The sequence below is a fragment of the Pelmatolapia mariae genome, linkage group LG9, assembly GCF_036321145.2.
Source record: "Pelmatolapia mariae isolate MD_Pm_ZW linkage group LG9, Pm_UMD_F_2, whole genome shotgun sequence".
NCBI classification, from domain to species: Eukaryota; Metazoa; Chordata; class Actinopteri; order Cichliformes; family Cichlidae; genus Pelmatolapia; species Pelmatolapia mariae.
Genome location: NC_086235.1, coordinates 14368241 through 14438996, shown reverse-complemented (window position 1 = coordinate 14438996; position 70756 = coordinate 14368241). Strand labels below are relative to the sequence as shown.

The following is a 70756-nucleotide window of genomic DNA, read 5'->3' as shown; positions in this document are numbered from 1 at the left end:
CGATCATCAAGTATCTTCACTTCTTCTCTATTGGAGCGTCATCCCTCACCACTGGGAATATTTCTATTTCCTTGATGATCCGTTTAGCAATAGTCTCATTGTTTGCTGAAATCATCCTCCGAGACATTAGATCGAATGGTCCCCCTAAATTGTCAAAACAAAGCATTTATTAAGGACTCCTGCAGTCAGTGTTTTCAACAAGTAACATATTGCTTTTACAATATATTCATTAACACTCATTTCCAAGCACGTATGATCATCTGTTTGAGACTTTTAAAAATCATACAAACCATCAACATCCAGGAGGATTCCTCCAGCTTCTTTGACTATAACTGCACCAGCAGCAATATCCCAGCAGTGGATCCCGATCTCAAAGAACGCCTCGACTGCCCCGGTCGCCACCAGACACATGTTTGTAGCAGCTGTTCCTGACCCACGTAGCCTGTCAGGAAACGTCAGGGGAAAAAAACCCTCAAAGTAAGGGACACTGGGAATTGCAGAAGCAGTGAGGAAACATACCACATTGGTCAACAACAGCAAGTTTGCTGCCACGTTTGACACTGAGTGACACATGAATCTACATTTGAAATATGATGAATCCAAAGTTATGTGGATCAATCCATCGTGGTACAAGGCACTTTACATATTTACAGATAAAAAGGGGAAATGCAAGTTTTGTTGATCTAAAGCGGTTTCATCATCTACCTTGAGTTTGAACCCGCTGCATCATTAAATGTTTTGGTCTTACCCTCTTTACTGTTGGTGTTCCTTGGCATACAGTGTGCCTTTCCCCACCCTTTACCTTCACTAGCTAGTTAGGCATTTCAAAATTACTTTGTAAGGTTTAGATAAAGATGAGAGTTTGGCTGAAAACACTCCTTAAAAAAAAAATCATCCTGTTCACCCTCTGCAATTAAATGCTGAGCCAACAGGTCCTTTACAAACCTCCAGACTAAAAGGACACCTTGTTTATCGGAGATGCCAGCTGCTTCGACAAAAACTAGACTATTTGACACCCAATCAGAGCAGGCTGTATTGATCTGCATACAACAGGCAATAAGCCTGTTCCTTTGACAGCAATTTATGCATTTTCCTGTCATGTTGAATATACATAGGATTTAAAAAAAAAAAAAAAAAAAAAAAATTGCAGGCAATTTTGTTGAACCGTGGCTGCAAAAATCCCTGTGGAAATGACTTTTGACTGCAATGCACAGTATAGCGTTTCAATCCAGGCCCACTTACCCATGCACTGGGATGCAGAGGATCTTTTGCATTGTGGAGAAGATCTTTGTCACTTTTTCTGGGCTTCTATCAGTTCCATGCTCAGAGATGATTATTGACTTGTTAATGTCTGCAATGAGAGCAAGTCAAACATTCTTAGTATGCTACAATAGACATACAAGACTCAGGTTCAGAAAGTGGTACATTGTGTGTCCAGATTTATCAATAGTCCCAAATGTTCATTTCAAAATGTTCTTAATACGGTGTCCATTTGCTGGTTTTAACTTAATAGACTAAATCGCGCGTCATGAGAACATTGTACCTTTCACATCAGACACCTGAATGGGTTCCTCATCACAGAAAGCTCCCTTCCCCCTTCTTGCTTTGTACATCTTGTCCTCCAAGCAGCTGTATACCACACCAAACTCCAACTGAAACAGATTTAATTTTTAAGATTGACTTAATCCAGAGATTTGTGCACATTTTCTCTAATATAGTAGCTTTGTTTGCTGCTGATACAACCAAATTTCCCCTTGTGGGACAATTAAAGGATTATTCTATTCTATTCATTTGACGTACCTCCTTATTGACAGCAAATGCAATCGAGACAGCCACAAATGGGAATCTGGAAGCAGTTTCACGTGTATTACATTAGTTAGTCAGAAAAGCTTAAATAGACACTCCTAGCCTAGAAAGTTATATGCATCTTTCAGTGCATCACTTGAAAAGCTTACCCATGTACAAAGTTTGTGGTGCCATCCACTGGGTCTATGATCCATGTAGGTTTATCAGTCAAGATACATGGCTCCCCTTTGGCAACTGACTCCTCCCCAATGAAACTGCACAACAGAAGCAGCAGTGAATCAGTGAGGAATACCCAAATACAACAACAGATATATATTTATATATATAGGGGATGGTGGGTATGCATAGCTCACCAGTGTGTGCCTTCTCCAAATTCCTCTTTAAGAGACCCGATGATGATTTTCTCGACCCTCTCATCAGTCTTGGTGACGAGGTCCACAGTGGAGCTCTTTGTCATGACTCTGATTTCACTCTCTCCAGCTTTCCTAATTTCCTGATTAAATTAAATATTGGCACATTGTCAATCCACCTTAAATTGTTTTTTTAAAGAATGCCCATTTCAGCTTTTTAAACATTAGTATTGGGATGTTTAATGCTGTGTGCACACTTGAAGTTAGCCACCAGACAACAAATGGGTGTTCAAGACATACCGCTCCAGCTTTTCTTGCCACTGCAACAGCAAAGTCATATGCCTTCTGCCATGGATCTTCCATTTTGCTTTTTAATGGGGCTTGCTTAGGAGAGTCTGTAAAAGAAAAGCAGCCTGTAAAATTGTTACAGCCAAAAAACATTAGACCATCCACAAGGCAGAGCTAAACAATGCAACAAATGTCCGAGTTATTTTGTCCATCCTAACTGGTATTCACAAAGACTGAGTTACTATACTTAAAGATGATGTTTCAAGTCTCTCTAAAACTTCACACTTTGCAAAACATTCAAAATGCACATAAAGAAAATACAAAAGACACAAAAATTGGAGGTACATATATTCAGAGCGTTGCTATGAAATGTTTAAAGCACAATATCTGAACTGAGAGTTCACACACTTAAGCAAACCACTCTTTTCAAATAACTCCTTTAATTTGTGTTTCAATAACCCAGCTTTCTTTGAGTTACCACGTTTCTGCTGGAGGTGCTTGTTGAATTGTGTTAGAAGGATCAAAGCTGCATTACATCAGCTGCATCTTAAAGGGTGCTGATTGCCAATTGGACTGCACCATGTTCCTCCGGCATTATGCGGAGAGGAAACACTTTCCAATTTGACAGTAGAGACTTTAATCATAACATCAATTTATTTTCATGTATTACTAGGGAGCATGATACTGACAGGTTTTTGTGGTTGTCACAGGTGTTTGAATGGCCCTGTCTTTGTCTCTCCCCTTGTGCACCAGAATGGACAAATCCACCACTATTCATTGCTTTTTTTCCCTTTTGGTTTGCTTAGTGGGTTCAAACTCAGTTTTGTTTTTGGTCTGTCAAACCAATAAAATACTGCTATAAACCTGCTTAATTAGCAAACTGTTTTTACAACAGTACATATTTATTGGTGTAAGACTGAAGTTGTGAGCACTGTTATGCACTAATATCAACAACATTAGACAAATGTGCAGTAGGTGTGCCATGTATATTGTACTGAAACATGTCATATGGCTGCTCTTAATGGCTGCTACAATTAGGTATCACTACCTCAGATCACATTTTGGTTTTTTAAATATTAATACATAGATATTGCTGCCTGACCGCTTTCACTGTTTCTCTCTCTTTGGCATTGTTTTGGGGGGTTTTCTTCAAGAAAAAAAAAGAAAAGTGTCCCAGCTAATCCATGCTGTTTCCACCTATCAGAATGTCTGTTTTATAGCACCGTATATCTGTGCTAAGAAGGCTGTAAAAGGAACTGAGCGTATCATTCCCATCATAAATGAAAATTAGTTAGTAATGCACTTAGGGATACGTAAATTGCATCACATTTAAATACACTCCCAGCTAAATTGATTTGAGGATTTGCAGACAGCATGCCTGCAGAGAGAACTGCCTGTTACTTAAGGACAAGACAACACCCTTGAGCACACTGTGCCCTGAGGTACTATTGTACTGCAGAACATATGGTGTCTAAGCTCTTCTGCTTCACATGGATTAGATCTACTTCTAAAGTGTGTCCAAGCAGATCAGAGAATGCTTTGTAAAAAAATCCATGCCTCATCAAGAAAAGTTTAATGTGAAGAATTAAAAAAATAAGAAGCCTTACCTTGTGGAGTCAGGTTGCCTCGAGATGCTACTGCAAGTTCTTTAGAAAAGCCTAACTTTAAATTGCCTCATTGAAGAGATGAGGCAGCTAAAAAGGCTGGCATGACAAAGTGGGAAAAGTACTGGGACCGCCCTCAGATGGTTCTCACAGCAATCAGAGGAAGAAAACATTCTGTCCCATCTCAGGGAGACCTGCAACAACATGATGGTACATTCACCATAGAGTGAGTGCATCCATATCCTTAAAAAAGTAAGTGGAAAATTTTGAGTGTCTCCCTAATTCTTGTGGAAGTCCCATAGGAAAACACACCCCACTGCCATACATTTCTGTGAGTTGTAATCGAATACAGAACAATGCATCCCAGAAAATTTCCACACTCTTAGTCTTGATATTGGATTATAAATTATGACTGATTTTTAGGGCTCGAAATCTTAGGTTGCTTTTTTGGAGGAATCAAAAATTACATTCCAGCTCTGGACTTTTAACACATGATTTGGTATGACAAACAAAGCTTCGCTTAGTTTTATATTTCCTGGCAGTTTCACATCCATTGAGCTTTCTCTTTATGTCCTTTTATTGTATTCCACTGGTGGAAAATAGTTTGAAAGGTCCCCTGGTGAGTCAGTCTCGATTATGTGTGCATGCATGGCTGTTGTTCAATGTGCCTGCTGGAAGTTGGATAAAGTCTTTACAGTATCCCCATGAACTGAGTAGAAGTAAACACAACAGATACACACATCCATATGCATCAATATTTATGTGTCTAAATGTGTATATCTCAGACAGATTTTATATCCAACTGCACTGTGAGGCAACTTAAATGTGAAAATACTCTCGTTCTCTGTTGGAATCATCTGTTTGGCACAACAGCTACAAGACGCTCAAAATGTCTAATAAAGTCTACTTAAGTCTGACAAAACCAGTCTTGACTGTTTAGACTCAGACATGACATAATACATATCCTATCTATCTTTCAAATACATGCTGCACTCAGGTCCTGAGGCATTACAAAACACTTTTTGTGCTTTTTTTCTTTTTACAAAGTCATAATGCCACTTCTCGCCCTGACAGTGGTCTTGCGTGGAGCAATTCTTTGCAGCAAGAGAAATTGTTCAGTTAAATTTTGCATGTCTCAAGGACGTGATGTTGCATCTCTGTCTGCCTTGTGATTTCAAACGTGATGATAACGGAGACATGGGGCTCGTTTATATCTAAGGACAACAACCCCCGACCCTGGGAAAGTGACCTTCTATATACTAAACAGGGCTAGTAAGACATAGCAAAATATGTGCTGTCTTCTACATTGTGTGATATGTCTGCATGAAGCAGAACAGTCAGTTTTTTTCCAGGGCACGTTTCAGCATGATGCTTGACGTTGCCACACCTTGCATAACTTGCGTTCATGTGTGTTGAAATATGTTCAGACTGTTTCTGCAGTTTGCTAATCCGCGAGTCATGACAACATGAGTGGTAAAGCAAATGTTTGGAAAAAAAAAAAAACTACATCTGCAAGGCTGCTTAAAGCAAGTGAGTCATACAGTATGGTGCTAGTCTTCACATGACAACAGCTTTGTTAAACAATCTGCTTCATCGTCCCCTTGATGAAGTTGTGGATTTGCTAGTTCAGAGTGGGATATTACATGGTGGGATTTCTTGAAAGTTTTGTTTGACTGGGAGCTGCAGGAGAGCAGTTGTCACCCCGATGTCCCCGTTGTGCACTAAATATAAGATGTTCTCAGAAATGTTGGGAGACACGCAGAGGAAAGTGACAGGACAAGCAAAACAAATACATCAGTCCTGCTGTCTCCCTGGCAGGTCCGTTATGAATAATTTATCCGGGATGATGGATGTTTCGGATGTTTGGTTCCCTTGAATCACAGCTGTAACTGAGGCCTGCCATGAAGGTCAGCGGTGCACCCTGAAAGATGAGGCTTTATCAAGTCACCAAGCCCCTTTTGATCTATCAATAAGACTTCCAGCTGTACTTGGGGACAATGGGGCTCAGTAGTAGGCTCCAGAAAGACAGCATGCTTACAGTTAAAATTTTAACACATTTTCCAACTTAGTAATATGCTAGCCCGAAGCACAGCTGAGGCTCATGACAAAGTAGTTGGTGTTGTAGTAATTTGGTAAAATTAGCAATTCTACCTCATGATAATGCTCAGTGGATGGATTACTGCCTACCAGGCACAAACCCAGCATCCCAAAGAGCAAAAGGCCCCTGATCTAGAGCCTCAGTTTGAAGTGATACTTAACATTTCTTGGTGGCAGTTCAATCTCAGAACCACAAAGGCACAAAACAATGAGACACAGAAGTACTTAAAACTGCAAAGAGACACAAGTCTCCTTAAGCCTGGGTGTGTTTCTTTTTTGTAAAACCTGTGGGGGACCTTTTGCAAGTCTGCACCCAGAGACCTGCTGCTCACTAATCCATCCAATATAATACCAATAAGGAAATGATTTCAGTTCATCTTATAGCACCCTGAATATATGAACCACGTCGTATGGGAATCTGTCAAATAGTTGGTGGGATTTTTTTTATACCTGTTGATGGTGCAATAGGAGTGAAACTCTGAGGATTACTAAAGGCATATTCTTCTGGGAACTGTGAGCGGTTCTACAAAATACTTTATATTTTAGTTTTGTCCGAAGTGATGAAGGAACTGATAACATTATTCCACTTTTTCAATTCGGGTGTTGGGGGGGAGGCTGTAACTATCCCAGCTGCCATAGGGTGAGTGGTAGGGTACAAACTGGAGAGTTCAAGAGTCTGTCTCAGTGCTAACACACAGAGACCGACAGCCACTCTCACATTCACCCCTACAGCCAGTTTAGAATCAGACTTAACCTAACCCCATGTCTTTAAACTCTGGGAGGAAGCTGGAGTACCCAGACAGATCCTAGACAGACATAGCGAGAGCTGGATTCAAATCCAGGACCTTCTTTTTGTGAGATGATAGTGCTAACTGCTGCCCACAAAAAATATAAGTATAAAATATAAAAAATGAACCATATAGTAATATCATAGGTTCAGATTCCTTTAGTATTTCCATGAACTGAGCTACTTTTTACAAGCGACTTTAGATATTCAAATTAGCATGGTAGTAGAGCTACCACTAGAGTATCTTTAGAGCAGCAAAGCACATTTTCTTTGACTGTAAAAGGCAAAAATTAGGCCATTAAAACTTGAACAAGTATTTTATGCTGTCAGCTGGACTTTTGTAAGCGTGAAGGATTTCCTGTGAAGTGAGAAGAAATAAGCTACAAATTAAATGTACAGTCAGGGAAGCCAAGATCTAGATTGTTCTTCATCACTTGATTGGAATTTGCAGGCCAGCAGGGGGGCTGCCTCCAATTTCCCTTCTCTGTACAGCAGAGCAGTAGGAGGCTGGAGACCAGTGGTTTATATTGCAGCAAGTGGGAATTCTTCCTGATGGAGGGCTGCGGGGTGTCTGTTAACAACTTGCCATTATTCCTACAGGGATCTGCTAAGTGGACTTGCATTGCACGGTCTATCATCCAAATAACTGTGACTGAAAGTGCTTCACATACCCAAATGGTACACAGTATCCATCATGAGATGATGAACTAGCACGAGTTGGTGCTTTTAGCTCTGAGAGAATGTACTTAAAACAAAGCAGTGATTTGAGCTAATGCCAATATGTAACAATAATAATTTACAATCTTAGTCTATGACGTAAACATAGCTGTGGTTATCAGGTTAATATTCAGTTAAAGTATGTGAAAATAAAGAAATATGGACATCGCAGTTGTACTCCAATTTCCTCCCAGTGCTGGCTAAGGAAGCCACCACCCCCATCACCATGGCTGGAAACCCAGTTAGATGAATGGGTGAATGAATAGATGGATAGGTGTGTGAAAACTATAGTCTGATAGTACAACGGCCATCATACATTTTTTCTTCTGACAAAGTGCCAGTGCTTAATCTAAAACCACTTCCACCCATTTCCACAAAAAAAGACTTGCTGAAATTGTTCTGCCATTACCCCCAACTTCAGCTGTTTACACCGTAATGCTCACTTGTCGACCCTGTCTAAGTCTAGCTGTCGAAAGTCACAATGGCCTGAGAAAAAAAACGGCAAAAGCACGACCAAGTTCTTTCTCAAACAGTTTCACAGTGGGAGTGTCTCTTGATGTCAGAAGGGAGGGAAGGTCTTGCCATTGTTAAACACTAACCACAATCACAGTCATAAACAGAACACAAAATGATAAGTAAGTGACTGAAACAAAGAAAAAAACTCTAAATTCTACATAAAAGCCTAACTAAAGCTGTTCAAATGTGCTACCAGAGCCTGACTTCAGTCTCCAGGGACACATGTTTGATACAAAAAGCACAGCCTCTGCATTTTTTTAAAGAACAATGGTTGGCATTTCTTTACTGGCAATGAGAGCCTGTAATGAATCTGTAGTCATTCTACAGCTAAAAGGGGGGGATGGGGGGTATTTAAATTTTAAAGTTGCAAGAACTGATTTGTTTAACATCTGCTAGTGTAAAGGTGAAAGCTAGAAGAGGAAGAGCTGGCTTTTAGCTGACTGACTTCGGAAGCCATTCCCAACACTGGTGATTACGTCCCTACCCCCTGTTGTATACAAACACACACCATTGATTTCTGTGGAAGGGCGGGTTGCAGCACATACAACGGGAGTTTGCTCAAGTAGAGTGTTTTAAAGCCATTTATTAGCCATCAGCTGAAAAAACAGCCCATGGAGAGAAAAACTCTGGACTATTTTATAGAGCTCATCAGCCCAGGGGGCAGTCCACCACTCTGCATGTGCAGTCTCTGCAGCACTGGCTAAAAGGGCAGGGGAAATGCAGCGGAGAATTTTACATGGAGTAATGGCTGCGAATGCTTTTATCTCTCCACTAAATCACAACGATAGCAGCAAGTGGTTTTTCCCGTATTTTATAGAGTGTCAGAGGCCTGTTTTCTGTTTATTTGGTTTCCTGTTTGCCGCAAGAGACATTTTTCTTGCTCACGCTTTTATTTTATAGATTTATCATTTTTCTAGGTCAAAGCAACACATCGCTGATTCAGAGCCCTTTTAGGATGCCACAGAGGAGTTTGGGAACCTTTCCGGACAGTGGATACAGACAGTGGGTTTTTTTTTTCTTTTTGCAATAATAGCTGTACATAATAACGTATGAGCAAGCATGGGAGCTTTTTGTGTTATCACAGTAACATAGCGTAACTTCACATAACTGTCATGCTGCATTAACACACGATGGGAGGTGTCTTGACACATTCTGCCGTTTTCCTTCTTGTGGTTTATTAGGACATTTCAGAGGAAGCAAGTCCAGACAGTAAACTTCCATATCTAGTGCTGGAACCGTAAACGTGCACAGCCGGCAGTTTTAAATAAGAATTTTTCAAATGTAACTTCTTTTTTTTCCTTAAACCAATATTTTCAAAAAGAAAAAAAACAATAGCGCAAGACACATTAGGACAGGCACAGTATCTATGGAAACAAGACAAACAGGTACAAACATTGAGACAGGGTTGTGAGGGAATGTTAGAAAGTAGATAAATAAATAAATAAAATACAAATGAATGACAAAAAGACCAGTCACAGGAATACTTATAACAATAATTATCATGGCCATACAGACTTCAGTTCTGTTGCCATTTATAGTCCTTTCTCACTTCATGACTGAGGCATTTGCATGCAAGTTGACATCTGCAGGACCTTCATTAATTCATAATTTAACCACCTGTGTCAAAACAAATGCGACTAGTCTCGAGAAAGCGATTTCAATGGTGCTTTAATTTTCTGTCTTCCTGTTGGATTCTTGTGAAAACAGACATGCGGTGACTTCATTTTGGCTATACAATAAAGACATTAAGCAGTTAAACAGTACATTAGTTGCATAAGATGAAAATATGCTTTAATAATCAGAAGTTAGAGCACCCAAACAATAAAAAACAACGTACCTCAATAAAATAATGACAAAATCCCATAAGAAAAACAGAGTTTAAAAAATAACTACACAATGGAAGGAAATTTCCTGTATCTGTCCTTGAGGCTCCAGGGTTGAGGCAGATGTTAGAGAAAATGTTCAAATTCCTGTCCAATGGGTGTGCAGAGGGGGGGAGTGTACACAGTTACTACTGTGCATGCATTTACCAGACACTCTATAAAATACACTCTGCTAGTACTGGTTTTGCCTCCAGACGTGCTTAAATTGTTCATGGCACAGGTTCAACAAGGTGCTGGAAACATTCCTTTTTGGTTCACATTGACATGACAGCATCACACAGCTGCTGCAGATTTATTGCCTGCAAATCCATGATGGGAATCTCCTGTCCTATCACATCATAGAGGTGCAATGCTGGATTAAGATGTGGTGACTGAAGAGGTCATTTGAGTACACTGAACTCACTGACATGTTCAAGAAACCCATTTGAGATGATCCGAGCTCTGTTACATATTGCATTTTCTTCATTTTCATTCAGCCATCAGAAGATGGTTACACTGGTCATAAAGGGATGGACAAGGTCAACAACAGTACTCAGATAGCCTGTGATGTTTAAACAATGCTCAGTTAGCACTAAGGGACGCACAGCAAATCAAAACTTACCAGACAAGAGAACATATTTCCAATCTTGTGTTGTCCAGTTTGGAAGAGCCTGTGCAAAGTGTAGCTTAGCTGTCAGGAGTGTCATCTATCCTGGTTTTCTGTTTTAAGGTTCAATGTACCGCACATTCAGAGATGCTCTTCTGTATACTTTGGTTTAATGAGTAATTATTTGAGTTATTATGTCCTTCCTATCAGTACAAAGCAGTCTGGCTATTCTCTGGATTTTGGCATTAACAAGGCATTCTTGCCCAGAGAAGTGCTACTCACTGGAGACTTGCTCTCTTTATCATACACTTGCAAAAACACATTAATTTACATTTTAAAAAAACATATACATGTATAAACAGTTGGAAAATGGATGGGTGTGTGGTGGAAATTTACATAGAAATGTATGTTAATTCAGTCTATACAGAAAGACCACACTACTGGTCAAAACTTGAACACTTGTTCCAAAGTTTCTGTAGTAGTGCTGAGTTGCAGTGATTTATCAAATTCCTGCCTTCTCTTCTAGCTTAATCATTCACATAAATACAAAAACAAAAAACAACACCATAAAAAATGCAGACAGTAGTCCTTCATCACATCTGTTAAATTTGTAACAGCGGAAAGGAAAATGTGTATCTTTGAATGCCAATATTTCCACACTCACAAAAACAGAACGATGGTTTAAAATTGAAGCTCTTAGTATTTAACACTCGCTCAGATCTTGTTCAGAGGCATTTTAGAGGAAGTTATAGATTTATCTTTTCTTGAGGTCAAAGCAACAAATCACTGATTCTTGCCATTGTTAAGATGCCGCTCAGGTATTTAGGAGCCGAACAATGCGTACAGAGAACAACTGTGGTACACATTGGCAATATAAGTTTTTTACAAAGTGGAATAGCATTTTTTAAAAGGACTGTCTGACTGAGGCAACGCAACATGTGAGGTGTCTTTATACAGATTTTGTCATGTTAACTTTTGTGGTTTATTCAAACACTTCAAAAGAGGCAAGTCAAGACACTGAATCCCGCCCACCCTCCATAGAGTGCCATGCATAATTTGCACTGTCAGCATTTTTTTTTTTCCCCAGGAGAAAATATTCATACAAGTTCTGTTCTCTTTAGTTCTGTTGCCATTTATTGTCCTTCCTCAGTTTACAGCTGTGACATGCTTGCATGCTGATGCCTGTCTGCAGGGCTTCAGTTCTATAACTTTATCAGTGCACCACAAAAAAATGAGAAGAGTCTTGAGTAAGAGATATTATTTGCTTTTACTTGCTGTCTTTATTGCATTCTTACAAAAGCACATAAAACAAGCAAACATTTTGAAAAACATCCTTGGATTGCTCCTTAGCCAAAAGCACCCTTTATCCTTTGGCTTGATAAAGAAAGCAGATATACAGTACAGTTGTAGGCACACATATACTCGCATTACACATTGTGCAAACCAGTGATGACTCTAAAATGTAATAGTTACTCATGTATAAGTAAAGTACTTTATACTTCAACATTAAATTTGCTTTAATAGTGCTGTGTTGAGGAAGAATAACCATGAAACTTCTTTATCTTCTTTCTCACGAATAAATAAATACTAAGACACTGTTTAGTGATTAAAAACATCACAATAAAAACTAATATGAACAAGGGCATACACTCCATCGCATCTGTTTAAATTAAAACACAATACAAAGTCTGCATCTGAACAGGTAAGTCCTGAAATGTGAAAACACAAAAAAGCAGAAAAGGGGCTGAAAGTGTAAGCTCTGAACAGTTAAACTCTCTCAGATGCTCTTCAGAGGTAAGTTTACAGTTGTTGTTTTTAAGGCAAAGACAGGCTTGAGACCTTCTATGTACAAAACAGTTGAGGGTGTTTACATGAGCTGAGAGGAGTGCAGCAGTTAACTAGTCATCAGTGTCATCCCTGCCAACGTCAAACTCTGTTATCTCCTTTGCAATGCGTTCTGCTATCATTCTGCTGCTGGCCACAATCAGCCTGCGAGACATCAAATCAAATGGTCCACCTGGTAAAAAAAGACAAGTAAAAATTAACATCGCATTCTCTTCTTTCTTTCAATGTTACAGTATACGTGGTTAAATTATCAACTTGCTTCTGACGATGCATAAGCAGTGCATGTTAAAAATGTGTGTGGGAGTAACAGCTGATAGCCCTGAAGGTGCTTTTCTGTGCTGTTATTGAAGCTGAATGTTAAAAAAGGCCATTATCTTATCTTGTACGAACTTCTAAATTGAAAATAAAAATGGAAATTGGAGGTTTTTGGAGGACAAAAAGATATGAAGACTACAGTACACTGATGCGGTGGTTAGCATTGGCACCTTGAAGCCAAAAGGACCTGGTTCGAATCCATTTCTGGATGAAGGTGTCTGTGTGAAGGTTGTGTCATCTTCCTGTTCATTCATAGATTCCCTCCAGGTACTCTGGTGTCCTCCCACAGCCCAAAGACTTACAGGTTAGGTTAACTGAAGATTCTAAATTAGTCGCAGATGTGACTGTGAGCTTGAATTGGGGTCCGTCTCTCTGTGTTGGCCCTGAACAGAAGCTGTCTAACCCCACCTCTCTTAATACCACAACCTTGGGATAAGCTCCAGTTCAGTGTTGAACTGGTGTGTTGCAAGCCCGAAGAGCAGCTGGTGCATTAAGCCACAGCCATCAAGACAAGAAGGCTCCTTAACATACATCAAGGGTTTCACCCCAAAATTCAGCACCCTGAAACGGGACACTAAGTGAAAGGCAGGAAGCCAAGGACTACTGAGTGTCAGAACCACTATCCAGGATGAGACAACAAAAATCCATGAATACATCAGGAACACATCAGGCCACAACTGATCACATGCTTGGTGAATACCTCAAGCAGCAGAAACCCAAGAAAGAAGAGGAGGAAGAAGAGGAGCCATCTATTTGCACGGGTTAAACCACCAGCAAATAGAAGAAGTGGCTGATATTGAGATATCCTACCAATAGGTGGACAAAGCTGGATTGAAAGACAGCACAGAAGCACTAATAACAGCAGTACAGGATCAAGCGCTAAGCACTAAGAACAGTAGAGCCTGGGGTTTACCACACCAATCAAGCCGGCATAGTATACAGGAACATCTTTACAGAGGATGGCCTGGAAGTCCTGAGGTCAAAATAGGACACGCTCCCCGGGGTGGTTGAGAATGACCATCTGAGGGACTTCCAGATAAAGACAGACAAACTGGTGATGGCTAACCAACCGGACATAGTAGTGGTTTATAAGCAGAGGAAGATGGCTGTAGTGTTAGAAGAAGCTATAAGTAATAGCAACATCAGGAAGAAGGAACATGAGGAGGATGGAAGCAACAGTGGTACCCGTAGCAATCGGAGCACTCGGGGCAGTTATGCCCAAATTGGGCGAGTGGCTCCATCAGATGCCAGGAATAACATCTGAGATTTCTGTCCAGAAGAGCGCAGTCCTAGGAACAGCAAAGATACTGTGCAGGACCCTCAAGCTCCCAGGACTCTGGACCCGAACTTGAAGGATAAAGACCGCCCGCAGCGGCAAGTTGGGAACCCGAGAGATAGTTGCGAATGAAAATCTCAGCAGATCAGCCATTTCTGAAATCCTTTATCAGCCTGTCTGCCACCAATAACCACATTCAAAGTCACTTAAATCACCTTTCTTCCCCATTCTGATGCTCAGAATGAACTTCAGCAAGTTGTCTTTATCATGTCTACATGTCTAAATGCACTGGTTTTATGCCATGTAATTGACTGATTAGGCATTTACGTTAATGAGCCACTTCTGTTGGTGTAGCTAACAAGATTTTCAGTGAGTGAGTGTGTATATACACACACACAGGCACGGGTAATAATAATAATAATCGTTTTTTTCCTCCCCAATTATTACTCATGACACACTACTGTCTAAACACAAATACACACATATTGTATGTTTGCCAGTAATCTGACTTACTGCTCCACCCAATCAAAGATGCAAGCTGGTGACAAAGATAACACACTAATAAGCTCAAGATAAAAATAGATGGTGAGGATGTTATTGATGTATATACAAGATCCAAGCACCTTACTCATTTTCAGATTTTACAGTAAAAGGGTCGCGTTTGAAAAGACCTTCAGCTAATCAAAAACTAAATAAATAAATGGGACTCTGAACAGTAAGTAACTTAGAAACTTGCTCCACCAACTACATGCTTACTGTCACTGCACTTTTTAAATAAACAGCTTCATAAATCAAGACTGCGCCTACTCTTAGGAGCATTGCAGTTGTGAAACTAGAGAAACTACAGCTTCCTTAACACACTAAATGTCAGGGTAGCAGTTACGTCCTAATTTAAGATCAAAATTCTCTGTATCAAGTGCAAAGCCAGGAGCAAACCTTTCCTCATCTCTTGCTGTGTTTCATGGGGCATTTATAAGCAGCAAGAAGGATAAAAACCAATAACAAGAACTATTGACAATAAATTATTCATAAACAATAACTTCTGTTGTGTTTGCACTTGGAGAACAGCAGCCCATTCTTGCTGCTTTGTTCTGTACAGCAAACTCCTACAGCAATCCTTCCATTTTTCATTTCATCCAGTGACTCAGCAGCCTTTGGAAAGTTCAGTGTTGTTTGAGAAGCTCACATTGTCTCAGTGACTCACCTGAAATGTCCATGATGACTCCTCCAGCTTCTCTGACAACTGCTGCCCCTCCAGCCATGTCCCAGCAGTGGATGCCCATGTGGTAGTAAGCATCAGCCGATCCGCACGCTACCAGACACATGTTGACAGCTGCGCTGCCTGGGGAGCGGATTCTGTGGATGGAAATGGGATGTTTGCTTTCAACTTCCAGATGCTCTGCTAAGAGTTAAGTATGTTTTTTTGTGCATTTGCAGTTATAATTCTTGATTTTTTTTTTTCATTTTTGTAGGATAAGCAATGTGTTTTTTTTAATGGTAGGAGACAGCACTTCAGCAAAATCCAGTCAGTTTTGTAACATTCTAGTTACCCCTCTATCTAGTAGATTTGATGTTAGAGGTAGAATCTGACATTCCGTGCGGCATTCAACCCCTTTTCATTTGATTTCAAGGCATGATATGAAGTTCTCTCTGTTGGATGGCTTTTTATTGTGAAAAAGTCACAGAAAACAAACTTATCGGTCATCAAGGTTAGCACTGACCACAACCATCCATAAAAGAAGTATCAAAACAAACACCGCTGTCATTTTCAGGATGTTTCACCACCTTTAAGGGCAGTAATGGAATAAGAAACAGCTGCCACAGTAAGCTCTCACTTTGCCCTGCTGCTGTTGTTGTTGTTGTTGTTGTTGTTGTTGTTGTTATTGTGAGAGAGAACACCTGCATAAGATCAGATTGTGGTAGCAATTTCATGCACTTCTTAATTACAATGATTTGGTTTTACTGTAAACAAATACACCAGCTGTTCTGTATTTCTGAATAAGCAGCTGTTCAGGGGGTGTCTGGTGTACTATTAAACTAACACTGGATGTACAGCTTGTACATATTGAAGTGCATATTTACCCATGTACAGGGATGCTGAGGATGTTTCTGATGTTGGCCATCATTGCTTGAAATTGCTCGGCGTCCTTCTTGAAGCCCATTTCTGTCAGCACCAAGGATTTACTAATATCTTGGAAGGAAACAAATAAAAAACAAGTATACTAATAAATAAAATATCATTATTCACTCATTAAACAAACAGCTGCAGGTTTGCGCTCTCTGAGAAAAACAGAAATGCAGTCTGTTGCTGGTACAGGGAAAGGATTTTAGCTCCATCTGGTGGATTTCTTTATAATTGCAACTTCTCAATATTCACCTTCTTGTCCAGACACCTTGATTGGGACTCCATTGCAAAAGGCTCCCTTTCCTTTACGTGCTGTGTACATTTTATCTTCGATGCAGCTGTAGACAATCCCAAACTCTATCTGAGACCAAGCAGCAGCACAGAAAACAGCACCGATTAATGTGGGGCTGGTTAAAAGACAGCAGCTTTATAAAAGGAGAAATGTGCTAATCTTTAGATATTAACTGGGTTAATGGTCTGCAATCATGTTAATGTTTCACATAATCAAAACATCACAGTTTAAACACACGAGTGGTTTGCATACAATAAAGCGTACCTCTTTCTTCACTGTGAAACCAATTGATACAGACACAAACGGGAACCTGCACAAGAGAACGTTACAATATAAAGCATTCAATTATGGAACTCCCTTTAGGTTTAAGCTCAGAGGAATCATTTTCCATTATCGGTTCAGTTTCATCTGGGTTGTCTAATTATCCCTGACAGAGAGGACAATCCAAGAAAGAATCTAATTAAAAGATAAAAATAGTTGAAGAGCAACAAAGATAAAAACAGAGCTAGAGCTGTAACGCAGAGATTTTTACAACATTTAATCGCAGACCGTGCTACCTGTGAACAAAGTTGGTGGTGCCATCGATAGGGTCGATAATCCAAGTGGGATTGTCAGAGAGGGCGCTGGGGGCGCCTGCTGCTACGGACTCCTCGCCTATAAAGCTTCAAAGTGAAAAAAAGAGAGGAGAAGTGAAAATAAGCGTATGATAATTCTATGCATCGTCTATCAGGTACCTCAGCTGTAAAGTAATAACGCTGCACTTGACACTTGCTCTGTTTTCTTTCCAACCAGAATATGTGATATTAGATTTCCACCACGCTGGACACAAGGCTGTAGCAACAATACGGAACCCTGGAATTTTTTCCTGAGTTCTTGTGTTTCACTTTCCCTTGGAAAAGTGAGCAAGCAAAATAAACAAACCAACCAATAAATATCTTTTTTCTTAATATTTGCAGGTATCATGTTATTAGGGGACTAGTGTTATTAGGGACTATATGTAACAAATGTGACCTCTGTTTTAATACTGCTAGTGTAAAAATAGAGGTCGCATTCCAGTTAAGATTGGATGGTAGGGCTGTGCCATATTCACAATAATACTGGCATACATTTGTTTGTTTGTGTTTTTATTTATTTAAAAAAAAATGTCATATTGCTTAATCAAGGATAGCAACACCATACGTTCCCCAGCATGGATAACAACAAGATAAGCCTAGCCATGTCTGAGAGCAAGAGCAGCATGTCAGCCTCCTATAACAACTTAGTATCTAAAAGGGGAGCTACTTCAACAACCTCAAAGAAAATACAGGGCTTTAAAAAACATAAAAACATGCCCGGTAATTGTCCCTGCTAAAGCAGGGAACATCAGTGTGTTTACCACTAGAGGCAAAAATCCCCACACAAATAAAAAGGCCCTCACAGAGCATTATTATAGCACTCACTAGTTAAACCCCATATGACAGGAAAAGTAAATGGCGGATGGAAATTATTGATGTGGCTACGTGGTAGCAAAGCAGGGCTTTAAGCAGTTGGTTAAAAATCTGTAAGGCCCAAGATACAAACTCCCACATAGAAAATACAATGTGACAATATCAAGCAGCTCCTGAAGAGTTACAAGGTTAGGTCACTTCTGTTATTGTTAAATTAAAATGGTAAACAGTTATTTTATACTTTTTACTTAAAATTTCCAGGGACAACACTACTGAGGATGTGTTTGATATAATGCTGTGTCACCATTAATGCTGCTGCTACTGCTGGCACCTTGTTTCATTAGACTCACATAAGGTAGTCTGTAATCAGTGACAGCAGCTTATTGGAGAAAAAGGATGAAACATGCCCTTCGTTCTTTTGTACTAATATATGCTGCTGGCCAAAAGCTGCAATCTGCATTTTTTTCCTCACAAATATCATTATTGGAAATTTCCTTATAACATCATAATATACTTTTGAGGTAATATCTCCCACCCCTACTAGATGGAAAATCGTTAAACCATAATAAATCATGCATACTTCTCACCATGTTCTTAGACCAATCCGCTCACATACCCTCTCTCATGTCCATGTTTTCTAATGAAGTAGAGTACCTGTGTGTTGGGTACTTTTCCCTGATGGAAGATATAATGAGCTGTTCCACTTTCTGGTCCGTCTCGGTCACCAGGTCAACCGCTGAGCTCTTGTGCATGACGGCGATGTCCTTTTGGAGCGCCTCGCAGATCATCTGGCAGAAACGCAAAAGTGAGAGGAAAAAAAAACAAAAGATTTCTTGGATGACTGACTACATCTGCTGCTTTAATTAGCTTCACGTGTTGGTGTTAACATATGTTGGTGCCACAGATGACAAGGTGTCTAGGCTACAAAGTCCAAATATATTTATGAGCTGTAATTATTGTTTCTAGTGTCTGGATAATGTGACTCTTCACAGATGGAAGCCTCTGTATACATTGGAATAACACTAAAAAAAAAAAATAAATAAAAACAACCCACACACACATTACGCTCAAATGTCGAGATACGTAAGCAGCAGTAAAATTGATTTTGATGAAAGCGCCCACACGGTTGCTTCTTCAACCTTTGCTTGATTTAAACAAACATTTACCTCGGTATTTTATTTGCATTTTTAACAAGTACCTAACAATTTTATTTGGACTCATCAATACTTTGCATTCAACTTTTTTTTTTTTTTTTTCAAATCCAGCACTGAATAATTTATGATCCAAACTATATCACCGATACACACAGCTGACCTCTGCACATTATGCATCTGAGGTCAAAAGTTATTGTGGTACATTTTTATATGATACTGTTATAAGTTCTTCCATGCCTCTTCTAGGGACAGCTGTGGCCAGAGGCATGAAGAGCCATTTCTCAGGAATAGTTTCTTCAATTTTGGCATAAACAGAGTCGAGAATGAACAGATAAGAATCTAGTGGTCAAAAGTCAAGGTCAGCGTGACCTCTTCAAACCGATTTTTAGGCATAACTCGACAATTTACAAATAATGATACAATTTCACACAAATGCCAAGGAGGATAAAATGATAACACTTTGGATGAGAAATGATAACTTTACTGCAAAAACATATTCAAGGGCATCACTCAGGAGCATCAGGGGCGATTGGGACCACAGTTCACATTTGGCCAGATATTGAATTGGTGACACTGATCACTTGAAAACTGTGGACACTGTATACACCTTCTGAACTGCCAAGCCAAAAAAGTGTGTGGGAAGTGATTTATTACATATCTGTCTGCACAGTCATGGGTGTAACATGTAATTTGGCTTTTTTGTTGTTTGTTTTGGATTATGTGCTAGTTTCTCCTTAATGGCATATCTCACTTTAAAAAGAAAGACATGTTACTGAGGTTATTATTTGCACTCAAAGTGCATTTCCATACACACTGTTGTCAACCATAATCAAGTAAGTGTAGCTTCAGTCGTACCTCCTGAATCATTCTACAATTGGACGGAAATTTAGGCTTCAAAAACCGTAAAATAATGATATTATTAAATAAAGGGTGCACTATGTATTTAAGAAAAACAACTAATAAATATCCAAAATTGATATGTCAACCGTAGGCATCAAAGGAACATATCATGAGATATTTTAGTTGCATGATTAAAATGGTTCAGGACCAAAGAAATTATATTTAATAATCTTTGAAGTTTTTTTGTTTTTTTTTTAACTTTCTAATGTTTGTTTCACATGTATGGCAACATGGTGGCAAATCAGAGTTTTCTCAGAAAAAGATTCAAGCTGTGAAATGTACTGCACTGCAAAAGTCAGGGATAAATGGAGTTATATAAATAAAGGGAGTGAACTTTGAAATGAATTTGTTGTGTTTTGGTAATATGGGTAACAGGGTTGCATTGGTGAGAGTGACGCACTCAATCCAGTCAGAAAAGATTGGAAAAATACAAAATATTCAAAGGGTTATGTTAGCACACAACTCAATCATGTCACTTCCTCTTTGTTATGCCACTATACTGTTAGTCTCGTACTTTTACAGGCTGAATAGGGTTCAGTAACAAGGTTGCACATACCTAATGGGACTCAAACTGCAGTACAATTTAATCACTGTTCTTAAAAATGTGTTTTTGAAAAATAAGAAACGTGTCAACACAATCAAAACAAAATAAATTGAATTTGTAACTTATATTAAATTTAATATTTTTGCGTAGAAGTTTGGTAATCAATAAGTTGGGACAAGAAACTAAATAAAAATCCCATCTTGGGGGGTTCCAAGAGTTTTATTGCATTTCAAATATTTTTGACAACTAGGTTTACATGTTGTCCCAGGAAATGTATGACTCAACAAACGTCAAACGTGTGTTTTAGTAATGTGTGCATGGATTATTTTTAAAATATTTTTAATACATTTTCATGGGTGGAAGAAAAAAAATAGTCCTGCAATGGTAACGTGGCCCTCTTACCTTTCCGGCCCGTTTAGTGACCTCTATGCAGTAATCCATGCACTCCTGCCACGGATCACTCATGCTGATAAAGGGGAGATGAGGCGATATTCAGAACGGAAATACGGACGGAAGAAAGCTGTAGGAAGAAGCACAACTTTCGTCATTTACAATAGCAAGGTGCAATTATATACCGGCATATGACGGTACGTTGCAATTACCGACATATGACGTGAGTAAGCTGCTGGAAAGCTAGCTGCGTTAAATTGAAGAAGCAATGAAATCTGTCAAATAGCATAAATTAGCCCTCTATGCTAGCTTTTAAAGGGAGAAAAAGGGATATGTACACTGGAGGTAACACTGATGATACCTAATGACAAACATACGCTTAACGGCTTTTCTACAACGCAATATCATTACATTGATTTGTGTTTTTAAAAAAGATATAGTAGCATACCAGGTCCGGGAGCTAATTTAACGGACTTCTAGAGATGAATGACTTCTAAGCAATGACATTTCGCCACTGAAAGGTGGGGCTAAGCCGAACTCTCAGCCTAATTGGTCAATCTGTGCCGTTTGATTTAACAATCTTCGCTGTCATTGGCTAGAAGGTTGTCATGTGTTTTCTTCAGTCGCGTTGTTACAGGAAACAGTGGGTCTCCTGGAGAAAGGAAAATGTCTTTGCGAGTACCCAACTTTCTAACTTGAACAGAAGAGGCAGCAATAATGGCTGAAATTTGGGATTTTAGATTCAGAAGACAAGGAAAACTTATCAAACTGACAAAAATGTAAAATAAATATTAACTGTAAATAAGTACAATTCCCCAGACAGACCTCGCCGGCTTAAAAAATATAAAGGCAGTGAAGCACTGCAAACAAGGCATAACGAATACTTAAATCCGAAGAACACAGTTCAAGATGCTTTTGCTTTCACGCGAAATAAAACTCACTATGCAAAATGACAGCGAAAAATCAGTTGAAATAGTGTCATTTCACTCCAAATTGATGTGAGATCATATTTCTTACACCCAGCTTCATTTTCTATTTATGTATTTTTAATGGAGGTAAACCAATTCAGAATGCTTTATTGTCATTAGGGAGTCACATAGCAAAATTCTTTGCACTACTACTACTACTACTACTACTTCTCAACTTAAATGAGACAGCATTTACAACACACAAACATACAATAAATAATATCACATAATAGGGAAACAGTATAAGCAATATTAATGTAAGGCTAGGTCAGGTCAGGTCAGCTGTGATGTGACTGTTCAGGAACTTAGTGTTGTTCACCTGTTCCACCTCCTGCCTGTGTCTGAGGACAGACAGGAGCATGTTGTCTCGTTCCGGACACAACATGTGTCTGTAATGACCTCCTTAGTCTTGCTGGTGTTTGGGACCAGGTTGTCTGAACACCATTTGGTCAGGTGCTGGACCTAGATCTTTGGAAATATCTGCGAAATACATTAAAACAGAAAATTTTACTATACTACTATTCTGAAAGTCTGACGTGGTGTTACACTCTTAGTATCGATCATAGCCAATAAATATTTAGTGCCCTTTTAGACCAGAAGGTGGCAGCAGCAACACTCTAAATGACGCACCACCCCCCTAGAGCACTTTCTCTCATGAGGAAGGGTAAACTCCTCAAACATTAAGGGTTTTTTTTTTCAATTGTTTGTTGTTGTTTTTTTGTTTTTCAGCTGCATGCAAATTCTAATTGTGAATTACATTTAATGGTCCACATCAGATTCTGTTTAGTCTGGCCTGAAAAGCTTAAGGTGAACATCTGCATGCAATTCCTCTCATTCAAACTTGAGAAACAGCTTTACTTATCCAAAACAATTGGCAGCCTCATACATACAAGGAAATGCCTGCTTATCTGCATCTCACAAGGTTTTGTAACTATGCTTGCAGTAGCCGCCCTGTTAAAGCACTTTCGGAAGTCCAGAGTGTGTGTCTTGAGTCTCAGTTTTACACATAAACAGAAAAAGAGAGAAGAAGAAGAGCATACTTAATAGGACTTCCCGTAGGTCCGCTGCTGAAGAGGGCAGCAAACACAGATCAAATTAGACTTCAGCGTCATGCTTGGTGACACTTCATCTCGACACAGGTTAACACTTCAACCCTTGCACCCTGTCAGCCAGTAAATTACTCAGCTGATAATGTCTCCTTATAGCACTGGTTCCTCTCTAGCCCACAGCTAATTTCCATACACTAACTCACATTCTCAGATAGGAGCCTCTTACTTCAAGAGGGCAAGAAATTGCCAAATAATACCGTCCTCCTTGGGGGGAGTGGAATGCAGTGAGAATACAAATTGTGGTCTCTTGAGCTATCACTAGACTGACTGTCTGCATGCAAATAACTGTTACCGACATATTTCTGTGAGTTGTTACAGAATCTACAACCCACATCAAGTTGATGAGAGAGCAGTTTTAAAATGTTAATTCTTCCAAAACATGGCATAAAATATGGTAATTTACTCAACTTTCTATATCTATGTAAGAGATTTCAGATTATTCTGCTTTGTATTCTGTTTTAAATGCAGCACAGAAGGAAGTAGTCTGTATTTAATAATATTTATTTTGGTCTGCTTTTATTTTAGCAAGCTTCAAGAAATATTGGTACATTTGATGTAGGAATGGAATTAGTGCTTGCTCTTTATCTGTGGCTTTCACAGCTCACAGCTCTTACTTTAACATCTGGATTAGGTTTAGGCCTTGTTTAGCATCATTTTCTCAGCATTTTTCTTTCTTTGGATCATTAAGCTCAAGCAGTCACGTGCAGAGTGCTAACAGTGCAATTAGCTCGAGAGGCACGAGGGCACAACCTCATTCATACTGTCTTAAAGATTTAACCTTAAGTGACTCTTTCCTCAGAAATTGAAAATCCTCATTTTCTTTAAGCAGTTAATGTGAATGTCTGGCAACCGTTAGGGATGCATTATACTTTCCAGCTCCCTACATATTTTCTGTGGATGCTGCATATATTAACATTAAACAGAATCAGTGTGTGTCACTGTTGGAAGTTCTCACATCGTTTGGTGTACAAGACAAGAAGATTGCCATTAAGACTGTTCATTTATTTGACAATATTGACAGCAAACAGGTCATTTAAAAAAATCAGTGAAACAGAGTTGTAACAAGCTGAAAGTCAATTTTTGATTTGACCACCTTTATTCTTCAAAACAGCCTTTCTATTTTAGGCAAGCTATTTTGTAATTTCTTTAAATAGTCTTCAGGAATAGTTCTGCAGTTTCTTTTGTTCTTTTCCATGATTCAGTAATGTTGACACTGGGACTCTGGGGAGGCCAATTCATCACTTCTACCCAGATACGCTTTTACTGCACTGGCAGTGTGTTTGGGACCATTGTCATGGTGTCACTGGGACCATTTCTGATGAGTCTTCAGCTGAAAGGCCAGATGCATCTCTCGAGTCATGCGTTAGGTCTTTGCTGGGTTTTTTCTTATTTCTTAAGAGTACGACTTACAGATAGTGTTTATCTGCTGTAGATGGTTTTTAGGCCTGAAATCTCTTCTTTTGTCTTCCACTTGTTCACTTTCCTCAATTTTTTAAGGACACACTGAGAAAACCATGCGAAGATGAGCCAAGGTTTCTGCTAGTAGCTCTTTGGGGCTCACAATACTGATGCAAAAATACTATTTTATGCCTCCACTATAGCGTTTATTTGTATATCCAACTAAAAAAAAAAGCTGCACATAACAAAGTGCCTAAAGATACATTTTAAATGGGATGTTTGCAGGCACAAAACATTTTCATCTTTCACGTTAGGTACCTTTTTCATGCTTGAATCACTCATGGTTCAGTGTTAATTGGCTTAACAAAAACTTTAAAAGGACTGGGCTGAAAATTAAAAAGCAACCAATGTCCAAAGAAAAACTTAAGAACCTTCAGAAATTCTGTAGAACTATGGCTACACTTTAGAAAAAAATATATTAAAGCTTGGGTTCCTGGAAGAAAAATATAAAGAAACGGGTGATGGCTCAAGACTTTTACACCATGTATTTATGGTTTTAATATTAATTATACTATGTCACTTTGGCTAACAGTATGGGAACAGAAGTGAAATGTATCAGTTCCTCATATAAACTGGAACAATGGTTCCAAACTTAAATGGGTACAACAGTAACTTGAGCTAGTTTGGGCTCATGATGACAGTCATGTTCATGTCTAGCTGGTGGAATTTTCCAATTAGCAAAAAAACCCACAAAGTAAGTAAATGAAAAAACCTGGACACTGCAGCATATTTCATGTCAGTCCATCCAAGTAGCTGGCAAGTGAAGTGACAGATGTCTGACTCATAAAGGTAAAGTCGGGGAATAGTTGTTGAGATATTTCAGTCTGGAGTAAAGTGGGTGTTACTGCCAGAAATGGAGAACTAACCACATACTTTACATTCCTTCTTCAGTCAGACCAAGAGGCCTAATAAAAACTGTAAAGTACTCAAACTGTAAGTATCATGAATCAGCAACAAAATCAGGCAATAAAGTTATGTTTTTACATTCATAAAAGTAGCAGCACTGCAACAGAATTAAACACTATTTTATCCTTAGGTTCTGCATGATTTATTCATTTATTTTTTTTTAGTAGTAAACTGCAAAACTGTTACATTGCAGTAGATTTTCAGTATTTGCAATGTTCCCATGTTTCATAACTGTTGCACTATCCAGTGAGACACGTCAACCGTTTATGTTGTAACTGATGTTATTTTCTAATACTGTGAGGATAATTTCACAGACCACAGACATCCTGTTTCTCTTGACCCAAATAAAATCATGTTACACCCCATGGACAACTAACTGCACACTCATGAGAGATCAAAGTTTCCGAAAATTTATAAAGCTTCTTATTCTGTATCTGTTTGCCAGAAAAGTTTCACCCATCTGGCCATTTGACAGTTATTTTCACTTTTTATGTCAGGCTTATTTTGATAAAAGCTTATTTACACCCTTACAACTAAGTTCACATATGTCCAATGACATAAACAGCAGCATATTTTGCCCTCTAGCTCAGGGGAGCCATGCCACAGAGAACAGTGCACTCTCTGTTTATCAAGATTCCTAACGCCACCATAATAAGACTCATGTGGATCTACTCTTCACAAGAGGAGCCTGGAGGGACAAAAAACACATGCACATCTCTATTTTTTTTTTTTAAGGTTCTCAATTGTAGATGGGATGGGGCCATTAAGACCAGGCTTTTGAGCATGTTGTGGAAAGATGATACATTCTGACTCCAGTTAGGCAAAAATCCGACCGGAGCCAACCGACAGCATCACAGCCATGGAGCCATTTGTTGCAGTTTGACTTTATGCAATGAAAGAAGTAAGTGAGCATGTCTACACTTTTTCATTTTTATTCACACAAGGTTTTAAGATTGTCGCTACAGCCTGTAGGTGATGATCTTACTGTGTGTGATATTTAAATATATAGATTTAGAGTTGCCTTAACATGAGCTATCTTGTTTCTTAGAAATTTAATCTAGGGTGAGTCAGTGCTTGACTTACTTTTGTCAGTGTGCTGCTCAGTTTGATCCACTGATATAACTGTTGTCTAAGATTTGACAGGAGGAAGCTGTTTTGTGAATGACACAATATAATTTACCATAGAACTATTTATGTGAGGTTGATTTGCATCAAAGGTGATATAAGTTATTTATTTATTTATTTATTTTGACTCTATAGGTGGAAAATAAAAATGTATAAACACGAATCTCTTCTGAAGAGCAGTGAAGCACAGCAAGTTGTCACTGTCACAAAAACATCTGTGTCCTTTGCAATAACCAGCATCACAATTTGTAAGCAATTCTTTCTGATATTTCCACATTTTTTTTCTGTCTTCCTTTAAATGTGCTGCTCCGAAATTTGATAGATTACACCCTCTTTTCTTTTATCTCTTTCTCCATTTCAAAGGTTTTATTATGCTTCACTTCTGTCCGAGTCAACTCAGAGCACAGCTCGGGACAACCCCCAATATTAAACACATTGTGGTTGGGAGGTGTTACACTTACACCACACTAGTTAACCCCAGCTTAAGGTAAATGTGGACTCATCTGTTGTCATGTCATAAAATTTCCAGTCTTGATTGGGAATCAGTTTGCAAATTTGTCATAAATTCACAACTTCTCTGTGATTTGAGTCAAGCCTCAGAGCTTGAAAGATCTGATTTGCTCCTAAAGGCCAGAGCAAACGAGTTTGGGCTGTCACCGACAGCACATTATGAGGCTAGCGCTCAAGTACAAATGAAGGGAAGTTTTGATGTGGGGTTCAATAAATGATGTTCAGTGAGTTCCTTTCTTTTTATAGGTTTGACTTTTCTAGAAAGGATGAAAGAAGCTGAGACAAAGGCCATATACGTGCTTTGCAAAGAAATTTCATGGGAATTTCTAATATGTTTCACTGCTTACTTAAAGTATACAAAAACAAATCTCTATTGAGGCTATTCACGGCAGATTTAAAAGGCTGAAGCACATGGATTACACTTCAGCAGTGTAAAGCACTGTTACTGAATTTTTGTTTGCATTTTGTTCATTGTGTAATTTCATAGCGTAACTGTTTACACAGTTGCCTAACAAGCAAAACATCCTTGTTTAATCCCAGGAGGAAACGCTAATCTCTCTGTGGTTGTGTCAGGAAGAACATCTGTGTAAAAATTTCACCGAATCAACTATGCAGAGCTTCCTGATGAACCCTTGTGAATAAAGGAGCAGCCACAGTAACTGCTGGCTCTCCTTCCTTCCTTCTTTTGTTCATTTCAAAAAGAATCCCACATAAGTAATAAAACTTAGTTGTTCGGAAGGGATGCAGGAGTTGAATGCCAACAAATCATTTAAAATGTACAGGTGAATCCAAATAAGACTCCTTTTTTTCCCAAATCATGGCACAGATCCATCAAAGATTGTTATTTTCATTATTGATTAATCATACAGTTGTTTACCATATTAATGCATCCAAGTTTACAAGGAAAGTGCCATTTAGTTCCACTGTATTCAAGAGAAGTCCTACATTTCAGTTCAGTTCAACTTTATTTATATATTGCCAAATCACTACAACAATTCGACATGACTTATATTGTAAGGTAAAGACCCTACAATAATACAGAGAAAACAGAGAAAACCACAACAATCAGACGAGCCTACATTGGCAACTGTGGGAAGGAAAAACTCCCTTTTAACAGGAGGAAACCTCTGGCTCAACCAGGCTCATAGAGGGGTGGCCATCTGCCACGACCGGTTGGGGGTGAGGGGAGGAAGACTGAACAAAGATCTGTGACAGATATACAGCCAATATCTCTAAAGCTGTGCAGTTCATGCCGAATTCATGTAAACTGAAAAAAAATAGCACGACAGGCCAATGATAAAAAAGACTTTGACTTTAAGTGAACTGTCCCTTTAAAAGCCACACATCTCGAAATAAAAGCTTAAAGTCATTTTCTGTTTTTTATGTGTAGGTATGACTGTGAGGAGATCTGGAGGCAGTTTGAGGAGGCCGTTATCAGTCATTCTTCTTGCAATGTGACCGTCGAGGATTATTTTCACATGTTTAACGCAATGCCACAAATCTGGCCCTGTGATAATGTGAGCTGTGTTGGCATTTTGGTGCCTTATATATACATTTTTTTATTTATAATAATATAATTATGCTACTTTAAATTATAGTCTTTTTGTTAACCTGCTTTGTATTTACCTTTTTTTTTCTTAGTTCCTCTTCTGGAGTAAAACCAGGACACTGATGCACAGCTATGCTGCAGTTTTTCGCCACTTCTGGACACTGGAAGACACGCTGGTTGGCTACATGTTCAACGATCTCATCTGGTGTGGCCAAGAGGAGGATTCTGGTAGACGTTTGTGTTTTGTTTTTTTGTGTTGTATTGTATTTTTTATTTTGTTTTGTTTCAACAAGAGAGAAATCATTTCTGATTGTGTAATTTAATTATTTTCACGAGAAAAATGATCAGAGACATAAAAGGCTTTGACCTCTCCGAGGTTTGGTGCCTCTGCATTAAATTGGTCCAAGTAAATTAAAAAAAATACTTGAATTTTATATACATATTAATATTAGAATTTTTTCTCGCTATATATTATTGAACATTTTGGAAAACACAATTTATAAAAAGATCATCATACCAACGGTCAAGTATGGTGGTGGTGGTGTGATGGAGCGAGGCTCCATCTTCTCCATCAGAAAATCCTAAGGGAGGATTTCTGGTCATCAGTTGGCACCTTGAAGTTCAACCACACTTGAGTTACGCAACAGCATAAGTCAAACACACCAGCAAAAACCAACAAGCAAAACAAAAAAATACAAGCATTTCATACTGGAAAATCCTCCAATGTGCTGAATTTAAACAATTCTGCAAAGAAGAGTGGACCAAAATTCCTTTATCACAAATGCTTGATTGCAGTTCTCGCAATTCTTGCAGAGTGTTGTGCAAAGTGCCACCTTATTCATTTATTATCTGAAACATAAGTATGACAAATATGCTAATCGGGACCCTTCCTGGCAAAAACGTTTTTACAGCGCTGTGTTTAAGATGGGCAGTGACGGTCAAGATGCTTATCAAAGCTGACTGCCTGATCAAAAGCAACATTTCTGGCAGTTAGAAGAACTGAAAGTGAATCTGCATGGGCACAGATAAGAAAGACAGATACTTGGCTGCCATCCACGTCTTCATAACATTAATGCAGTCATAAAGGGCAGCTATATTCTGGCGTTTGAATGACATTTGCAACTGGATATCATCTGTATAAAAAAAGTAGTATGAGATGGCTTCAAAGGTATTGACAATGTGTCCAAGTGAAAGCATAGACAAGACAAATAAGATGGGCCTGATGACCTAACCTTTGGGTACACCACAAGATAAAGTGGCAGAAGATGACACAAACTGAAAAGCAGATTCCCACCCAAGTTTTTAGTCTCTCAATCAGGAGACCATGATCAGCTGTGTCAAAGGCAGCAAAAGATCCAACAGTACAGAAACAGAATTTTCAACTGTGTCGTTATGTAATTACATTTTACTTCAAACTCTAGGAAGAGCTGTTTCTTAGAGCTGTATGAGTAAAGTGCATGTGTTAATTAACATGTATCTAAAACATTATGTTTAGTTACAGCCACTCTAAGCTGGTTCTGGAGATAAAAGGCAAATTTATCAATCTAAAATTCTGAGCGAGGTGATGGGCCAGCGCTGTGCTTTTTCAAAAGCGGATGAATAACAGCCAGTTCAAAGACCGTGCTATGATGATAGCATCACAAAGTTACTGCATATTTGTAGGCTGCATAGTCATGACGCAAATCTCCCTCTGCACCACAACCCAAAGATGCGCTATTGGACTGAAATCTGGTGACTGTGGAGGCCATTTGAGTACAGTGAACTCATTGTTGAGTCCAAGAAGGCAGTTTGAGATGGTAGCTGTTGGCAGCAAGATGGGCAGCATGTGATTGGCTGATTAGATTTGCGTTAATGAGCTGCTGAACAGGTGTATCTAATAAAGCAGCCAGTGAGGTGTTGAAGTTGGTAGTTTCAAGGTTTGATTCCCAGTCTCAGCCTCTCCAGTGAATTTGTATTCACTGCTTTCATAGCCCCTTTATGAAATGTATCTGGCACCCATATTCCAGTTTAGCTGTTTCACTTTACACTTTTAGATAAACAAAGCTAGCAAACTGCTGGGTGTAGATTCATAATTTCCACAGGAGCATAAGAGTGGTATCAAACTCTTGCTTTAAACATCGCTATGTGGATTGAATGATGACAAATTAAGAAAGATTGTTTGGTAGCAACGGGATTCAGCAAAAGCATTATAACTCAGACAGCTGCAGCTGTGTTCCCAAACGTTTTACAGAACTTTTAGGACTTTTCTTATATAACTAGTCTTCTTGCATGTCAACACAGCACAAGTCTTTCTTGAATATCTCATGTCTCAAGTAATGACACTTGTGAATTTGACACAGGTTTTGATTTCAGCTCTTGTCCGGAGTGGTCGGCCTGTCGAAGTCATCCGGTCTATTCCCTGTGGAGGCAAGCTTCACAAAATGTGAGTTTAATATCCAAACTCTGGAATGGCTCCATCTCTGTTCTGCAAACAGCTGTGTTATTTATCATCTACCTTTCCAAAACCGGCAGTGCTTTATTGCTCTTCTGTGATTTTCCTCATCCATTTGTTAGTTTGCAGAGATGGCGTGTGGCAACATTACTGTCTTACTGAATGGATCTATTGCTAATGCCTTCAATAGGAAAAGGTAAGAAATAATGAATAATTCAGTAGGTTGGTGCAGTTTCTGGAGTACATATTAAATCGATCTTTTTTCTTATGCAGCATGTTTGGAAGTGTTGAACTGGACAGCCTGGATCCACAAAGGGTGAATTATGTCAACATTAAGGTGGTGACCAGTCTAGACGGACCCCATATGTGAGGATAATAAAAGGATATTCTTGTGTTTTAAAAACGTAACTACTGATGAGTTCACATTGTCCAAATTCCATTAATTAGCACCTTAACTGCTTGGATGATAGGATGACATGTTATAAAGCTTGAAACCCACATTTACACATCATTTATGACTGCACTAGACCTCAGTGACCAGAATATTTTGTCATGCAGTTGTGTAACGGCAACACAGTTGATGTTAAACGAAAGGATAACTATTTTTCAGAGCCCGACAGCCCAAAGGTTGTCTTTATGTTTGGCAAATAACTGGTATGATTTACTGCTTAGTGACATTGTTATCCTTTAAAGCTTGTAAATAGAAACCTATCAGAAAGTTACAGTGGGCCTGAGAGGTCAAAAGCACTGCAACCAAATACAGTGTTGATCCTTAAAAAAATCAAAGCTCTTTACAAATATTTTTTGTGTTGTTTTATTTTTCTTTGACAGAGAGTCATGTAGTCAAGGATCCATTGTAGACCTGATCCAAATCCTCCAATCCAGAGGTTTTCACTGGACCTGTACAGACAATGACCAGTACGTGATGTTCAGTGTTTGGAAGTTTCATGACATCAAAGTTAATTATGAATCTGGAATAATGGTCTTAGACCAAAGCATCACATCATATTATAGTTGTTGCTTAACCCTATGCGGTATAAGTCATCAAGTGTGTTTTATTGCTACTTTTTTACAAAGAGATCCATGCCTTAACAGGAAACACTTTTATGAAACCATCAATCAGTAACAGGTCATTTTTCTTCACAGGACCCTGATAATCTTGCAATGCATCCGGGACCCACAACACTCATCCTGCCAGACATGTGCAAACACTGTTAAACAGAAACAGCCTTACATCTGATTAAATCACAGACTGCTGTAAAATCTATATCTTTCAAAGTAAATCCAGAGTGCAAAAAAAAGGAACAATGAATACTGTAAACACTGTCATTCTTAGATAATGCAGAGGCTTCTCAAAAATCTAACTTGAATGAAAAGCAGTGTGTGTTTTGCATACCCACTACACTTCACTGATCCACACAAATCTACAAGCAAAATGCAGCTGAAACAGGTGCTTCTCAACATGGAGAGGAGGAACTGATTAATCTGCAGCCTTTAATGTTGCAAACAGACTCATCTGTCAGTACTGCTGTGACTTCATTAGAAACGTTAGTACATTTGTAGAATTAAAACCTGTGAGTTAATCACAGCATTACCGACTGTGCTCCAGTCCCCTCTGTCCTCCGAACTGCACTGATCCTATTTAATTATCAGGGTTAGTGTGCTTTCTGAAGACAAGATTTCCTGTTTTACTGTCAGGGTTGTGTTAAAACAAGACACATGATGATGATGTGTATGTGGCCAGATACTCACAGCATTGAAATCAAAGTACATTTAATTTCACTGGGTTCAGTAACCTCTTTTTTGACACAGGGTCCCTCAGCATTGTAATCTCTGAAACGCCATTCTGTGCATCTTTAAGGGATTCCAAAGAAAAAATAAAAAGCTATAAAGTGATGGCAGTTTAATTGTGGTTTCATTATTAGCATTTTGTCTGTGTAGTTTGCTCAGTGTTCATCAAACACCCATTAACATGAGTTTTGTGATTTGTTTTGTTGTGTCACAGGAAGCTGCCAAGGCCATACTTTGGTGTTCATATGAATATACATCCACAGTTTAACATATAATTGCATTTATCATGAATTTATGTGTGCTCCAAGGTAGAATTTCGGTAGGTAATTCATGTCTGCCACTATATGCGAATACGCCCACAACAGGGATGACAAAGAGGTTTTCTGCATTGTTAAACATTTCCTTTTAATTTCCTTCTTTGTACTCAGAGGTCATTGGCATTTCTCAACATGTTTATAAGTATCGCTTATTCTGTGACATCTAAACTAGAGCCCATAACCATCTTACAGCAGATGATTGACATTTAACTGCTGCTATGAACGTGTTTATTAACCTACCTACCTACTTACACACTTTTGTGCATTTTGAATTAGTTTCACACTGAATGCCTATGAGAGGTTCATGCATTTAGTGCTGCAGCTACCACTGTAAACAGAGCTTTAATTTAATTTTTCAATAAGGAGGAATGAATAGCAACCCCAGAGCTGCTGTTTAAATCTTTTTAGCAACGCAGATCACATGGTAGTAACTCTATGCATTTAGGCATGGTGACAGACTAGTAGTAGTAGTCTGAGTATCCCTTAAGAGCCCAGACCCATTTTTTACCGTCATAAAAACTATGGGAGAGTCAATTTTGAAACATTAACAGAAACTGTCCTCAATGTGTAAAGGGGCGGTGACACCTGTGTCACTGTGGGTGCTTAAGGGGTATTTCAGGAACTCCTGATCCACTGGGATTTTCCCACACAAACATCTCTAGAGATTACCCAGAGTGATCTGAAAAACAAAATATCCAGAGAGCAGCAGTTCTCGGCAATCCATCCTGTCTTGTGTCAACAGTTCAGGCTGCTGGTGGTGTTGCTGTAATGATGTAAGGGATATTGTTTTTGTCAACTTTGTACCAACGCTGTGCAACTTAGTACTGAGTATCGCCTAAACCCCATATGTAAAGGGATGGGCGGCTCAAATAATCTTAAACTGGCTCCTTGAACATGACAGTGAGTTCGCTGCACTCAAATGGTCTCCACAGTCACCAGAGCTCAGTCTAAAAGAGCACCTGTGGGATGTGGTGAAACAGAAAATTCAAATCATGGCAGTTGCAGCAACTGTGAGATGCTGTCATCACGATCTCAGGGGAATGTCTGTGAAGGTTCTCAGTCATCCACGTCATCGTAGTCTAAAGAGCTTGGAAAGAAAAGCATCTGGACTTCTTTAAGTTGCTTGAAGACGTTTCACCTCTCATCCGAGAAGCTTCTTCAGTTCTAGGGTCAAATGGTTCCCTGTAAGCCTGAAGGGAAAAAGAACGAACACACACATGTAAAGGAAGCGCTTAAAACATGCGGTTATACTAGATGGGCTTTCATCAAGTCAGCAAAGATGCACAGAAAAGAAGATCAGACACCAACTAGGGAGGATAAGAAAGACAAACGCAACAACATTGTCATCCCCTATGCAGCTGGTGTATCCTAAAAACTCAGGAGGGTCTTCTCCAAGCACGACATCCCAGTATACTTCAGACCCAGCAACACACTCAGACAGAAACTGGTTCATCCCAAAGACAAAACTCCAAAACACAAACTTAACAATGTGGTGTATGCTGTACAGTGCAGCGAGGAATACCCAGACCTCTACATTGGAGAGACCAAACAGCCACTTCATAAATGCAAGGCACAACATAGAAGAGCCACCTCCACAGGACAAGACTCAGCAGTTCATCTGTATCTAAAGGACAAAGGTCACGCTTTCGAGGATGTCAATGTACATATTTTGGACAGAGAGGACAGATGGTGGTTTACGGTGGTTTACAACACCAACTGTCTGCCATCTATAATCCAGTTTTGAGATCCCGTTCCAGACGTCTTAATGCCCACTCACATCCTGGGCCATCTGACCTCAGGAAATCACATGATAGGGTGGGACTAGGTTTCACATTGAGCTCACCCGAAACCTTGGCTGATTGTGACCTACACCCATTTTCACACCTTGGCTCATGTGATTAGGTAGAGGATCATAAGGGATCCATTGTCCCGCTCGATGGGTTACTCCCACAGAGCTTAACTCTGGGACTCTCCACCATTTGACCCTAGAACTGAAGAAGCTTCTCAGATGAGAGGTGAAACGTCTTCAAGCAACTTAAAAAAGTCCAGATGCTTTTCTTTCCAAGCTCCTTAGATCTCAGAGGAATGTTTCCAGCATCTTGTTGAGAGTGTGTCATGAAGAATGAAGACAGTTCTGAATGCAAACAGTGTGCAATGCAGCACAAGCAAGATGTATCCTAATTAGTGCTGTCAGCGTTAATCTCGTAAAAATGATGTTAACGCCATAACCACATTAACGCGTCAAATCTCCGTTAGTGAGTTAACGCATTAGCGTGGTTTGCTCGTTAATGGGGCGCTGTGCAGCCCCTCCCACCTCTGATGAATCTCACAAGCTTTATTTTGATACCAAGGTTGTTTACACAACCTTGGTATTACAATTGCAGAGAAATAGTCGATTCATTTTGGGCAAACTCAGAAAGCACTTTGGGGCTTAACAGGTTAAATAAAGTAGCTTTAGACTTTGGCATTAATTCAGAGAGCACAGAAATTAAGGAAGAGATAAAGCTGAGTGAAAGAAATTCATGAAATATTTTTATGAATGAAATGCTATTTTTGTTGGATTATACCACTACTACTAAACAGTGACCACTCCCGAGATTAGAGAGTGCTTATACTGGAGTTTGTTACCTAAATCTATGTGTGTGTGATAATCTTATCAAAACTCTAGAATAGAATGATTTTGTTTGTTTCTTAAAGAGCATACAGACCCGTAAAGCCTGGATGAACTCAAAGGTTTTCTCAATTTTTGTTGTTTTTAGTTATCTACAACGAGATGAGTGAGTGTTTCTTCAAAACCCCCTTTGTGTGTTCATAGTATGCAGATGCTGCCTGTGGTAATGTCACGACAATGCTAGGTGGATCCACCACCAAGCCATTTGATCCTGAAAGGTAGGACTACTTTTGCTTCTCTAATACTTTTAGGACTTTTAGTGAGAAACGTTGAGAAATGTATTTTCTTTTAATGATAATTAGAGCCACCAATGTAAAAATGGCATATGCGCCAAGTTTTAAGCTAAGTTATCACAAGGCTTTGCTCTAAACTGTACTTAGTTCTTTTTCATCAATTTATTTTTCCACATTTGTTTTCAATGACTAGGTGCAAAAGAATCACTTTTATGTCTGCCTTGTCATCGTAGATTATGAAAAGTGCTATTAAAAAACAGTTATTATTGTCTTTGTTGCACAAAGTCAAAAGTTTGTTGTAAAAAATATGTTCTTGCTCCACAAACCAAGTCAGATTTAAATGTTTGTGTCTCCACTTTCGTAATCAGCAACCCAATTAAAATCCAGCAGTTGAGGACTCATAGCCCACAATCTCTGGGCGACCAATTTTGATTGAAAGGCAGTTGCAAAGGTCACCTGGTGGTGGCTGACCTGACTCTAAACAATCACGGACTCAGACAGATTGGCAAAGGTTTGCAAATAATTACCACCTAACTTATGAACGCAGACGGATTCTCACCAAACTGCAGTAAGTCTGTCTCTTTGCAATAGAGGACTCGACTCACCTGTTTGCCTAAGGGTTTTGTTCTGGATTCCTACATAAAAGCAAGGCTGACTGGACTCTGCATGTAAGTAGTTAATGTAAATTTTTTGCTGCTTTGCTGTCATCACAATGTTGGCCTTTATTTGTTTGATTTAAATCAGTGAAGCCAATCGGTGCATGAATGTTTTAAAACTGATCCTACATTCACTGCTTCTGTTCCATTTCTGTTTCTAACATCTTCAGATCAGATTGTACATCCTTGGAGCCTCCAGGCACTGTGGGGGCTGGAGGCTCCGGGCTCACAGGTCATCAGCACATCGTCGGATGAAGTGGCCTCAAGCTAGCAAGGAGAAGGAGTGGCTCCAGTTCGATGAAGACGTTGATACCATCTTGCAAGCAACTGCCAAAGGACAAGCTGAACAACGCCTAAAGACAATGACCACGATGATAGTCAGCCTAGCTGTAGAGAGGTTTGGACTAAAGGAGAAGCGGAGAGCAAAGCCTCTTTACACCTTGAACAACAGAGCCAACAAGATACATCAGCTAAGGCAGGAACTGAAGAGCCTAAGGCAGCAGTTCAAGGTGGCGAGTGAAAAGGAGAGGGGACCCCTTGCAGAATTACGTAGCATAATCCGCAAGAGGTTATTGACCTTGAGGAGAGCCAAGTGGCACAGGAGGAGGAGGAAGGAGAGAGTCAGGAGGCGAGCCGGCTTCCTAGCGAATCCTTTTGGGGTCACAAAACAGCTGCTAGGAGGGAAGCACAGTGGGCATCTTGTCTGCCCTAAAAGCGAGGTCGGCCACTACCTCGAGGAGACCTACAGTGATGAATCTAGAGAGCAAGATCTTGGTCCCTGTCAAGCCCTGATCAACCCATCGCCACCAGAGCAGGAATTTGATGGGGAGGAGCCCAGCTGGAAGGAGATCCAGGAAGTGGTAAAGAGAGCAAGAGCAAGCTCTGCTCGGGGGCCCAGTGGGGTACCTTACAAAGTTTACAAGAACTGTCCGAGGCTACTGACTAGTCTCTGGAAGATCCAGACGGTGATTTGGTGGAGGGGCAAAGTAGCAAACCAGTGGAGACAAGCGGAGGGGGTGTGGATCCCAAAGGAGGAAAGGTCCAAAAACATCGATCAGTTCCGGACCATCTTGTTGCTGAGTGTTGAAGGAAAGGTTTTCTTTAGTGTCGTCGCTAAGCGACTGACAGAATATCTTCTGAAGAACTCTTACATCAGTAACTCAGTCCAGAAAGGAGGGATCCCGAAGGTTCCAGGGTGCCTGGGACATACAGGCATGGTCACACAGCTCATTAGGGAAGCTGGGGAGAACAGAGGGGACCTGGCAGTACTATTGCTCGACCTCGCAAATGCCTACGGATCTATACCCCATAAGCTGGTAGAACAGGCACTGAACTGGTACTACATCCCGGAAAAGCTCAGGAACCTTATCCTGGACTACTACGCCGACTTCCACCTGACAGTCTCTTCCGGAACAACAACTTCTGACTGGCATAAACTTGAAAAGGGGATCATCACTGGATGCACGATCTCACCAATCCATTTCGCTCTTGCCATGAACATGTTGGTTAAATCTGCAGAAGTCCAGTGTAGAGGGCCACTCACTAAGTCTGGAGTCAGGCAGCCACTCATCAGAACTTTCATGGACGACCTGACGGTGACAGCTACATCTGTTTCAGGGTGCAGGTGGATACTGAAGGGTCTTGAGGAGATGATTTCTTGGGCACGCATGAGGTTCAAACCCACCAAGTCGAGGTCTCTTGTGCTGAAGAAAGGAAAGGTTACTGATAAATATTTGCTTTCACCATCAAGATACCATCACTTACTGAGGCGCCCGTGAAGAACCTAGGTAAGGTATTTAACTGTAGCCTGAAAGATGCAGCCTCTATAAAAGCGACCAACGAAGACCTTGAGACCTGGCTCGCTGCAGTGGATAAATCTGGCCTTCCCGGCAAGTTTAAGGCCTGGATTTATCAGCATGGAATTCTGCCCCAAATTTTGTGGCCCCTCTTAGTCTACGAAGTTCCCATCTCAACAGTGGAAGGCTTCGAGATGAGGATCAGCAGGTTTCTGCGCAGGTGGTTGGGTCTGCCACGAAGCCTGAGCAGCATCGCTCTGTATGGTCATAACAACAAGCTGAAGCTCCCCTTTAGCAGCTGAAGTGAGTAGTTCATGGTGAATCGGTCCAGGGAGCTGCTCCAATATCGAGAGTCCAGTGACCCCCGGGTCGCCCTGGCTGGAATAGAGGTTAGGCCGGGATGGAAGTGGAGAGCTGCTGAGGCTGTAGACATTGCAGTATCAAGGCTACAGCAAAGGGTGCTGGTGGGTACAGTGGCCCAGGGGAGAGGTAGCAGGGTAGTAGTAGAACACCTAATTATGACAAGGCATGAGGGAAAGAGAGGCGGTCGCTGATCCTTGAGGAGGTGCGAGCAGGAGTTGAGGAGAAGCGAGCCAGTCAAATAGTGCAATTGAGGCAACAGGTGGCTTGGACAAGATGGGAGCAAGCTGTAGAGCGCAAGGTCACATGGAATGAGCTGTGGAAAGCTGAACCCCAGCGGATAAAATTCCTGATCCAGGCGGTATATGATGTGATACCAAGTCCATCGAATCTCTTCACGTGAGGGAAGGTGGAGACACCAGGCTGTCTTCTCTGTCAGAAGAGAGGAACCCTAGAGCAAATTTTAAGCTGCTGCCCTAAAGCCCTGGGTGAAGGGCGATATCGCTGGCGACACGATCAAGTCCTGAAGGCTGTAGCGGATTCCATCTGCACCGGGATCAGTCACAATAAGAGCGTCTGCCCAGTAAAGAACACAATCACGTTTATAAAAGCTGGGGAGAAGCCAGCAGCACCAGTCCGAACACCTCGCCTAGCCTGTTGGCAACGGTGCACGATTGGGAGCTGAGAGTTGACCTGGCAAAGCAGTTAAAGTTCCCTGAAGCGGTAGTCAAGACAACTCTGAGGCCAGATATAGTTGTTACATCACTTGTCTCCAAGCAGGTAATCCTTCTGGAGCTTACTGTGCCTTGGGAAGACCGTATGAAGGAGGTTAATGAGAAGAAGAGGGCTAAGTATTCTGAGCTAGTGGAGGAGTGCCGGAGTAATGGCAGCAGGCAAGATGCCAACCCATCGAAGTGGGATGTCGAGGATTCGCAGGTCAGTCCCTTTGCAGGGCATACAAAATGCTAGACATCGTAGGTGCTAACCAGCGAAGAGCTATCAAGGTGGTCACCAATGCAGCAGAAGCAGCGTCGAGGTGGCTGTGGATCAAAAGAGGAGAGGCATGGCATGTAGGGTAGCGTTACCTGGACACAAGCTGGGGCTTGATCAACCCTGGCTGGGTCGCCTGGGAGAGGGGGTCTGATTGTTGAAAGACCCGAAACCCCCAATGACCCCAGGCTACATCACTGATGATGTGTCCAGGGGCACCAGAGGGTGTATCATCAAGTGCTTATGTGAGTGGACAAAACTGTCTTAGTGTGTATATGTTTCAGAGCTACTTTGAAAGCATAGCTTTGAAAGCTGTCATTGATTTGACACTGGAACAGGTTGAACTAGAATAAAACTACACTGAGTAAAAATTCCTCATCTTTAAAGTATTTACCTCAGGTTGAAACACAGTGGTTTTGCCAGTGGGCCTTTAGCTTGGAGATTCTTCTTTAGAATCCTCTTGAAATAAGACGGGACTCTGCATGTATCTATGCATTGGGAGCAGTGTCAGCAAAGTCTCGTGTGATTTTCTTTGAGCATAAATTCAAGTCAACATGAAAGTGAAATTCATTAAGTAAATCCAAACACATTCAATTAAATAATTAGAAAATAATACAATTTTCTCTCATTGAGTTTATTTACTATTATTAAATAGTTTCAATCAAAGATTGAATTTTTTGGAAGACAGAGCAATTTATAAAAAGATCATCATACCAGCGGTCAAATATGGTGATTACAGTATGATGCTCCAGAGCTCCTTTGCTGCTTTGGGACTTGGACAACTTGACATAACTGATTGAACCATGACTTCTCCTCTTCTGGTCATCACTTGGCACCTTGAATGGAAAACCCTCCAGTGTGGATGCATTTAAACAAAGTGCCACCTTATTCAATTGTTATTTTGGGGAATTTTTTTTCTGATATTAAAATTTGTGTGAAGATCTGAAACATAAGTATGACAAATATGCAAATCAGGAAGGGGGCAATCATTTTTTTCATAGTGCTATGTTTAAGATGGGCAATGTTGCACAAAAGAGAAGAACTGTTTGTACAAAACAGTAAAGATGCTTATCAAAGCTGACTGCCTGATCAAAAGCAACATTTCTGACGGTTAATAAAACTGAAAGTGAAATTGTGCAGGCACAGATAAAAAGGACAGATAGTTGGCTGTCATCCACTTCTTTAAAAAATTAATTCAGTCATAAAGGGCAGCTACAGTCTGGGGTTTGAATGACATTTGCAACTGGATATCACCTGTATAAAAAAAGTAGTATGAGATGGCTTCAAAGTTATTGAAGATGTGTCCAAGTGAAAGGATATACAAGGCAAATAAGATGGGTCTGAGGACCTAACCTTTGGGCACACCACAAAATAAAGTGACACAAGATGACACAAATTAAAATGCAGATTCCCACCCAAGTTTTTAGTCTCTCAATCAAGAGACCACGATCAGTTGTGTCAAAGGCAGCAAAAAGATCGAACAGTAAAAAAAAACTGAGTATTCAACTGTTAAATGTTAGGACGACATACTGAAACTTGAAACCCACAGTTACACATCATTTATGACTGCACTATAGCTCAGTGACCAGACTATGTGGGGCGACCGTGGTTCAGGGGGTTGGGAAGCAAATCTGTAACCGAAAGGTTGCTGATTCGATCCCCCAGCTCTCTCTGTCCTGGTTGTTGTGTCCTTGGGCAAGACACTTTACCCTACCGCCTACTGGTGTTGGCCAGAGGGGCCAATGGCGTGATATGGCAGCCTCGCTTCTGTCAGTCTGTCCCAGGGCAGCTGTGGGTACAACTGTGGTTTGCCTGCACCAGTGTGTGAATGTGAGAGTGAATGAATAGTGGAATTGTAAAGCGCTTTGGGTGCCCAGAAAAGCGCTATATAAATGCAATGTTGTCATGCAGTTGTATAATGGCATAATGAAAAAGACAGGATAACTATTTTTCAGAGCCCAAAGGTTGTCTTTAAGTTTGGCAAATAACTGATATGATTTACTGTATGCTGACATTGTTATCCTTTAAAGCTTGTAAATAGAAACCTATCAGAAAGTTACAGTGGGCCTGAGAGGTCAAAATCACTGCAACTTAATTGTGTTGTTCCTTAAAAAAAAGTCAAAGCTCCTCACAAATATTTTTTGTGTTGTTTTATTTTTCTTTGACAGAGAGTCATGTAGTCAAGGATCCATTGTAGACCTGATCCAAATCCTCCAATCCAGAGGTTTTCACTGGACCTGTACAGACAATGACCAGTACGTGATGTTCAGTGTTTGGAAGTTTCATGACATCAAAGTTAATGCCTTTAATGTTGCAAACAGACGCATCTGTCAGTACTGCTGTGACTTCATTAGAAACATTAGTATATTTGTAGAATTAAAACCTGCGAGTTAATCAGTGTGCTCCAGTCCCCTCTGTTCCCTGAACTGCACTGATCCCATTTAATTAGCAGAGTTAGTGTGCTTTCTGGAGACAAGATTTCCTGTTTTACTGTCAGGGTTGTGTTAATTTAACTGAAAACTGAAAACTAGGGCTCTGTCTTAAAACAAGACAGATAATGATGACCTGTATGTGGCCAGATATTCACAGCATTGTCTTGTATCAACAGTTCAGGCTGCTGGTGGTGTTGCTGTAATGATGTGAGGGATATTTTTTGACAACTTTGTACCAACACTGTACAACTTAGTACTGAGCATCACTTAAACCCCATATGTAAAGGAATGGGCAGCTCAAATAATCTTAAACTGGCTCCTTGAACATGACAGTGAGTTCGCTGCACTCAAATGGTCTCCACAGTCACCAGAGCTCAGTCTAAAAGGGCACCTGTGGGATTTGGTGAAACAGAAAATTCAAATCACGGAAGTTGCAGCAACTGTGAGATGCTGTCATCACGATCTCAGTGGAATGTTTCCAGCATCTTGTTTAAAGTATGTCATGAAGAGTTAAGGCAGTTCTAAATGCAAGCAGAGTCTGGTGCTGGGTTGGACACTAATAAAGACACAGTGTCCTGTAAGGGTATGTATGTTTATTAATTTGTCATAACAGGTTGAAAATGTAGTTGAAATAAAATAAGCTGAGTATATTTCTGATAAGATTAACTGTTTTACTGTTTTTATGACATGCATTTATGAGCACTTGGTACGTGTCCTTTGCTCTTTTACCTCCTTTATGGTTGTACCAGACTTCTGATTGGAGAGAGCCTGAATAGTTTGTGTGCGCGGTCATTCTGCATCTCCATAAATAGATGTCCAAGCTTGTGCAATAGTGAAAGTAAACAACATTTTGTTGGCCATACTTCTACAGAAGTCTACATTTTTATGACTTTTTACACATTTTAAATGGGGGTGTGGAAGAAAGTACTCATTGGGGGTGGCATCGCTGCTCTTATTATTTTAATCCTCGGCTTGTCATTGGGACTGACTCTCGGTCGGACGAAAATTAAATCCACATTTTTCTCTAAGTGTGAGAAGTTTAAAGAGTAAGTGATGATATTTCAACACTTTTTTTATTTACACTTTTTATTATGTCTGTAAAGAGAAAGGCAGCTTCAGCCTGATGATAAGCACACACACATGCATGCACATATGATACAATACACATTATCAATACATTAATATCTATTAAAAATATTCAAATAATTAAGGATTACTCAATGAATGTGTACATGTGCACCTGCATGTTTGAGCAGTCTTGACAAATGCAGGATTGACTGCATTTGAATTCATGAAGTGGCAAGGCTGCTCTGCTTAACAGCAGGATCGGTATTATAGTCAGTGATTGAGCTGCTGCTGTTTTTTATCCAGTCAGCTGGTTTGCACGATGTTAATATCTAATAATAATATATACCACTGCATATACAGTACCTAGACATAATGATAATGTGTCTTGAGTAAATGAGATGTGAACTGCAGGTTATCCGTCAGGTGTTTTTGCCTGTTTCCTTTTTTGATATTTGAATTTTGCTTGTTACACAATATGATATCAGCAGGTGCACATTCAGAGTCCACGGTCTAACCCCATGGCAACTTCCCTGCCATGAACGTCTTTCAATAATATTTTTAATCATCTGGCTTTGCTGACACCAGGTTTTTGGTTTTTTTGGTTTGTTTTGGGGTTTTTAGGAACAAATATATGAGAGTTATGTAAATGCATTGCACTATTTAGCATATTTATCATTTCTTTAAATATAAACACACTTAAACATTAACAAACTTTATTTATTTTTCAGACATGACTGTAAAAAGTTATGGGATCTCTTTGAGAAGGCCCATGTGAACAAGGATCCATGTAACGTTCCAGTGGAAGCTTATAATCCCCTCATTGCTGAAGTCCCCTTCAAACTAGACTGCAACAAAGTAATAATCAATGATTACACCATCTCAATCATCCCATCTGCCACAATCATGCATGAACTGTTTAACAATGCATAGATATCTGTGTTTGTGGTTTAGGTGATGTTCTGGAGCAACACGAAGGATTTGGTCCATGATTTAACTGCAAAGAGAAAGGACTGTTTTGTCACTTTGGAGGACACTCTGTTGGGATCTATCTTAGACGGTCTGATGTGGTGTGGAAAAGAAGGCAAAAACGGTAACACTCTCAAAGCAGTAGATAAGAAACACAGTTTATTATTTGAACAGTGCAACAAACTACACACAAGCTAAAGAGCACCGACAGTTGTTTATATAAATTATGCTGGAGTACTATGCTATCACTTAAGAATGATCAATAAACCTTGTAACGTTAAACACTATCAGGCTACAGAAAACAGAAACATAGAATTCTACAAGACTTTCTATGTCAGCAGAGCATCTTTCTAGCTTCCTCTTTTAAAATGAATAATTCAAACCACAGTAGAACAGAGATATCAAGATTCATTAACAGCACTTTTTTCTCAAATAAACTTTTCGTAATAGTTTAATGTTTTGAGAAACACATGTTTTGATTCTCCCTGAGAGGTATAGAGTTATACTGCCATTATATCTGTACACTGAATATTAAAGCAGAAACATTAGGAAACAGCTCACGAGATAGGGCACAGAAACTGTTGAAAGATGCACGACTACTTCACAGTGATATATAATAATAAATGATACAATTGATAGTAATATGTACGTCTTATGTAATGTTGTGAGATTTCTTTTTAGCTGTGTTTTATTTTGAGGAGCTAACCCAAGAAAATATGCATGTTGTTGTCATAGGTACCTTCTCTTTTTTTTTTTTTTTTTTTTTCCCCTGTCCCGTTTGGATCTTTAGCCATCAGAATTGTTGTCTTAAGGCCAAGAGAGATGCCAAGCGGATTTACTTTACCAAGTGGATCATCATGGCCTTGCCATATTGGTCCATTTGATTGACCTTTATTATAATTATGTATTTATTTTATTTTCGGTTGTTACAGTCGGGACAGACATGACTGGGGGATAGGAGAGGGAGAAAGAATGAAAGAAAGAGGGGGAGAAAGAAAAATAGAGGGGAGAAGAGATGGTGAGAAAGGGGAGAAGAAAGAAAGAGAAAACAAACAAAACACCTGGATCACCTGTATGGAGAAAAAAAAACAGAAGAGAAAACAAACAAACAAAAAACAGCAACATAATAAATACAGCACCATCACAATAAACTAGCTAGCAGTAGATAACAGTAGATACTAAATATTAAATGTTATTGTGCAGCACGCAAGATAGACAGCGCACAATGTGCTTTGAGGTAGCAGCCAAGAAAGGTGTAGTTTGTGTCTACAAACTACTAGGTACCTTCTCTAATGGGTGCCCCGGATGGTCAGAGTGTGAAAACAACCCTGTTCGTTCATTTTGGAAATGTGCCTCTGCTGCTGTAAGTTTTCAACATGAATTTGCTTTTTTGCTTTTCTTTCTCTCTTTTAAACAGTATAGTCCTGAGGTCGTGCATTGGTTAAAATAACACACAAGTGGACCGCAGAGTGCAGCAAATCCCTCCTGACTGAGTATAAGTGATGGTGAAAGAGAAAAGAAATGTTCACGCTGCCTCGTTGTCTGTCAATGAGGCTTTGTGTCGGTCTCCATGGAGCGCTCTCCTGAGTGAGCAGCAGCCCACACATTCAAGGAGCCCTGAGACCAATAGTTATGCATTTCAATAGTTAAGGGAATACCCCCACTAAAACAGATTCGGCTCCCTGGTAGACATGCTCCACTGTGTATAGTAAACTTGAATTTATAAATGTAATGTATTTGAGTGTAAATGCAAGGCCTACATAGCTTTAAATAAAGTAGCTTTTGACTTTGGCATTAATTTAGAGAGCACATACCATAAAGTAAGGAAAAGATAAATCTGAGTGAGAGAATTTATTAAATGTTTTTATGAATGAAATGCTGTTTTTGCCTACTAAACAGTGACCTCTCCCAAGACAATCGAGGGCTTTTGTCATGCTTGGAATTTGTTACGTTTTTCTCCTCAATCTACCATTTCCTTATGTGCACGATAATCTTAGCAAATCTCTAGAATTGTTGTTGGAATGATTTTGTTGTTTCTTAAAGAGTGTATAGAATAGTAAAGGCTGGGTAAACTCAAAGGTGAATTATAAGAAATTACCGGAAGAAAGGTTTTTTTTTGTTGTTTTTAGTGTTTTTTCTTACAAGACGAGTGAGTGCTTCTTCAAAACCCCTTTTGTGTGTTCATAGTTTGCAGATGCTGCCTGTGGTGATGTCACGGCAATGCTAAGCGGGTCCACCACCACACCATTCGATCCTACAAGGTAGGACTGCTTCTGCTTCTCTAACAGTTTTATGACTTTTAGTAGAAAAGTTAAGAAATGTCTGATAGCAAACTGATAGCACAGTGATTCTGTCTTATTGCTGTTTTATCGCCATATTGATGCACCAAAGCTGCTTTGAAGATGGCAACTAGCAGGTCACAGACCTTGTCCTCATCTTCAGAGCAATCATTTTAAAAGCAACGAGACTGCAAGATTATTGTAGACAGCCGCAATTGTGGTCTGGTTGTGGTTTTGATTTTTTGTTTGCTTTTTTTCTCTTTCCAGTATTTTTGCAAGCATTGAGGTGACGAGGCTTAAAGCCCCTAGGGTCAGTAGCATGAATGTTGTTATGGTCTTAAAGAAGAACGCCAAGTAAGATTTCCTCTTTTTACACAAATCTGTCATCACATTGTTGGCCTTTATTTGTTTGATTTGAATCAGTGAAGCCAATCGGTGCATGAATGTTTTAAAACTGATCCTACATTCACTGCTTCTGTTCCATTTGTGTTTCTAACATCTTCAGATCAGATTGTACAAATGCATCCTTGAAGAATTTACAGAATCAGTTAGATCCAAACATGTGTGTTACAGAGGAGCTGACGACCTGTTTGTATTTGTCCTCACAAAGCACAACTGATCTCGTTTTATTATCTTGTAATCCTTTCAAACAGACATCGGGTTGAGCAATGCAGGTCCCAACCAGAGATAAGGTGTGGAGCCTGCTGGTGAACATGTCTGATTATATCTGAAACAACACAGTACACCTGAGTATTTTTGTACATGTGAAATATATTTGTCTAGTCAACATCTCTAATACTGCTGCTATCTCCTGGTTGGCATAATATGCTTTATTTTCAAAATAAAATATTAATCTATAAGGTTGTAAACTTTATTTGGACTCCAAAGTGTAATACTGGCTGTTGTGTAATCACATCTTAATCCTGCACCAAGTGCACCATGTCTTTGTTGTTTTCTAGTCACTTTAAAGTTTCTGTGTTTGTTCTATTCAGCTAGAATAATTTAAAAATTATTCTGCACAGTACGTGCAGAGGTCTTGAGACACCCTTCATTTATTTATCTCTTGCTTCCAAGAAGTCAGAATTTCTCATTATTTCAGATCTACAGCAATAATTCTCCAGGCTTTTTGAAGGCCTGTCAAAGTTTTACTTTGGACACTCTTTGGAGTGACTTACTAACAGTGATGCTTCAAGCATAAAAAAGGTGCCTGAAGTCAGGGAAAGAACCAGTGTAGACACAACACTGACAACTTAGCAAAGAACCAAATATAAATTGCATCTTTAGGCACGTTGTTACTAGCAGGCTTTCTCAAAAACACATCATTTTTTTCCAGTTTCTTTAGAAAAATCTACAAATTCCCATGGTAACACACTTTGACAGATATAGAATAGTATTTTTGTGCCAAAGCGCTGTTGGCTGAAAACTTGGCACATGTCTTTATGGTGTGCAGTGTCTCCATAACAATTTGAGTAAACTGAACAGGTGGAGGACCAAAGAAGTGACAGGCCAAAACACTGCAGCTTAAGAACCAAATCTGAAAGTCATGTCCTTAAGAAGCCTTAACAAATCCAGGAAAGACCTGACACAGTACTGGAAAGATGCATCTGGCACTTTCAGCTGATCCATCTGCTGTTCACTGAAGTCTCAACAGAAATGGTCTCAATGGAAGGGTGTTTTAAGACTTCATTCTTAAGGAAGAAAAGGCTGAGGTGTGCCAGATTACAAAAAAACTGGATGGAAAATCAGTGGCAGCGGGTGTTAATGATTGAAGAATCCAACTTTGACATTTTTTGTTCACATTGTCAGTACGCATGGAGGACATACAACAGAGAGTGTGGGGCTGCGTTTCAGCCAGTGATTTTGGGGATCATGTCAACATTGATGGAATTCTTAACACAGAAAAGTACCAGCACATTTTGTATCTGATTGGCAATAGTTTCATTTTTCAGCCTGACAATGATCCCAAACATACTGCTGATCAGAGATTGGCAGTAAGGTGTTACAAGTTACGCGCTACTGTAAACCCGGGGTGTCCAACTTCAGGCCTCAAGGGACCGTGTCCTGCAGGTTTTAGATGTGCCCTTGATCCAACACAGCTGATTTAAATGGCTAAATTACCTCCTCGAAATATCTTGAAGTTCTCCAGAGGTGGTAATGAACCAATCATCTGAATCAGGTGTGTTGACCCAGGGTGATATCTAAAACCTGCAGGACACCGGCCCTTGAAGCCTGGAGCTGGACACCCCTCCTGTAAACTCTAATCAATTACTTTTTTAAAGTAAGTAAGGGATTACTATTGCAAAAAAGTAATTAGATTACTGTTACTTTCCCATAAGCATGCTGCTTTTCTGCGTTGTTATACCATGATTTTGTTTGTGAGAGTGTCTCATGACAATGACATACGACCGTGCGACATCTGTGGCAGGCACAGATGTGTGTAGGTCAACAATGTATAATATGGAGTGCGGGAGAGAGTACGACTGTGCAGCGTTTAAAGCTTAGACGTACTGGCATTACTTTGAGTTTGATTCTGTAAAAAGTGCCAAAAACATTAGCGTCCAGAGGTAAAAGGGTAACATCTCCTGGGTCTAGGTGCGGTTTCCCCCTTTTGGGGGTGAGGGTACCTGGACCTGGGATATAGAGCATGTTTGGGGAGTGTGGTTGTGTGTACAGTGTCCATTTGTGTCTGTCTCCGTGTTGGGTGAGTGCTGAGTATTTGTATATGTGTGCATCAGGGTGGGAATGCATGTTTGTGTCTGTGTGTGCCTGTTTGTCTGTGTCTATATGTCAGGTCGGGTCTTAGACTCCACCTCTCTGGGAACATCTCATGCCCTACAAGGTATGGAGGTCTATCTCCCCTCACCACACTCGCTGTTGGTGGCTGATGGCGTCAGACGTCGGTGTGTTGGTGGTTCTTGTTGTCTGGGGCTGGGCGCCCGGGTATGTACTGGCTCACTACCGGTGGCCGCTTGGTGGGGCCTGGCACCCATGGCTCAGTCGGACCCCTTCCGGAGGTAGGGGGGCTCTCAGGCCTCTGGGCCTGGGGCTCGCTCTACTTTGGTGCAGCTAGCTGCCAGCAGAGCCTGAGGGCACGTCACTGCAGCCCCCTCTGGCTTCTGCTCCGTGGCAGCTCTTTCCAGGAGGGTGGCATGGTTGCCCTTCGGGTGGTCCTCCTTGGGCTCTCGCACTCTGGGGGCCTCTGGATGTCTGGAGCCTGGATCTCCTCCATGCCTGCTTCATGCCCTGGGGGACGGGGCTATGGCCTTGCGTGCTGCACAATAACATTAAATATTTAGTGTTTACTGTTGTTTGCACTTAGCTAGAATATTGTGATGGTGTTGTGTTTATTATGTTGCTCTCTTTTTTTGCTTGTTTTCTCTTTTTTCTTCTCTCAACAGATGATCCAGGTGATTTTTTTGTTAAGTGCCCTTTCTCACTGTCCCTCTTTCCCTCTGTTTTCCCCACTCTCTCTTTCTTTCTTTCTCCCTTTCCTATCCCCCAGTCATGTCTGTAACAACTGAAAATAAAACAAAATAAATAAATAATAATAACAAAGGTCAATCAAATGGACCAATACGGCAAGGCCGTATGATCCACTTGGTAAAGTAAATCCGTTGGGCATCTTTCTTTGCCTTCAGACAATTCTGATGGCTAAAGAACCAAATAGGACAGGCAATAGGTAAATCCAAACACATTTAAGTAAATAATAAAAAAATTATAGAATTTTCTCTCAGTGAGTTTATTCACTATTATTAACTAGTGTCAACTTTTTGGAAGACAGAGCAATTTATAAAAAGATCATCATAAAAACGATCAAATATGGTCCAGGTAGTGTGATGGTGCAGAGCTTTTTTTTGCTGCTTTGGGAGTTGGAAAACTTGACCGATGAAACCATGACTTCTCCTCTTCATCAGAAAATCCTAAATGAGAATGTCTGGCCATCAGTTGGCACCTTGAAGTCCAAGGGCACTTGTGTTACACAACAGCAATAATCTGAAACACATCAGGAAAAAGCAACAAGAAAACAAAACAAAAACAAAAAAACATAAGAAAAAACAAAGAAAAAGAACCTTACACAGGCCTATCATACTGGAAAACCCTCCAATGTGGCTAAATTTAAACAATTCTGCAAAGAAGAGTGGGCCAAAATTAGCCTATCGCAAATACTTGATTGCAGTTCTTGCAATTCTTGCAGGGAGTTGTGCAAAGAGCTCTTGCAAAGCACCAACTTATTTAAGGATTAGTTTTTTTCTGATGTCAAAATTTTGTGATGATGCCCCAACATGGCTAATCTGCCCCAAACCCAGGAGCTGGTCCTCTTAAATCTGGGGTGAGACAAGCAGACCACCCCAGTCCCCGCAGCAACAGAGCAGCCCACCAGCCCAGAATCCGACAGGACAGCTCAGTTTTAAAACTGAGAAATGGGTACCAGCACCAGAGGTGAGGCTTAATGAAGAGACCTCCCCCTGGATGCCATTCAGTGTGCTCACCCCCAAATGTAATGAGAGTGTCTAAGTTGTAGAATAAAACTGAGACACAGGTGGCCAGAAGGGGACAGAGAAGGAATGCCTCCCCTGCACCTTAGTGACGTTCCTGATCCACTGGGATTTTCCTACACAAACATTTCTAGAGATTACACAGAATGATCTGAGAAACAGAAACTATCCAGAGAGTAGCAGTTCTCTGGTAAACGATATGAAAGAGTGAATCCATCCTGTCTTGTATCAACAGTTCAGGCTGCTGGTGGTGTTGCTGTAATGATGTCAGGGATATTATTATTAACTTTTTACAACTTTGTAAAAAGTCACATGTCTGCATTTTTTACAACTTAAAATGCCACAGGCTACATTAGTGTTGCTGGTAACAAAGCCCATCCCTTTGCAAACACAATTAAAAAGGAATGGGCAGTTCAAATAATCTCAAACTGCCTTTTTGAACATAACAATGAGTTCACTCTAATGATCTCCAAGCTCAGTGGGATGTGGTGAAAAACTGAAATCTGGATGTGCAGCCGACAAATCAGCAGCATCTGTGTGATGCTGTATTGTTGATAGGAACCAAAATCTCAGAGGAATGTTTCCAGCATCATATTGAAAGTACGCCAAAATGAGTCCAACCCAGCACAAGTGAGGTGTACCTAATGAAGAAAAAATGTCCCGTGAGGGTATGTATGTTGATTAATTTGTCATAACAGGTTGAAAATGTAGTTTATGGTTATATATATATATATATATATATATATATATACATATATGTATATATATATACATACATACATACATACACATATATATACATACACACACATATATATATATATATATATATATATATATATATATATATATATATATATACACACCTACATACCTACATATATATATATATATATATATATATATATATATGTAGGTATGTAGGTATGTATAAAGAGAGACAGATAGAGAGAGAGAACTTTTATAGAACTTCTTTCATGCGCGGTCATCCTGCGTCTCCATAAATAGACTTCGCGAGACGTCGCTCGCGGGATAGTGACAATAAACAACATTTTGTTGGTCAGACTATACGGATTACATGAAATAAAAGTTTATATATGCTTGGGTTGAGGTTGTACCTTAAGTCCAGCACACTTTTAAATACATGAGCACTTGCTGCGTTTCAACCCTTTGCGCATTTACCTCCTTTATGGTTGTACAGGACTTCTGATTGGAGAGAGCCTGAATAGTTTGTGTGCGCGGTCACTTCTTGTCTCCATAAATAGACGTCCGAGCTCGCGCGATAGTGACAGTAAACAACATTTTGTTGGGCAGACTTCTTAGACAGAAGTCTACATTTTTACGACTTTTTACGCGTTTATAATGGAGCATGAGCAGTCTCGTCGACTGGAAAAACGGCGGAGGAAACGCTGCGTAATATTGATTGTCATCGTTGTCCTTATTGTTATTGTAATCATCGCCGTGGTGCTGGGACTGACTCTCCGTCAGAACAAAAGTGAATTTGAATCTACATTTTTGTCTAGGTGTGAGAAGTTCAATCAGTAAGTGGGGATATTTGAACACTTTTTTATTTACTTTTTTGGGATTTTCAGATGCACGCACATATGATATAAGACACATGATCAAATGAATAATGATTAATCACTGAATGTGTACATGTGCACTTGCATGTTTCCATGTTTGAGCAATCTTGGCAAATGCAGGAGTGACTGCGTTTGAACTCGCGAAGTGGCAAGGCTGCTCTGCTTTAAAACAGGCGTTAGGTCTGAGGTCTGGTATTGATCGGTATTATAGTCAGTGATTGAGCTGCTGCTGCTCTGTATCCAGTCAGCTGGTTTGCACGATGTTAATATCTAATAATAATGTATACCACTGCACATACAGTACCTAGACATAATGATAATGTGTCTTGAGTAAATGAGATGTGAACTGCAGGTTATCCGTCAGGTGTTTTTGCCTGTTTCCTTTTTTGATATTTGAATTTTGCTTGTTACACAATATGATATCAGCAGGTGCACATTCAGAGTCCACGGTCTAACCCCATGGCAATTACCCTGCCATAAACTTCTTTCATTAATATCTTTAATCATCTGGTTTTGTTGACACCAGTTTTTTTAGTTAGTTTTGTTTTTTTTTTAAATATCAAATGCATTGCACTATTTAACGCACTTAGCCTTTCTTTAAATCAAAATACACCTAAACATCAGCAAACATTATTTGTTTTTCAGATATGACTGTAAAAAGGTATGGGGTGCCTTTCAGCAGGCCTATGTGAACAAGGATCCATGTAAAGTTCCAGTGGAAGCTTATGATCCCCTGATTGCTGCAGCCCCCTTCAAACCTCAGTGCAACAGAGTAATAATCAATGATTACACCATCTCAATCATCCCATCTGCCATAATCATTCATGATCTGTCTAACAATGCAGTGTTTGTGGGTTAGATGATGTTCTGGAGCAAAACAAAGGATGTGGTCCATGGTTTCACTGAGAAGAAGGATTGTTTTGTCACTTTGGAGGACACTCTGTTGGGATCTGTCCTGGATGGTCTGACCTGGTGTGGAAAAGAAGGCAGCAAGGGTAACACTCTCAAAGCAGCAGATAAGAATCAAAGTTGATTATTTGAACAGTGCAACAAACTACACACCAGCAAAGGAGTACCAGCAGAAGTTCATATAAATCATGCTAGAATCTAAAAATATATGTAATTTGTCATGCCAGACATGATTTTTTATTTGTGTGGCCTGTTGTTACATTTACATACCAACAGCAAGTCAAGTCATGTCAAGGTTTTTGAGCCCTGACATTTAAGGAGAATTTCTTAAACTTGCCACATGTAGACTACACGCACACATAAATCAGTGTGTTCATGCCCTCACTTGTTCTAAGATGATCGCCGCTTACACAAACGCTATTGCTTGAGAATGATCAATAAACCTTGTAACGTTAAACACTATCAGGCTACAGAAAACAGAAACGTAGAATTCTACAAGACTTTCTATGTCAGCAGAGCATCTTTCTAGCTTCCTCTTTTTAAAAAAGTCTCATTAAAATCACAGTAGAACAAAGATATCAAGGTTCATTAATAGCACTTTTTCCCCAAATAAACTTTTCGTAATAGTTTAAGCTCAGCTCACCAGAGAGGGGACAGAAACTGTTGTAAGATGCACGGCCACCTCACAATGATGTATTTGTAATAATAAATGAGTCGGTTAATAGTAATAATAAACTCAAGGTTGTTACAACCAAATAAAGATTTTTTTAAACTTTTGGTTTCAGTGCAGATTCGACAAACACATCCTATGTAGACAAGCATCATTTATCAAATATTTTTTAAAAATTAGTTTATCTTCGAAATAGAAATTATGTGTCTGTTAAAACACATTGTCTCCATAAGCTTAGTCATCAGGGATGTGTTCCCTATGAGGTGTGAAAGGTTGCACTTTGTTCCTAGTTTTGGAAATAATTGATTACGCAAAAACGGCTTTGAATAAACCAGCATGTTCAGGTTTTATTCTTTAGTAATTGATCCAAACACACTATGGAAGTGATTTACATTTGAACTATTCAAAGAAGATTTTGAGTCAACACTCTGGCTAAGCAGCTGAGGGTGGACAGCTAAGATAAATGTGCCCTAGCTTTTTTTTTTTCTTTTCTGTCCTGTGTTGTTATGTAATGTTGTGAGATTTCTTTCCTTTGTTGTGTTTTATTTTGAGGAGCTAACCCAAGAAAATATGCATTTTGTTGTCATAGATACCTTCACTACTGGGTGCCCCGGATGGTCAGAGTGTGAAAACAACACTGTTCGCTCATTTTGGAATCGTGCCTCTGCTGCTGTAAGTTTTCAACATGAATTTACTACATTTTCTTTCTCTCTTTTAAACGGGATAGTCCTGAGGTCGTGCATTGGTTAAAATAACACACAAGTGGACTGCAGAGTGCAGCAAATCCCTCCTGAGTATAAGTGATGGTGATGGAGAAAAGAAATGTTCACGCTGTCTCGTTATCTGTCAATGAGCCTTTGTGTCGGTCTCGATGTAGCGCTCTCCTGAGTGAGCAGCAGCCCACACATTCAAAGGAGCCCTGCTTTGGTTGAGTTCGGCTGGGTTTTACTGTGTTTTGCAACGTCTGATTCTGTTGTGCAACATCTAACTTTTCCAAACAGTCAAAAAAAAAAAAGCAAACAAACACACAAATATTCTTTGATTCATATTTTTTTCCAGTTCAGTGAATTGTGCAGCAGTCCCAGAAAAACCGAATCAAGTACTGTGTAATTGTAGTAGGAATTTGTACTGTGTGTAATTGTAGTAGGAATTTCAGTTTAATGTAAAAAAACCATTATGAAATTGATCCAGAATGGCTCAAGTACATGCTTTAATAATGGGGATGCATTATGCAAATGCAAGTACCACATAGCTTTAAATAAAGTAGCTTTTGCATTGATTCAAAGAGCACATAAATACCATAAAATAAGGAAAAGATAAAGTTGAGTGAAAGAATTAATTAGCAATGAATTTTTATGAATGAAATGCTGTTTTTTCCTGGATTAAACCGCAACTAAACAGTGACCTTTTCCAAGGCTAGCGAGGGCTTGTCATGTTATGCTTGGAATTTGTTAAGTTTGCCTCCTAAATATACCGTTTTTTGGGTGTGTGATAATCTTAGCAAATCTTTAGAAAGCAGTATAACTTGTTTTGATCTTTCGCTGTTCATTTCGTTGTTTGTTAACAAAATGAACAGACCAGTAAAGCCTGCTTGAACTTGAAGGTGAACTAGAAGAAGTGACTGGAAGAATGGCCACAGTCGCATTAAAAATTACATCTGTGAAATACTGCAACATTTGGACAGTAAAATAATTTTAAATAAGACGTTGCATCATAATGGTAAAACCTCAGTGATATGTGGCAGCTTCATACTTCCTGTTATGAATATAATGATGTTCACATAATATCAGTCTGTGAAATATGAAGTGCAGTCATTTCTCTGAGTAAGGGACTTTAGATATGTCCAATGTTCCATTATCACATCAATAGTGATAAACCTCACTTTACAGGAAGACACAAATACCTAAGTCTAAATTAGGGACAAAATATTGTGTTATTTTTTAGTTTTAGTTTTTTCTTACAAGATGAGTGAGTGTTTCTTCAAAATCCTCTTGTGTGTGTCTGTATAGTTTGCAGATGTTGCCTGTGGTGATGTCACGGCAATGCTAAACGGATCCATCAACACGCCATTCAATCCTACAAGGTAGGACTGCTTCTGCTTCTCTCACAGTTTTATGACTTTTACTTTCAGTGGTAATTACAGCCACCAAACAATTTAACAGTGATATATGTGCTGAGAGTTAAGTTGTCATTGCAGATTAAAAGAAGTGCTATTAAAAAACAGTTATTATTGTCTTTGTTGTACAATGTCAAAGGTTGTTGTGAAAAATATGTTCTTGATCTACAAACCAAATCAGGTTTAAATGTTTGTGTCTCCACTCTGGGTCATTTTGATGTGGGCTGCTTCATTTTCATTTAAGTCTCAGTCACACTAGAGTAAAACTAGGACTGCAGCGTCCTTGCAACTCAGAAAGAAATCAGCACAGTTGAAGTTGCAGTTGAAAAGTTGACTGCATTGAATTTTCTTAGCAATCAGCAACCAAATTCAAATAGTTCAGTTCAATTCAATTCGGTTCAATTCAGTTTTATTCATACAGTGCCAAATCACAACAACAGTCGCCTCAAGGCACTATATATTGTAAGGTAGAGCCTACAATAAATAAGTACCAGCTAACTTATGAACGCAGACAGATTGAACACACTGCAGTCAGTCTGTCTCTCTGCTGTAGAGGACTCGACTCGACTCGCTGCCCAAGGGTTTCGTTCTGGATTGGTATAAAAAGGCAAAGTTGATGGTCACTTTTATCACTTTGCAGTTAAATTGCTGTCCTGCAGGAATTATATCAAGATTTATTTTCTTTTTCAAATCTATGAAATTCTGACTGCACTCTGAATATAAGTAGTTAATATAGATTTTTTATCTAACATAAAATGCTGGGTGTTCTGACAGACAGACACAAACAGATTGCTTGTAATTGCCAAATTGGCTTCATTTAATCACAGACTGATAACAGACTGATTCTGTCTAACTGCTGTTTTATCGCCATCTTGATACATCAGAGCTGCTTTGAAGATGGCAGCTAGCAGGAAGCTGTCACAGACCTGTTCCTCATCTTAAGAGCAGCCATTTTAAAAGCAGTCTCATGGCTCAAGTTCATTGTAGAGGGTCACAATACCTCCGGTAATACCACGGTCTACAACCCTTGCTTTCCCTAGTGTGACTGCAACATAAGGCATTCTGCACTGAGAATAATTCTCTGAGGTGACTACTGATCCTTTTAGTACTGTAGAAATTCTTTAAGAGTGTGTCGTAGGCTCAAGTGTGTCTGTGTTGTGGTGATAGCAATATCTAGTTGAATTTTGTACTCTAAGCTGCTCTTCTTTTTTTTCTCTTCAGTATTTTTGCAAGCGTTGAGGTGCCGAGGTTTAATGCCTCTAGGGTCAAGAACCTGAATGTTGTTATGGTCATACAGAAGAACAACATGTAAGATTTTCTCTTTATACACAAATCTGTCACCACAATGTGCATCCAATATTTTAAAATTGATCCTATATTCACTGCTTCTGTTCTGTTTCTAACTTTTTCAGATCAAACTGTACAGATCCATCCTTGAAGAATTTGACGCAAGTGCTAGATACAGGGATAACATACAGCTGCAAAGACGTGTCTGAGTAAGTACATGTGCGTTACAGAGGAGCTGACGACCTGTTTGTATCTGTCCTCACAAAACACAACTGACCTCTTGTTATTACCTTGTAATGTATTCAAACAGATCTCGGATTCAGGAATGCGGTGCCAAGCCAGAGATAGCGTGTGGAGCCTGCTGGTGAACAAGTCTGATGTCAGTCACAACATAGTAGCATTAAGCCACAGAAACATTTCTAGTGTTTCTTTTTAACTTTTTAAATAAAATTTGAGAATTTTTGTACATGTAAAATGCATTTTTCTAAACATGTATGTTTCTAATACATTCCACTATGACAATGTACATTTTAATTTTTGGGGATCTGAAGTTAAACTTCTTTGTTTTTTTAACTAAACAAATTGAGTACCATGGCTGCCATCGCCTCGTTGGCAGAATATGAACTATTTTTTCAATAAAATGTTGAGTAAATGTTCTTTGTTTTTTTTAATGTTTTCAAGTCATTTTAAACATGTATATTTCTAAAAACATACCTAGATATAAAAACACACAGTGGAAGACCATCAGTCATGGATTGGTCTCCTCAGAGCCCAAACATCAACATTATTAAAGCAGTGTGGGAATCATCTTGACAGAGAACAGAACAAAACGCAGTCAACATCCAAAGAAGAGCTTTGAATGTCCTTGAAGAAGCCTTAAAAACAACTTCTTGGAGAGTATTTAAAGAAATAACAAGAAAGCTTGCCAAAGAGAGTTCAGGCTGTGTTGAAGAATAAAGGTGGTCATACCAGGTATTGACTTTAAAGGTCAGTAAAATTGTTCAAACTCTTGTCTTATATACTATATTCATATAAGGGTCAATATATTATAATTAGTGCTAAGGGTGAAAGTGAAAGCAGTTAACCTTTTATTTTAAGTTGTAAAGATCTAAACTAAATCCATGGACGGCTTCATAATAACAGTGTTAATGGAGCGGATGAGCACACTGACAGGTTTGACAAACAATGACTAAATAATGATGCAGTTAATGTCAACATGGAGCAGAAGTGTTTGCAGCATTTAATTTGGACACAGCATCTTATTTGTACACTGGACCATAAGTAATAATAATGCCTTGCTGATATGTATGGCTCCAGCTTTCAGTAGATGAAACCAGTCTTCTAATGTCAAATATAAGCACAATATTTTCCATGTTTATTTTTTGTGTTCAGAGCAATGAATTAGTGTACTGTTGCAAAGCAGTGAGTGGACAAAACTGTCTTAGTGTGTGTATGTTTCAGAGCTACTTTGAAAGCATAGCTTTGCAAGCTGTCATTGATTTGACACTGGAACAGGTTGACATACAATAAAACTACACTGAGGACAAATTCCTCATCTTTAAAGTACCTCACAGTGGTTTTGCCAGTGGGCCTTTAGGTTGGTGATTCTTCTTCAGAATCCTACTGAAACAAGACGGGACTCTGCAAGTATCTATGCATTGGGAGCAGTGTGAGCAAAGTCTCATGTGATTTTCTTTGACCAAAAATTCAAGTCGACATGAAAGTGAAATTCATTAAGTAAATCCAAACACATTCAAATAATTAGAAAATAATAGAATTTTCTCTCATTGAGTTTATTTACTACTATTAAACAGTTTAAACGTTTTGGAAGACAGAGCAATTTATAAAAAGATCATCATACAAACGGTCAAATATGGTCAGGGTAGCGTGATGGTGCAGAGCTCCTTTGCTGCTTCAGGACTTGCATAACTTGACATAACTGACGGAACCATGACTTCTCCTCTTCATCAGAAAATCCTAAAGGAGAATGTCTGGCCATCAGTTGGCACCTGGAAGTCCAAGCGCATTTGTGTTACACAACAGCAAAAATCTGAAACACATCGGGAAAAAGCAACAAGCATGGTGCCGACGACCATCATCCAGACAACAGCTGACGTCAGCTTGGCCCCTCCCCTGAACCCTCAATGTCTGTATGCAGTTTAAAGTTGAGAAGTGGGCACCGGCACCAGAGGTCAGGCTGAATGGCAAGACCTCCCTCTGGATGCCATTCACTGTGCCCACCCCCAAAGCTCTATATGTATGTGTCATTAGAGTGTAGGTAATGAGAGTGTCTAAGTTGTGGAACAAAATTGAGACACAGGTGGCCAGAAGGGGACAGAGAAGGAATGCCCCCCTGCACATCAGTGACGCACCTGCACACCATTTGGTGGTGTGTTTCCCACCTGGAAACAGCATTTAGATTGCAATCTGCCTTCTGTGCCTTTTTGGCAGCACCTGTGACATTCACCAGTCGCTTCATTGTTCTGACACACAAATTCTACTACTCTACATACTAACTACACACTCCAAACACGCTAAACTAAGCAGAGAGTGTCTGCTAGCACTGTCCTTAGACATTAAACGTGACGATAGTATTCAGGGAAAAACACAGCATATGTTTTTTAATTATTATTTTCATATCATTTTTCATCATGACTCTGGCTTTTACGTGGCCACAATTTAAAAACTGGTATAGGCATCTTGTTGCTATGTCATCTTAAATTGGTCATGTGATTGGTTTACCACGACTACTTTATTCTTCCTCAACCAATCAGAAGCAGTCGTGCGATTGTTTTGCCCCGGTAAGAAGAAGACAGCTTCAACCGTCTGTGTGTTGAAAAATAGCAACGCGTCTGCACCGCATGTTTTTGTTAGCAACGGTAACAGTGTTGTAATGATAGAAATAGTAATCAGTTCGATTACTTGTTATTGAATTAAAGTAACACCGTTAGCAATGCTGTTATTCCCATCACTGATGCTGATACTCCCACAACAGGGACAACAGAGGAGTTTTCTGCAATGGTAAACATTTCCTTTTGAACTTCCTTCTTTGTATCCAAAGGTCATTAGGATTTCTCAGCACGTTTATAAGTATCTCTGTGACATCTAAATTAGAGCCCATAACCATCTTACAGGAACTGATTGACATTTAACTGCTGCCATAAACTTTGTTATTGACCTACTTACTTGCCTTATGCAAGTACTTGAGGATTCAAAATGTGTTAATGCTTGCACTGCAAGCTCATTTAGCACATATAGTGGAACTTAACACTTTTAGCAGGCTCAAAAGTAAAAAGATGGATATATTATAGGTTGTTTTCAGAAAATGTAGAAATTATTACTTATAAAAATAATACTTAGACAAAGCTATAGCTATAGCTCACTGACAAAAAAAATCTTAAAGTCAAAGTCTAATTTATTTATTTAGCACATTTAAAACAACGACTGTTGACCACGGTGCTGTACATTTAAGATAATCAAAAGAGATAAGAACATAGGAAGACATGATAACATTTAAGAAAAAGAAGGATAAAATGAGAAGATTTGAATAAGAAATTAGCCAAATAAAAGTAGTACAACCTCATTCTGATCTAAAAGCCAAGGAATAAAAGTGTTCTTTTTGAAAGTATCTAATGTTGGAGAGGATCTGATGTGAAGGGGCAGTTTGTTTCACAATTTAGGAGCAGTCACAGCAAAGGTCCGGTCTCCTCTGTGCTTTAACCCTCTCGAGGCAGGCTTTGGGGTTTAAATTGAACCTATTGGGAGCATGTAAATTGAAAAAAGGACTGGGCCAAGAATGGACTCCAAGAATGGACCCCACAAGAAAGTGAGTTTTTTGAGGATGATGTATCCTCCAATCTAACAGAAAGACTTCAGTTGGACAGGTAAGATTTAAACCATTCAAATGCAGTCCCTGCAGTCTGCAAAGACGAGGGACGGATGCCATGAAAGCTGGACACTGAGATGCAGAGCCACAGGTTAACCGATTCCAGGGATCACAACAAGATGAACAACTTGTTGTCTGGGGCAAGTTTGTTTAGAAGAGCACAGGGATTAGTCATCAGTGATGCAGGAACGCAGTTTTGGAATTTTACCAATACACCGCCCCATTTCCTTTGCCTTCTGTGAGTGAACAGTGGTACTGTCTCTAAAACAGGTGGGATACAAAATTCCTCACATCCTGGGTCTGAGTCCAACCCAGCAAAAGAACTGCTTCAATTTAATTGCACAATAAGGATGAATCACTACTAACTCCAGAGCTACTGTTTAAATCCATATCACAACACAAATATCTAATCAATAAATCACATGGCAGTAATTCTATAGCTAGTCTGAGTATTTCAGGAACTCCTGATCCACTGGGATTTTCCCACACAAACATTTCTAGAGATTACACAGAATGGTCTTAGAAACAGAAAATATCCATACAGCGGGAGTTCTCTGGTAAACAACATGAAAGTGTGAATCCGTCCTGTCTTGTATCAACAGTTCAGGCTGCTGGGATATTTTTTTGACAACTTTGTACCAGTTTTGTACAACTTAATGCTGAGCATCGCTTAAATGCTACTGGCTACATAAGTGTTGCTGCTAACAATGCCAATTCCGTTGCAAACACAGTTATAAAGAGATGGGCAGCTCAAATAATAATAATAATACTTGGCCAGGGCAGAGCTCACCTCCGCCTTTGGCGCACACACACACCTGCTGATAATCACTCACCTGTGATTCATCATTGTTTCCTAGACGCTACTAAAGGCAGCAGCTCAAAACCTCTCATTGCTGGAATATTGAGTTAACACGTCAGTGTAAATCCTGGCTTTGTAAATTTGTGTGTGTTTTTCAACAACTCACATTCATCAAGAATCTCCTCCTCCTTTGGGTGGCACTGTCACTGGGTGTTTGCTTTCTCTGTGGTAGAGTATCATTTCCTGTTCCCGTTCCAACACACAGTGGTGTGTTTGAGTAGCTTATCTGCATAGCAATTTAATTAAAAACTTTTTTCATAATATAATCTTCACATGCTTCACTCTCTGTGTACTCACTCCCAAATTTATTGCCAAAGTATTCACTTACTGTGTCTTTACTGTTTAGGGTTGCCAACTCCCTGAAAAATAAATAAGGGACACCTCGTGGCCGGGCAACCCAGTTGTCTTCACCCTTCCCAGTGTTGTGAATTTTTTAGCTCTTTTTTTTTTTGTGTGAAATTATTTTTCTAACCATTTGACTTGAATTTGATTTAAGCAGATGCATATTCTTTGTGATATGACCATATGGGAAACAAATGATCATTTAGCCATTTATTTTTAGCTCAAAATGACAACATTAACACAATAAAACAGGTCTCTTTCTTAAACAGAAGCCTGTCATGCTTAACTTTTGAGAATATAAGTAAATCTTTCTTTAAAAGAACTCTGTCCTGCTTAACTTAAAATTATATAAATTAATAGAAAACAATAGAACGAAAAACATTCTTGTAACAGTGCACATATAGTGCATTTAGTGCAATTGGCTTCAGTTGAGGTATTATTTCAGCTTTTCTAATGCTAATCAGTTGCTGCCGTTTGTAAACCCGCTTGTTCCCATGATTACGCATCATAACTCATCATCGTTATTCATCTGCGTATTACTTTTATGTATTAGTCAACTATTTGTTGTAATCATCTATCCTTGCAGTTGTTTATTACACAAAATAAATTATATTATCACACTTCTGGCCACATAGCGCTGATATTCACTGCACATGCCCATATTAACCTTAACCAGAGGGTTTAAAAATAACAAACCAGTGTTTACATACCATATCTGCTTCTGCCGTGGCCTGGTGGACAAAAAATTGGTTAAGGGTTCCCCGAGCTTTCACGCCCCTCATGTTCTTCATGTGCCCACCATTAGAAGCATGCCTATGGAAAAAGTGCGCCGGCACACAGTGCAGTGCGCTTTATAGGTGTTGTCGTGCACTTTTCCAGCCAGGTGTTTTCCTTTTCCCATTCCTCCCAGTACTTTTGCAGCCTTTTTTTCTTTCTCTGAGGGGAACAAACATTGCTGGTCTAATGCTGGGCTTATGCCGGGCTCACACTGTGCGATTTTTGGCCCATTTTGAGCCGATTTTTGAGTCGTGCGACCGTTTTGGCGATCGGCCCGATTTTGGCCTTCATCGTGCGTCGTGCATCGTGTAGTATACGTGGGGTAACAAGAGGCGATTAACACCTCATGACCAGCTCCCGATCATCAATCGCTTGGTCGTGAGGATTTCAAACCTGTTTGAAATCCTCGCGACCGTCGTGAGGGTGTCACCGCAGCTTCTCGCACTGCGCACGCGCAAACACAAATGTCAGCGAAAAAGACGGCGCAGCACGGGAGTGCAGCGTGTGATCTGGACACAAGCGATGGAGGCACAACTTGTAGAACTTTGGAAAGCTCACCCGAGCCTTTTCGATGTGGCCTCACAAAATTATCACGACCACAACAACCGTGAAAATAGTTGGATTTACATTGCTGCTCAATCACAGCTGCCTGATCAATGTTTTTAATTAGCAATTTAGCAAAGTTGATGGTGGTGGTGTGCGTGTCTATGTGAGTGAAAGACACAGAGGGAGAGGGAGCGACAGATTTTCTGTTATAACCTTCATTTTATGGACGCACAGTGTGAGCACTCAGGTCGCATCAGAGCATCGGGCCGTATAGTGTGAGACCCTGCATCGTGACCTGTGAACTTCTAACCCCTGCGAGTCAATCGTACAGTTTGAGCAGGAGCTGAATCGCGCGACTGAAAAAATCGCACAGTGTGAGCCTGGCATTACACTCTGCGATTTTTGGCCCATTTTGAGCCGATTTTTGAGTCGTACGACCAATTTGGTGATCGGCCCGATTTTGGCCTTCATCGTGTAGTATACGTGGGGTAACGAGAAGCGATTAACACCTCACGACCAACTCCCGATCATCAATCGCTTGGTCGTGAGGATTTCAAACCTGTTTGAAATCCTAGCGACCGTCGTGAGGGTGTCACCGCAGCTTTTCACACTGCGCACGTGCAAACACAAATGTCAGCGCAAAAGACGGCACAGCACGGCTGTGCAGCGTGTGATCTGGACACAAGTGATGGAGGCACAACTTGTAGAACTTTGGAAAGCTCATCCGAGCCTTTTCGATGTGGCCTCACAAAATTATCACGGCCACAACAACCGTGAAAATAGTTGGATTTACATTGCTGCTCAATCACAGCTGCCTGATCAATGTTTTTCATTAGCAATTTAGCAAAGTTGATGGTGGTGGTGTGCGTATCTGTGTGAGTGAAAGACACAGAGGGAGAGCGAGCGACAGAATTTCTGTTATAACCTTCATTTTATGGAGGCACAGTGTGAGCACTCAGGTCGCATCAGAGCATCGGGTGGTATAGTGTGAGACCCTGCATCGTGACCTACCAACTTCTAACCCCTGCGAGTCAAACGTGCAGTTTGAGCAGGAGCTGAATAACGTGACTGAAAAAAATCGCACAGTGTATGCCCAGCTTTAGGTGTACTGTCGTCCGAGACTTGCACCGCAGTGTCGGCGTTTGTTTCCCTGTTGGCCATGCTTCTTGTTGTGGTCATCTGTTGTCTTCCGGTATTTTCTCCGTAAGCGAACTTTCCTCGACCAATGAGATAAGCGGTAATCTGAATTGTCATACTCGAATTGTCATAAGTGTGCTGTCAGCTCATTGGTCACAAAGCAGGAGAGGGGCTGGGAATTATGTTTTCAAACAAAGCGTTAATTCCATTAACATTTATGGACTACTTTTGATTCTCACTGTATTACGGGACAAAGTGCGTCCCTTATTAGCTCAATACGGGACGTGTACTTTTGTTTCTAAATACGGGACGATTCCGTTTTTTAAGGGACGGTTGGCAACCCTATTACTGTTTCACTAGCTTAGCTTAGCTTGTAGCCGACTCACTAACAGCATGGCCTCTTCACCTGTCCCTCCTGCACTTTCCTGCTCATTGTGTCAGATGTTTAGTTACTCCTCGGCCTCCTTTAGCACTAATGATACTTGTAATAAGTGGAGCCTATTTGCAGCTCGAGGCTAGGATTTGGAGACACGCCTTCGCACCCTTGACACATCGGTAGCTAGCCAGGCCCCTGTAGCCGGTGCAGCCGAAGGTAGCGTACGCCCTGCTAGCTGTCCCCTGGCAGGCCCCGAGCAGCTGGAGAAAGAGGGCAGCTGGGTGACTGTGAGGAGGAAGCATAGTCTTAAACAGAAGCCCCAGGTACACCACCAACCTGTTCATGTGTCTAACCGTTTTTCCCCACTCGGCGACACACCCGCCGAGGATCAAACTCTGGTAATTGGTGATTCTGTTCTGAGACGTGAAGCTAGAGACACCAGCAACCATAGTCAATTGTCTTCCAGGGGCCAGAGCAGGCGACATTGAGGGAAATTTAAAACTGCTGGCTAAGGGTGAACATAAATTCAGTAAAATTATAATTCACATCGGCAGTAATGACACCCGGTTACGTCAGTCGGAGGTCACTAAAATCAATATTGAATCGGTGTGTAACTTTGCCAAAACAATGTCGGACTCTGTAGTTTTCTCTGGTCCCCTCCCCAATCAGACCAGGAGTGACATGTTTAACCACATGTTCTCCTTAAATTGCTGGCTGTCTGAGTGGTGTCCAAAAAACGATGTGGACTTTATAGATAACTGGGAAACTTTCTGGAGGAAACCTGGTCTTGTTAGAAGCAGCTCTCCTTTCTAGAAATCTGCCCAAATTTATTAAACCCCCCAAAATGTGACTAACCAGAGTTGGGACCAGGAAGCAGAGTTGCAGTCCTCCTGTTATCCCCCAAAAACCCCATCTCCGGGGTCAGCTCCCAAACAGACAAAAAACAAACTAAAAACCAGCAAAAAACAACTTCAACATAAAAAAAATCACAAAGGAAGAACAATACAGCATCCAGGACGAACCAAAGAGTAAAACAGTGAAATGTGGATTATTAAACATTAGGTCTCTCTCCTCCAAGTCTTTGTTAGTATATGACTTAATAATTGATCAGCAAATCAATTTACTTTGCCTTACAGAAACCTGGTTACTATGGAACGCCAGGAATGGAACGGCAGGACTGCCATAATGAATTACTTAAATACACCATTAAATAATTAATTAAATGTGGCAATAATTAATAAAATTGGAATTAATTAATTAAATAAATAGTTATGACACATGTAATTAATTAATTATTGACACATTTAATTAATTATTTATGTATTTCACATTTTTTAATTATTGACACATTTAATTAATTATTTAATGGTGTATTTAATTAATTCATTATGGCAGTCCTGGCGTTCCATAGTCTTTAAACTGTCACAACATCAAAATAATACACACTCAAAAAATCTGTTGTTGGATGAACACAGTTTAATCATGGCACCTTTTTCCACATGATTTAACCAAGTACAATAACCCATTTTTGACCATGTCAAACCAACACATTTGGCATTTGGTGGTTTGATGTAATCAGATTGGATCAACGTAGTATACTTACATTGACTTGAAGTGATTTATTTAAGTATGTAGAGTGAAATTTGTTTTAATTCATTCTACACAAGTTAAAAACTTTAGGAAAACGCAATGAAATCTTGTTGTTTGAACAACTACTTTGTTAATCAAGGCAATTACTGCTAGTCTTGCTTAATGAACCAATATGCAGGTTGATGATTTCATAGAGGCAAATAACCATTTGCACTTACATTCATGGGTAATTTAGAATCACCAATTAACCTAACTCTAATCACACACTGCAAACAAGCCAGGTTGTGGATTTGAACCTAGGCCCTTCTTGCTGTGAGGCAACAGCACTAACCATCACGCCACCAAGCCGTCAATCCAGGCTTAATAAAACTAGGAAAGCTATGATTACAAGGCTCGATGCAGAATTTTCTGTACGTTTTTGTCCTTGACAGGTTAAACCACAATAAATAGCGATAGCATACACGTGGTGTGGGTGTAGCTGTCTGCCCCTTAAAACTCCAGCGATTTTGATGCAGTTTGACATCTAATGTGATCGTGTGAATTTCGTAAGTCCAGGCAACTAACCACTCTTACTAGATTGTATCATGTCATCTCAACAAGAACAAATTAAGTTGCTGAATTCCATGCAGATGCTACATGATTTAATTATGTTCACCATATAAAACAAGAAATTATTTAGTTCAAATTACCACCCAATTTCATTTTTTTGAGTGCACTCTACAGACATGAAAATTTAATATATTGTAGTCTCAAAGCTCATCTTGGGGATCTTGCAAACATTGAAGGAATTAACACAGAAAAGTATCAACACATGTTGTGTCTGATTGGCAATAGTTTCATTTTTCAGCCTGACAATTATCCCAAACACACGCTAATCAGAGATTAGCAGGTAGACATTACAAGTTACGCATTACTGTAAACCAGGGGTGTCCAACTCCAGGCCTCAAGGGCCGGTATCTTGCAGGTTTTAGATGTGCCCTTGATCCAACAAAGCTGATTTAAATGGCTAAATCACCTCTTCAACATATCTCGAAGTTCTCCAGAGGCCTGGTAATGAATTTATCATTTGATTCAGGTGTGATGACCCAGGGTGATATTTAAACCTGCAGGACACCAGCCCTTGAGGCCTGGAGTTGGACACCCCTGCTGCAAACTCTAATCAATTACTTTTTTCAACTAAGTAATTAAGGGATTACTATTGCATCCATCCATCCATTTTCTTCCGCTTATCCGGGGCTGGGTCGCGGGAGCAGCAGCCCAAGCAGAGAAGCCCAGACCTCCCTCTCCCCAGCCACCTCCTCCAGCTTGTCCGGGGGAACACCCAGGCATTCCCAGGGCAGCCGAGAGATATAATCTCTCCAGTGTGTCCTGGGTCTGCCCCGGGGCCTCCTCCCGGTGGGACATGCCAGGAAAGCCTCGCCCAGGAGGCGCCAGAAGAATATAGAGGGTATGCCCCCCACACCCCCATTGCCGGGCTTAAAAACTGGCACTTTTGCAAATATGTGATGTCTTGATAAATCGAGCAGATATTTGAAGTTTACACAGCACCATTCTCGCATGAAAATATCTTCAAAGTTTATTTTGTCACCCAGAAAGAGTAATATTTCAAACTCCGCCACTCTGTGTTCCTCCGCCACTGCCTCGTTTGAGTTTTGGACGAAACGCATTCTGGGATATTGCATTTCGTCATTTCGAGCTGATTGGAGACCAAAACAGCCAATCAGATTTTTTTGCATCCAAGTCTGTGATTGGTTGGTTTTGTGGCACAACTATAATGGTGTACAGAAAGAGTTGAACGCGCACGGGCAGAAATGTTGAGAGCGCGAGCAACATATTGCAAGCAAGCGCAAGTGCAAATACTGAGCGAGAGGGGCTGCTATTGTGCGTGTGTATGGATAATAGCAAACACTGAAATACAGTTTTTGCATGCAGCAATGAATTTTGTTCACTCAAATTTAGATTTCTTCGCTCAAAATAAATTTCTCCTCAAAATGCAACACTTGCATCCGCAAATTTTTTTTACGTGCGCTCAGAATTTTTTTTACGTGCGCTCAGAATTTTTTTTACGTGCGCTCAGAATATTAGCACAAAAATAACGCCATACAAATATGCATTGAGTCTCGATGCTATCTTTAAAACATGGAGGTGCAATACATCATTTAATTTTGTTTATCAACCGCTGTGTGTATTTTGGTTTTCAGTGTGAATTTATACAAACAGGAATTACTTTGTCTTTTTACCCTAACACTATAGAAAGACTTTGTTCTTAGACAGGCGACCTGAAACTGCAAATTGTGTGTGCGTGTTTTACAAGCAGCTTTGCTGGATTTGTTTTTAACTTGGTGAAGCATAGTGTGAAACTTTTTTCTTAATTCAGTATTTTTACAGGTTTTAACTGTGTGGTCTTTCTGTCTTTCTGGAAAATGTATAAGCCAACTTGTCAAATGAGCGCGTGCACCGCTCTTCAGAACTGCCATTGCTTATTTCATGTGTCCTCCGTTAATGAAAGATTTTTTTATGGATCTTAATGTTTAGAGGCGATAGTGAGGTACTAACCTGTGTGTCTCTTTTAAACTGTAAATGTTAAATTCTAAGGCTACATATTATCTCCCACTGAGTCCGCTTGGCATATGCTATGTATAAAGGCTCTGGACCTTTCCAGAATGACGTAGAGGCGGCTTTAATTTCAGTTTCTGGGAAGTTTTTCCCTCCTGTGTCTATGCGGCTGGTGCAAGCTTTTTGATTATTTGTGAAACTGCGCGTGGTTGTGGACAATTCTGACTGCACTTTTTGATTTGAGTTTCGTGTTGGATCACTTTCTTTAATTGTTAATTTTCTGCGAGCAGTGAAGACCCAAACTAGAACTTACAAGTTTTGCCGTGCCCCAGTGGCCAGTGCGAGGTTGTGCTGCAGATCCCAGCATGAAAGCTGAGGGACCAGCCAGCTGGTGGAAAGACCGGTTGATGCCTGGACGTGCGTTGGAGTCGACTTTGCTACCCGCACAGAGCGTTTCTGACAGTCGGGCATTGCTTATGCATAAGAGAAAAGCAACAATACAGCGTGTTTCTCTGCTCCAAGACACCCGCGGTCCTTTCACACGCATGTCTGTTATAGCCTGCGCTTCATAAATGTCTGTCTGTCAGTGCTGATTATTCAAACCCTGTTTAAAACGTGACTTATTTGTTGTCCAAAAATACTTCCTCTAAATGTGCAAAGTTACTGATTTAAAAATACATATTTTCAATTTTTAGCTGGATGTCAAACATATGATAGACTCTTGAGCATATTTATATAGCAAAATTCACAATGGTATAATCATGTTAAATAAAAGATGCCCAAGTGTGCACCAATGCACTCTAATGCAGACCTTTGAACTGTATGTTGATAAGTACATGAAGCGTACCTCTACTCCTATAGCTGAAAAGAGTCTGTATCCATACTTCGTGGATCTGCTGATTTGTTTTTAATGTGGCACTTTTTTTTCTCAAACTGCAGATGATGAAATCCTCTTTATTTGAGAAAGTGTCCCTAAGCTATTACTGCTCATACTTACTGAGTTCCCTAGCTACTTCTTTAGTATGTCAGTAAACTTTTTGAACAAGAAAGGTATGGTAGATTTAAAGACACATCTTAATTGAAGCAAAAGGCAAAAAATTGGAATACAT

General features: G+C 39.9%; 5 protein-coding genes and 1 pseudogene across 5 annotated transcripts in view; 4 read left to right on the top strand and 2 right to left on the bottom strand.

The window, feature by feature from the left end:
* The window catches only part of LOC134634654 (inositol monophosphatase 1-like), a 4110-nt gene extending 27 nt beyond the window's left edge, over positions 1-4083 (bottom strand). Inside the window, exons 1-9 of the mRNA XM_063483969.1 lie at positions 4052-4083; positions 2457-2551; positions 2160-2299; positions 1956-2060; positions 1801-1846; positions 1544-1652; positions 1243-1351; positions 291-442; positions 1-144 (exon numbers count right to left, since the gene is read on the bottom strand). The exon at positions 1-144 is cut by the window's left edge and continues 27 nt beyond it. Of these exons, the coding sequence (XP_063340039.1) occupies positions 17-144; positions 291-442; positions 1243-1351; positions 1544-1652; positions 1801-1846; positions 1956-2060; positions 2160-2299; positions 2457-2519 (852 nt within the window). The 5' untranslated portion in view covers positions 2520-2551; positions 4052-4083 and the 3' untranslated portion in view covers positions 1-16. The remainder of the gene's footprint in view (positions 145-290; positions 443-1242; positions 1352-1543; positions 1653-1800; positions 1847-1955; positions 2061-2159; positions 2300-2456; positions 2552-4051) is intronic.
* Positions 4084-11899: 7816 nt separating this feature from the next.
* Positions 11900-21434, bottom strand: LOC134634310 (inositol monophosphatase 1-like). Its single transcript, XM_063483446.1, has 9 exons — positions 21351-21434; positions 20915-21032; positions 18569-18702; positions 17045-17149; positions 16752-16797; positions 16448-16556; positions 16153-16261; positions 15275-15426; positions 11900-12651 (listed from the first exon to the last, which is right to left on the bottom strand). The coding sequence occupies exons 2-9, from the start codon at positions 20975-20977 to the stop codon at positions 12533-12535; spliced, it is 837 nt and encodes a 278-aa protein (XP_063339516.1). The 5' UTR covers positions 20978-21032; positions 21351-21434; the 3' UTR covers positions 11900-12532.
* Positions 21435-26101: 4667 nt separating this feature from the next.
* On the top strand, positions 26102-32849 carry LOC134634447 (ADP-ribosyl cyclase/cyclic ADP-ribose hydrolase 1). Its single transcript, XM_063483654.1, has 10 exons — positions 26102-26244; positions 26604-26716; positions 26832-26955; positions 28369-28495; positions 28620-28755; positions 30867-30949; positions 31081-31154; positions 31232-31324; positions 31790-31876; positions 32105-32849. Exons 2-10 carry the CDS (start codon positions 26617-26619, stop codon positions 32196-32198), a joined length of 918 nt encoding a protein of 305 aa, XP_063339724.1. The 5' UTR covers positions 26102-26244; positions 26604-26616; the 3' UTR covers positions 32199-32849.
* Positions 32850-35914: 3065 nt separating this feature from the next.
* On the top strand, positions 35915-39889 carry LOC134634133 (uncharacterized; annotated as a pseudogene).
* A 3221-nt stretch (positions 39890-43110) lies between these two features.
* Positions 43111-49535, top strand: LOC134634132 (ADP-ribosyl cyclase/cyclic ADP-ribose hydrolase 1-like). The gene is made up of 8 exons (XM_065471647.1): positions 43111-43250; positions 44001-44127; positions 44224-44362; positions 45519-45601; positions 46426-46499; positions 46785-46871; positions 47023-47105; positions 49309-49535. Exons 1-8 carry the CDS (start codon positions 43111-43113, stop codon positions 49533-49535), a joined length of 960 nt encoding a protein of 319 aa, XP_065327719.1.
* A 2758-nt stretch (positions 49536-52293) lies between these two features.
* Positions 52294-58188, top strand: LOC134634683 (ADP-ribosyl cyclase/cyclic ADP-ribose hydrolase 1-like). Its single transcript, XM_063484013.1, has 8 exons — positions 52294-52554; positions 53242-53368; positions 53456-53591; positions 54765-54847; positions 56185-56258; positions 57513-57599; positions 57704-57787; positions 57889-58188. Exons 1-8 carry the CDS (start codon positions 52376-52378, stop codon positions 57944-57946), a joined length of 828 nt encoding a protein of 275 aa, XP_063340083.1. The 5' UTR covers positions 52294-52375; the 3' UTR covers positions 57947-58188.
* Positions 58189-70756: the final 12568 nt, after the last annotated feature.

Bases quoted from the DNA above. Each gene is read 5' to 3' on its own strand.
- LOC134634683 (XM_063484013.1), top strand. From the start codon at position 52,376: ATGGAGCATGAGCAGTCTCGTCGACTGGAAAAACGGCGGAGGAAACGC. The intron at 54,848-56,184 runs GTAAGTTTTCAA...GTGTCTGTATAG, and splicing joins GGAATCGTGCCTCTGCTGCT to TTTGCAGATGTTGCCTGTGG. The intron at 57,600-57,703 runs GTAAGATTTTCT...TAACTTTTTCAG, and splicing joins GTCATACAGAAGAACAACAT to ATCAAACTGTACAGATCCAT.
- LOC134634447 (XM_063483654.1), top strand. From the start codon at position 26,617: ATGTATAAACACGAATCTCTTCTGAAGAGCAGTGAAGCACAGCAAGTT. The intron at 26,956-28,368 runs GTAAATGTGGAC...TTTTATGTGTAG, and splicing joins CTAGTTAACCCCAGCTTAAG to GTATGACTGTGAGGAGATCT. The intron at 30,950-31,080 runs GTGAGTTTAATA...TCCATTTGTTAG, and splicing joins GGAGGCAAGCTTCACAAAAT to TTTGCAGAGATGGCGTGTGG.
- LOC134634132 (XM_065471647.1), top strand. From the start codon at position 43,111: ATGGGGGTGTGGAAGAAAGTACTCATTGGGGGTGGCATCGCTGCTCTT. The intron at 45,602-46,425 runs GTAAGTTTTCAA...GTGTGTTCATAG, and splicing joins GGAAATGTGCCTCTGCTGCT to TTTGCAGATGCTGCCTGTGG. The intron at 47,106-49,308 runs GTTTGTATTTGT...TCTATATGTCAG, and splicing joins TACAGAGGAGCTGACGACCT to GTCGGGTCTTAGACTCCACC.
- LOC134634310 (XM_063483446.1), bottom strand. From the start codon at position 20,977: ATGAGTGATCCGTGGCAGGAGTGCATGGATTACTGCATAGAGGTCACT. The intron at 16,798-17,044 runs GTAGCACGGTCT...TCTCTTGTGCAG, and splicing joins ACCACCAACTTTGTTCACAG to GTTCCCGTTTGTGTCTGTAT. The intron at 16,262-16,447 runs GTGAATATTGAG...TTTCCTTCCAAG, and splicing joins CAAGGTGTCTGGACAAGAAG to ATATTAGTAAATCCTTGGTG.